The sequence below is a fragment of the Triturus cristatus genome, chromosome 10, assembly GCF_964204655.1.
Source record: "Triturus cristatus chromosome 10, aTriCri1.1, whole genome shotgun sequence".
In the NCBI taxonomy this organism is placed as follows: domain Eukaryota; kingdom Metazoa; phylum Chordata; class Amphibia; order Caudata; family Salamandridae; genus Triturus; species Triturus cristatus.
Window position 1 is genome coordinate 297,696,304 of NC_140593.1, and position 72,089 is coordinate 297,768,392.

The following is a 72,089-nucleotide window of genomic DNA, read 5'->3' on the forward strand; positions in this document are numbered from 1 at the left end:
ATTTGCATCTGACAACAATTTCCCAAGGGGAATCATTATAAACAGTAATTTGTCATTCCTAATATACTTGTTCCAATGTATTTCAATTACAAATGAATTATACAACAAGAGATATGACAAACTATAAAGCAATGAATATTGATTTAATCTACTACTAATTCTTCAGTAGCACCATCAAATATGATTCAGAAAACCAAAAGGGATCAATGTGCAAAGTGAACACACAGTGCTTGCGAGATTTGTGCTGATGGTCCAAAGTGAAACACAAAAGGATACAAAAATGCCAAAAAGTCAAGATGGTCCAGTATTGTGCATGAGGAGATGAAAGGATCAAGGGTTTATGTATGTATCATTGCACAATAGGTACCCTTTTTCAGTCGTAAAACTGTTGACGACGTTGTGACCTTCTTCAACTTTTCAGGTCATCATGAGAACAAAAAGGAGCACAAAAAGAATTGATTGCTGTATAACTTCCGCAAGGATAGGAGAAATTCAGGGCAACAGGACAATAAATGCTAGGAGTAATGGAGCGTCGATACTTTGACCGATGGTGGTACTTGTCCAAGTAATTAGTTATCTGTTGGGAAAATCCTCTAACAGGAATGGCAGCCAAAAAGCAGAAGCCGTGTAAATCACCTGCTACATCTGCAACATCTGGGGTATTGAGCGTTAAATAACTACAATCACAAGTACAATCATACATATATGTATAGATATGTATTCTACTACTATTACAGATGAGTCCAAAAAGATTTTTTTATTTTTTTGGTACTTTGATGTCATTCAGATGTCCTTTAAAGCTAATGTTGGTAGATAGCAGTATGCATTTGAACAATGGCTCCTTCTTTTTTCTATAAATATATAATCTAGTTTTATGTCTCTCCCGCTTGGTTGCTTCGTTGTGATGTTGTTTGTTGAGTTTGATGTTCCTGATGTTCCTGAAGTGGCTAAAAACATTTAGCGGCATATGTACAAGCCCCTTAACGTGGCTTAACGCTGTCTTGTACATATGGTAACCATTCACGTTATGTTTAGCTTGAAAGGGGCGTGCAATGGGCGTTCCACCACAACACCCATTGTATTTGACGCTGCCCCCTATGTACAAGGGTGGCGTACATAAGAGGCAGCCCCAAAATTAAGACCAGGAAAATTCTAGTCTTACGTTGGCGAAACAAGGAGAAATGCATTATTTCTCCTTGCTTTTGTTTTTTCCATGTGTGCGGCCTTGTGCAGGACACATGGAAAAAGCTAAATGCCATGGTTTCTTTATGTACAGGCAGGTGTCCCTTCCTGTACATAAATACATCTTTTTAAAAATGCCATTTTGTAACTTTCATGTGTACTGTATGAAGCAGCACACATGAAATTTACAAAATGTAATTTTAGGATTGTTTATGTGCAGGAAGGGACACCTTCCTACATGTAACCAATTCTCCCCTGAATGCAGACACCTTTGCACTCTGGTGCAAGGGTGCCTGCGTTGGCGCTAAGTTGTTAAACTTAGCGCCATCGCACGGAGAAACGCAAGGCTGCACCACATCCTTATAAATATGGTGCAGCCTTACGTTTCCAAAGTGGCGGAGCGTGTCGTTAAGCCCAGAGGCTAACAACATGCTCCGCCACTACATTGTACGTATCCCCCTTAATATCTTGTTCATTGAAGGTGGCATGGCATTGGATTCTTTCTGTAATTTCACTGAATTAGCGAATGGTTTTGGAAATTAGGTGCACAGAATACTAAAACAGAGCTTTAAAGGTTATTGTTGCATTAATTTGAAGAAACTGCTTTCTACTTCAAGTGCTGAATTGTTCTATGTTGAGTCAAATAAGCTGTAAACTGGGACACATTATAGCCAATACTCTTTATATATGTTTTTTTAAATCTGAGAATACATCCATTCAGCTTGTGCTAAATCTTATTGCCAGCAACCTTAGAACATCATATATAAGGCTGCTATTTGGAAATTACGGGAATATAATTTCCATTGGGCTGCCCTTCCTCTTCCGCCTCTGTTACATGCTCAAAGGTAAAGTTAGCATTGTGTTTTGAATATTATTAGTAATATTTTTACTATTGTGGTAAAATGCATGTGAGCAAAATGCACAGCAGGAGATTTGAAAAGAGCAGCATTAAAATAGCAGGTCTTTATGTAGAAAAGCAGCAGGCTATGAATACATTGGTAGTCTCATTTAAAGTGAAACATATTGATAAATGGATTATGTCACTTAAGCTCGGAAAATATGAAAGAAAATTCATGAAACAAGTGTAACAGGTCGAAGTTCTTGTGACCAATGACAAACAGCATTTCATAAACATGGAAGATAGCGGACACAAGAAAATAAAATTAAATGATAAAGTTGGTTCAGCATGCACTGATTAGTGAAACAATACATTTGATGTTTGCACCCATGCGTGGGTGTTCTCATTCTTCAGTTGGTACAGTGGCTGCAAAACATAACAAAGATGGTGATTGGCAGGGAGAGCACTGTGAAAGAGAACAAAATGAGCATTTGCTCAGACATATTTCAATTAATGCTGGATCTTTCTTTGTGGTGTGGAGGAAGGGCATTGTAAAACTGATTTGACTCATATTTTGAGAATAAATGCTGAAAGGATTGAATGTTCTTTCAGTTCTTCCCTTCGTTTCTGCCCTCAGAGATAACATCGTCTTCTAGCTGAGAGATATGTCAACTAGTGAGCCGAGCAAGAAAATGGAGGAGATACAATGATTGGTCTCATAAGGATCATGAAAAGGAAGCAGTTGCAAAGGCCAGAAAAAAAGTTAAAAACAATTGCAGGTTGGATTAGGACAGACGGATATGATCAAACTTGTTTATAGGGAAAGAAAAGGGATGTATAATTCTCCACGTACATCAAGACACCTAACTGGTATTTGTGTAAGCCTGTATAAATTATACTGGGTTATGTATTGCACAAACCTAGCCAAATGTCAGCGAAGTGATAAACAAACATACCGTTCAGAGTTGATAAGAGATGTAGCTGGGGAGCGGAAGTGTACTGTTACTGTTTTGTGATATACTGTTCTTCAAAGAGATGTTTACTGTCACTGCATTGTGACATACTGTTCTTCAAAGAGATGTGTCTTCTCCTATTTTTGAAATAGTGTTGAGGCATCCCTGATGAATATGGAGATGCTGTTCTAGGTCCTGGGTAGATGTAGGGAAAAGGTTTGCTGCCTACATTGTTTCTTTGTTACACTTCCTAGCCTCCAATATGATGGTATTCTGGTTGCAGGTGTGTTGAAAGTCACCACAGATGGCGAGCTTGTCTGTAGAATAAGCGGGACTGCTTTATAATTTTGTAAATGAATAGCTGGGTCTAAATTTGGTATGGGCCGGCAAAGTGAGAACATGATGTTACCACCCGGACTGTATAGGAACCAAACTCGCTCCTGGGAGAAGGGGGTGAGATGGCACTAACCACCTCTTAGCCGATTTTACATGGTGGGATAGCATGCAAGTTGGTGTGAATGGCCCCTCCTTTGCTATTGCCTCCCCTGTGAAGGTTGCTGTCACTCTATCACTCTCTCTCTTCACTTTTTTCTTCTATTTTTGTTTTGTCTGGCGGAGGGACGTCCTGGATCAGGCGGGAAGCACTTGCCTATTAAGTCGAGCGTCTACCATTGCCAAGGTGCTTGGCTTTTCAGATCTTGCTTCCGGGTCCTGGGAGAAGGACTCACGCTGTGCCTAGGATTTTTCCGGGTGTTTTTACGTCCTTCTTGTAGAATTGGGGCCCTCAGGCCCGCATCTGGTCAAATGAGGGACACAGACACTGGTAGTATGGGGTAGATGACTGGCTCAGAGCACGTGCGCTCGGCCCCTTTTATTGTCAGGGTCACCTGACTGGTGACGCCTCTGGTGTGTGGGTGTTCAGTGTGTGTTACAACATGCTGAACACTAAAATGCTGATCGAACGATCACTACATCCCTCCCAAACTTTAATGAAGGTTAAAACAAAGAAGTCCGAACCTGTGGGAGAGAAACCAAATTGCAAACAAAACATAACTCAGTGATAATGACTTCCACGTCGTCTCTTCGCTGCTGGTCAACTGCCGGCGAGGGTATCCTTACAGCCGGGACCACTCGTTCTCCTTGGCACGATGTCCGGGTGCTCTGTGGATGTGCTCTTTTGGACTTGCACCATGGAAGTGTGCTTTACAGTCTCTTTCTTCCTGTACTGCAGTCAGTGAAAAGTGCGGGTGGAATGATGGTGGATCATTGGTGTGTTGCTGTCCACTGTATAGTCCTAGTTGAGGTGTTTTTCCCAAACTGGTGGTTGTCTCCAACAGGATTTGAAGTTACAGGATATCCCTCTCACGGATACCACTCTCTCGTGGGTGTCCCCTCTCACTGGATGACCCAGAGGCCCTTTCCTGCCAGGCTTCCACTGGACCGGTGGACTGCCGCCTTGTCGCTACGGGTCCTCTCTCCGTGTCCGAAGCTCCACCTGAAAAAGGTGTTGTTGGCACTTGTTCCTTGGCATGCTACCTTTGTTCTCCCGGGATCTCCAGAGCAAGCTTCAACAGTCCATCTCTCATTTCGGGACCCACTGCCACCAGTGTCCCTGAGGCCTCTGCCCCTTGGATATCCATGGTCCACTGTCCGTTCCATCCCAGAGGTGGTTGTTACCAACGGACCGGCCTGCTCGCCTCTGTCGTCCCCTGGTGACCTTCTGGTTTGCACGTAGACGTGTACTCCCAGTGGTGCTGATGTTTCCCAGGTACTGTGTTCGGATGTTCATGCACCTTTTCACTGTCCTCTTCGGGTGTTCCCCTTCTGGTGTGTGTTGTGTTGATCTGTCACATACACCTCTTTGCTCTTCTTCTCTCCTTTTCTTCTTCCTTCATCCTGGTGTTTTGCCACGCAGGATCTGTCTTTCCTTTCCTTCCTTCGCGACGCAGTCTGGTCTTCTCTCATGCCTGTTCGCCCTAACCAGGCTTCTCCGTGTAGCGTGCACTCCACACGTTTCCCCCTGGTCTATTCCAAGCACTAGGACACTGTCTTCACTTTACTCTGTGACTGGACCTGTCGTCGCGACCTTCTTTTATTCGATTACTTCTGACTTCAAGTTGATGTCGTTGGACTTCTCTTCCATCTCTTCCTGGTCCTCTTCGCAGACCTCTCCTTGGTCCTCTTCATGAACATCTCCTCGGTCGTTCTCTTCACGGACCTCTTGTCAGATCTCTTCTATCTCTCTGACCTCTTCGCAGGTCACTGTGCTCTGACCACTTCACAGGTCGCTTTGCTCTCGGACCTCTTGTCGGTCGGCGTCATCCTTCGACCATCTGGCGGGTCGGCTTCTTCCTCCTTGCGACCATCTGGCAAGTCAACTTCTTCTTCCTTGCGACCATCTGGCTGGTCGGCTTCTTCCTCCTTGAGACCAACGGGCTGGTCGGCTTCTTCCTCCTTGCAGGTACCCGTGCTTCTGGTGGTCTGCGTAACCAATTTTTCTCCTTGTCTCCGCAGTCGCCTTGCTTTGGCGCGCTTCTGACCTCGCCCTTCGTTTGGTTCAGTGCTGCGCACTTCCTTCGGTTCCTTCTGAGACTTGCTGCTTTGGGTGGTTGTCTTGTAGTCTTGCCTCTGCGGTGATCACCTGTGGCCACTAGGCATCACCGCACTCTTCGTCTTCGGCCCTGGCAGTATCTGTTCAGCTGTGAGTTTCCTTTACTCTTCATCTTGATACCCCAGGCGTCTCCGGTTTACCTTTGCCAAAAGGGGGGCTTGCTTACTTCCTTTCCACAACGAAATGACAATGTCTTAGAGGTCTGCCTGTCCATTCAGTCAAATCCTGTTCGCTGTCCTCAATATCTGATTTGTCTAGCTACAGTTTTCCTTGTGCTGTGTTCTTGTACTCCTGGCACGTTCCTGCGCCTTGTCTCTTCCTCCTCAACGCTGTGTAGTGGCTTGGCACCACTCAGTCGTGGCAGCTTTATTGCACACTCACTTTATGCACTTGGCAGTCTTTGCAGTCCAGTGTTGCCTTCCTTCACTTAATCACGCTGGATCTGCGTCTGCTTGATCACCCCTTGTGCTCTCTAGTTACCCTTTCCTATTGTCTCAGTTCTGTGGCACTTCATTTAATTCAAGGACGCAGTTGGGTGAGATGGCCCCTAGATGGTGCTGATGCTCTCCTTCCAACGCACTATGTGCTGCAATCTTCAAGCTGTGTCTCCCTCGATGGCTGTCCTGCTTTCCTCTCTGAGGGACACACCAGCTGAATCCTACCACTAAGTTTGGCTGCTCCTTATCACTCTCCCCACTGGGCACCGACACTTGCATCCAGGTAGGCGCTTTACATACTTTCGTATATTCACTATTCACTTTGTGGAAATGCTTTTGTTTGAGCACCCATGGCCGGGCACTTCTCTGCTGCTACTGTTCATAGGCTTTGCAGCGCTCTAGCTTGTTTGCGGCCACGTGGGGCCTCCCGTGACCTTCATGCTTCATCTCCCCGCTTCACCTCTCTCACTTAGGAGGGGGGTGAATGACAACAGTTCATTGTCGGCTGCCTCGCTCAATGCCACAGGTTACGCCTACTGCTTGAGTCCACTTCTCTCTTTATCTGCCTCCGAGCAGCCGCAAGCTGTTTCCTCCATGCTCTCCCCACCCGCAGCAGCCTCTTGGTTCACACACTACGCGGGGTGGGGGGAAAGTCGGTGCTGCTGCCGGAGCCTACTTGCTCCGTTCTGGGCCGTCTTCTTTTCTCGAGCCCTGCGGGAGGGCGGCCAGCCATTCACTGTGAAATCTTCGCGCCCCTGGCATCCGGTCTTTTCTCTCCTCGGGCTGCGCAGGGGTGCTGGCGCCGCTCCGATCTGCTGGGAACTATGCGCTCTCTTCCTCATGGGGGTGGGGAAAATGGGCACCACTTGTCTTCCTCGTGGGGGCGGGGGAGTGGTTAGCTATTACACTCCCCGTCCTCCTGCGGCCGGCAACCTTCTCCTGCTAAGGTTTGGTGGGCTCCCGCGGACCCCCACTTGCGGTCACTCTCTGTCGCGCTGTGGTCCCCGCAACCTCTTCACGTCTATAGGCTCACCTCATGCCTGGCGTGGCGTGGCAGCCAACACGGGTGGGCTCCCCTTGGTTGGATCTTGAGTCCAGCTTCATTAGGCAGGTGGCAGGGGCATGACAGCGGCTCCAGTGCTTGCTGCGTGGGCTCTCTTCCTTCATGTGCTGCCACTCACTAGCGGGCACACCCGGTGTGGGTGGTCTCCCGATCACCTTCTTCTTTCTTCGGGGCAATCCTCATGCCCGCAGGCCACTGAGTGCGATCAGCGCCGGGTCGCTGAGGGGGAGCGTGCATTCATGCAGCACACCGGGTGCGAGATGAGCACCCACACATTCTCTCGCCTTCTCGGGCTATGGTCACAGCCGGTCCTCTAGGGTCAAGCTACACTTCCCCCACCAGGACCCGGTAAGCGGCCGCCGCCGCACATGTGGGATAAGACCCACTCGTCGCCATTGTAGAATTAGGGCCCTCAGGCCCGCATCTGGTCAAATGAGTGACACAGACACTGGTAGTATGGGGTAGATAACTGGTCCAGAGCACGTGCGCTCAGCCCCTTTTATTGCCAGGGTCACCTGATGGTGACGCCTGTGGTGGGTGGGTGTTCAGTGTGAGTTACAACATGCTGAACACTAGAATGCTGATCGAACGATCACTACACTTCTGACTTCTCCTTATTTACATGAGGAACTGCCAGTGCCGTTCCAGTTCGTGACATTTTCTTGAGATGCAAGCGCTTGTGAAGAGCGGATGTAAGCGCTCGTAAGAGCAGATGCAAGCGCTCGTGAAGAGCGGATTCAAGTGCTCAATAAAGAGCAGACTCCCTGCACTCATGGAGGATCGCTAGAGCGGTGTCTCCCTTTTATGTTGTTGTTCCCTCACCATTTTTGTCCCCATCCTTTATTTGTGTTCACAACGGAGACTGCAGGAGAGGAACTCCTTTCAAGTCAAGAAGCTTTTGTTTTCTGAAAAAACGCCACTGTGTTACCTGGGATTGCTTCCCACTATGACTGGTAATAGGGGTCTTTTCCCGCTTAATCCCTCTACAATTCTTGGATGCTTGTTCAGAGGGTGAGTAGTATTTTACGGAGTAATGGGGGGAGGTAGGGGAATGAGTGAAGTGGGGCTGCCTACTTCTGTGTGCTACCTTTGTTTTTTCTCTGCCCCTCCTATTACCCTTGATTGTCTGTTTGTGTTTTCCAGACAGTGAGTACGCCATCATCCTGGAAGGACATGTAATTCTGTTCCTCCTGTTCTTCCCTGGGTATCCCTGCCACCCTACAGTGCTGAATACTTCTCCCACATACACAGTATCCCTCTTCCTTTTCCCCTGGGGACCAATCGCCTGGGCTGGTTTGGTCTCGTGGGAAGAGGAGGGACTATCTCCGTTTCCGCGGTCCCTGGTTTTCAGGTGAGTGGTGCCGTGACACATGAGGATCAATCAGGATAGAATTTACATGTTTTTCAAGCCCTGGCTGCACATAGTGTTATGGCAAAGCCAAAATGAAGTGACATCCGCTCCCAGTAAAAAGGTCCTTTTTAAACTGCTAGGAACATGGCAATACTACAGGGACATTGACAAGCTAATTTGTCGAAATAAGTGTGTGGACAAGCTCATTTGTCGAAATAAGTGTGTGACAACACTTTTCACTATATGAGAATCATGGCAATGCACCCCTCAAAAATACAAAACTTTGTGCGTAAGCTGGATCACGTCAAATGTCCACCCCTTGATCTGGAATATTGAGCAGCACTCTTCTCACTGTTACATGTAGCGTTGAACTGGCTGTTGAGAATATCGAGTTGGAAATATTGACAGCAAGAATATCGAACTTAAGGTAAGAAATATCGTTTAAAAAAATATAGAAGTCATTAATATTGTTTGTAAAAATATAGCTGTTTAAAATATCGATTTTTTAATTAGTGTTATGTATTTTAGTTTATATTTTAAATGTATGTGATGTATGTTTTTTTGTATCAGTACTGTTTATCTTTTTTAATATGTGTTAAATATTTAGAAGTTATCAATTTTATTTTAATTACAATTTGCATTTTTTAGTTCTGTAGCAGGTTGTGTGTTTATAGGCTAAAAGGGAGGGAAGTGATTTAATTATAATAACTGAATGATTATTTTCTATTTATTTAATTTAGATTTTATAGTGTTAATTGTGAGAAATAATTTATTTGTAATTAATTTTTAATTATTTGTTAATTAATATTAAATAATTAATTGATGATTAATTAAGGTAATTGTGTGATTTTTTAGGTGCGGGTTGTGGGGTAAATGGGGTAAAGGGTGGGAAGAAATTTATTTTTAATAAATTATGAATTCGTTCTTATTTAATATTGATTAATTATTTGAAAAGTAAATATGGAATTTGTGTAATTAATTTCAGCAGTGGGTTATGGGATTTATTTTTATTTAATTCATAATTTGTTGATCATTAATGTTAATCAATTAATTGATGTTTAAATAGGGTAGTTTATATTTTTTTGTGTGTGGGTTTTACTTTTTAGGGGTAAAGAGCGGAAGTAAATTGATATTAACAGTTTAATTTTTCCAGTGGTTTGTGGGGATTACAGGGGTGAAGTGTGGTACGTTTAATAATATTTATGAGTTTTAATTTGTTTATCAATTAATAATATTTTTTCATTGGTAATTAATCATGTTAATTATATAAGTACATTTTTAATGAAATTTAGATGTGGGTTCTGAATGGTGTTACAGGGTAGGAAATAAAATTTAAAAAAACGTATGTAATAATTAATGTTTTTGATTCTCTCCACTACTACATCAGGGTCCTCCATGGCTGGTTCACCTGATGGGGCCCGGGATTCCCCTGAGACTCTCAAGGTGGTAAGCTGGAATGTCAGGGGAGTCCTTGATAAAATCAAACCGGGACTGTCCTCCAATACGCTAAGAGGGCCCATGTCGACATACTTATGCTACAGGAGACGCATCTTATGGGCTAGAAGGCGCGTTGCCGCCAGCGTTATGGCTGCACAAAGGTGCTTCACTCCGGGTTTGTGCAAGGGTCACGGGGTGGCGATTTTGATTCACCGCCGAGTCCTATACACACACATTAAGATGTGGGTCGACACCCAGGGGTTCTACTTGTTTCTGCGAGGCACGATCAGGGAGGAACCAGTGGTGTTGGGATGTGTCTATTCCCCCCCTCCGCTTTCCTGTGTACTAGTTGAGCAACTCATGGTGCTATGGGTAGATATGCCGGATGGCCTGTCCGTGATAGGGGGAGACTGGAATGATGTCTTAGACACGGCCTTGGATCGCTGGCGGCCCGGGGAAGGGGCGGGGGCTAGCCATGTTACAAAACTTTCCTCATTGGTATCTGGGTTCGACTGGGTGGACCACTGGCGCCGGATGCACTGACAGGCCCAGGGCTATACATATCTCTCTGTGGTTCAAAATTCAGTCTCCTGCCTTAATTATCTGTTTGTTCCTTGGGCGGTTGCTTCTCGGGTGGTGGAGGTGGATAATTTTCTGAGGGGTCTTTCTGATAACTCACCGATTACTCTTACGCTACAGGTGGGTAGGCCAAGGCGCCTTTCCACTGGCATCTCTCGACGTGGAACCTGCAGAAGGCAGACTACAGGGAGTGCCTAGAGGGCGCGCTGGATCAATACTTGACGCTCAATGTGGGGTCAGTCTCAGAGGCCGAACCTATATGGGAGGCAATGAAGCACACCTTACAGGGAGTGGATATTTCCTTTTGCGTGGCAGCCCATAGGACTAGGAGGGAGGCTCTGCTTCAAGCAAAGACAAATATTGGGGATCTTGAACATCGTACTCGAGGCGTGGGGGGACAACATATATGGCAGCAGCTGCAACTGGCGCAACAGAACTATGCAGCTCTCCTCATGGATAAGGCCCTTCTTGCCTGGCTGGCAACACGCAGCCGAGTCTATCAGTGGGGGGATAAATCTAGTAAGATGCTTCACAGGCTTTTTCAGGGGTTGTTCCACTCTCAGCCCCTTCCTGGGATAGTAGGCCCGAATGGACGGCCTCTCCCGGACTCATTAGATATTGCCAAAAGCTTTTCTACATATTTTGCGGAGCTGTAAGCCCCCAAAGAATGTCTCCATGAGGACGTGATAGGCCGGTTCCTAGATGACCTCCCACCTTGGGTCTTGCCTGACGAGGCGAGCATGGAGCTGGATCTCCCACTCACAGAGGAGGAATTGGGTGCAGCCCTGGGAGACCTCATTTCGGGTAAAGCCGGAGCCCAATGGGTTCCCCTGTGAGTTCTTTAAGAAATTATTTTTGCAACTAGGACCCCATTACCTTAGGGTGGTGGAGGAGTCCCGTGAGAGGGGTTGCCTTCCTCGGGATTGGAGACATGCAGAAGTGGTGGTGTTCCATAAACCGGGCAGACCCCCGGACCAGCATGATTAGTATCGCCCCATCTCACTTCTAAACGTAGAAGCCATAATATTGGCCAAGGCATTGGCTAACCGCTTGCAGGCCCACATCACCACTCTTGTTCACCCCGATCAATCCGGGTTCATGCCCCAGAGGGCAACTCGGCACAATATACGCCACGCACAAGTGGCTATTGCGGCCATTCGGGGGCGTTGCGACCAGGCGGGTTGTTGCTAGCAGAAATGGACTGGGCATTTGATTCCCTTAGCTGGGTGTATCTCTTTGCTCTACTACGTAGAATGAATCTCGGTCCGCGCTTTATGTCCTACCTGTCCCTGCTCTATACTGATCTTACTGCGTCGGAACGGGTCGCTGGCTCTACTTCCTCCACTTTCTCCCTTGGGCGAGGCACCCGGCAGGGCTGACTGCTGTCTCCATATTTGTTTGCATTGGCAGTCGAACCATTGGCTGCCTGGGTATGTATGGATGCGCAGGTGACAGGCTTTGAGTGGGCGCACAGATTGTCAGATCATATTGCATTATTTTTTCTTACAACTGTTGATCGGACTGGCCTGAGGCTGCTTCGCATTATGCAGATCTTTGGGGAATCATCTGGTCTTTATCTGAACCCAAGCAAATCTAAGTTATGGCTTCTGGGGAACACATCGGGAGTGGGCGCTTGGGCTGTGTCAGTTCGGGTGGTTACTGACAGGATGAAGTATCTTGGGGAATTCCTATCGGACTCTTTCGCGGTGGCTTGGGAGAGGAACCTGGCTCCGGTCTGGGAACATGTTCGAGAGGATTTAAAGGTATGGTCGCTCATGCCTTTGTCTATCTATGGCCGATCGGCCATCTTTAAGATGATCGCGCTTCCTCGCCTGCTGGACCAGTTGCTGAATCATCCCTACCCTATCCCACCTATATGGCTTAGGCAGGTTAATGCAGTCTTGGGGCAATTTCTTTGGGCAGGAGGTGCAGTGAGAGTCACTTTACGGACATGTTTCCTCCCTACGCATTGCAGGGGCTTGCTGACCTCTGATATTTTATCCTCTTATATGGCCTCACATCTACTCATCTTAAATGAGTTGTGGTATGGAGATAGGGATGACCCAGCCTACGCTGTTGAGCGGCGCCTCATGGGGGATCTCTCTCTTCACATGATTCTATATTCTGCACCAGTTCGTAGGGCCCTGCCCTCAGCGACCCAGGTGGTCTTCCAGGTTTGGTGACAAGCCTTGCGGTGGATGAGGTGGTGGAACACACTGACCGGGGGGACCCCCCCTTTGAAACAATGGACGCTTGCCACAACTAGCTGCTCTATCAGGGTTTCGGGGTTGGGACAATATCAGTGTCTCTACCCTTGGGGATGTCATGAGGGGGTTAACCCTGAAAGCTTTTCAAGATCTACAAAATGAATTTCAAATGCCTAAATCCCAATTCTATAAATACCTCCAGTTTTGCCACGCCCTCTCCCCTAGTCTGGTGGGCCTGGAGTCACTGGCAGAATTAAGTCCGGTAGAAGCCAAAATATTTATGGGGGATCTTAAGGACTACACAATATCTAGCATTTATCAGTCCCTAGTAACACACAGCTCCCCCACATTGCAGAAACTTAGAGAGGCCTGGGAGGGGGATGTTGGCTCGCTTGATGAGGAGGACTGGACGGAGGCTCTGGCCTCCCCCTGGCGACCTTAGTGTTATGCCTACATCTTATTCAGTTCAAATATCTTCATCGGGTCTATTTTACAAGAGTCTGGTTGTGGAGGGCAGGTATTGTGGCTTCCCCGGTATGCCTTAGATGTGAACGAGAGGAAGGGACCCTGATACACACGGTCTGACACTGTCCTTCCTTGGAACGGTTCTGGAGAGGAGTGATGTCCTGCCTCTCAGAGATGCTGGGCTGGGATCTGCCCTGTTCGCAGAAGTTAGCATTGCTACATGCCATGGAAGGGATTGGGGCAACATTTATAAACACCATCTTATGTTGTTGGGGTTTACGTTGGCGAAGAGAGACATCGCCAAGGCATGGAAGGCGCCGATGCCACCCTTGGTGTCGGTATGGAAGCATTTTAAAATTTGGTAGTGATGGGCTGATTACCCGGGGTTGCTGCTGGAGCCGGTCGCAGCAGGTGGGCCCCTAATACAGATTGATGTTACACCATTGATGCAAATGGTAATCGATTGCATACATAAGTGTATGGGTGCAAGTGGTGTGGAGCAACGCCATGTCTTAGCTGGGTCTAGGAGGTTGTTAGTGCGACTGGGGGGAGGGGTATGTTGGGAGGTTTCTAAAAGGCATTTCTTCATATGTGTTGCTCTTTCTGCATCCTTGTTTCTACATTGAAAAGTCAAAGTCATGATGCTTTGTACTGATTATGCAGAGGCCTCTGGGTTACAGAGCACTGCTTTATATGTCATTTGATGAATAAAATCTGTTTTTAAAAATATATGTATATTTATTTGTTTGAAGTTATTTATTTTATTTAATATAACATTTGTAGGTATTTGTCATATGCATTTAACATTATAATAGGTTCTTTAATTTGTAATATTAAACATATTTTTATTTAAATGTTTCATATTTTTTTTGCTTTTTAAATATTTTTGTTGTTAATGATTTGTTAGTTTTTACTTTTGAACTGACTGAAGTGAGAATAGTAATTGTTACCTCTTTGCAATCCAACTTTTCCCTACTGTTGCACTGATTGGAGTGGGAATAGATAATTTTATCCTGCCACTATCCAGCATTTTCCCTACTGTTGCACTCACTGGAGTGGGAATAGTAATTTGTACCCCTACTCAGCCTAACACTTTTCCTACTGTTGTACTCACTGGAGTGGGAATAGTAAGTTTTACCCTTCCGTTATCCAACACTTTCCCTACTGTTGCACTCATTGGAGTGTGAATAGTATTTGTTTTCCCCTACACTATCTAACACTTCCCCTACTGTTGCACTGGAGTGGGTATGGTAAGTTTTGACATCATCCAGTGAATGTGGTTTAATTTAAAATTTAAATATGTATTATATATACCAATCTGAATTGAAGATTGAGTGGATATATAACTGTCTGGATGGAAGATTTAGTAGCGGTCTGACTGTCTGTTTAAGTGAGTAATTAAAAGTGTCTCACTTAATACATGGATTAGTAACTAAACTATGTGAACGTGTGCATCACTGTCTCTGTTGTTGTATAACATGCTGCATCAGTTGGCCACTAACTACATGAGTGTGTATATTAGTTGTTGATTAGTTGGGTGAGTATTTGTATGGGACACTGAGTTTGTGTGTGGTTGGATGGGGTGTGTGTAACTCTATGCATAGATGTGTGAATGGTTGATTGACTAGGTGTATAGGTTTAAGAGTGCATGTGGAAACCGTTGTTTGGGTGACTGAGTTTATTTATGTGTGTGTTGGTGAGCGAATATATGTTTTAGTTGTACATCTTCAACAAAGTAAAAAAATAAAAGGCATTGTATGTGAGAGTTGGTGTATATAAATAAGTATATATAAGAGCCAGTGATTGTGAGAGTAACTATATGAATGAGTGTATAATTGTAATGGTGATTTTTTAACATATTAACTATGAGTTACTATGTGTTTGAATAAATGAGGTGTTGTGTGTATAATTGTGTAAGTGAGTAAATGTAAGTGTGATTAATTTTTTTCATGAGTGAGTAGCATAGCCGACTGAGATGACTGCTGATGTGTCAATGTCTATATATGTGTATAAGTGCATTTGATAGTGTTCTATTAATTAGTGATTGCATGTATAAGTGATTCTGTTGTTGAAATGGTAGTTGTGTGTGTAGACTTAGGAATCAGTGAGTGGGTACGTAGTAACTGGTATTGGTGTGTCAATGGTTTCAAATATATAACTCTGGATTTTACAGTTAGTGATGAAAGTGTATTATGAGGTGTATCAGATTGTAACGTGGATGATGTCATCAGTGATGTCATCAGTGATGTCATCAGTGATGTCACTGACCATGTCATGAATGATGTAATATGTGACATCATCAGCAGTGCATTGCGAGCGCGCGAGTTATTGTTAGCAGAACTAACTATAACGGAGGAATTTCTATGGTTTTGTACGAGTGAAATGTCCAGCTAACTATAACAGTCCTGAAACCTATGTTTTTTTCTGTGAATTTCTAAGGTTTTTTAAATGCTAATTTCTACTATAACGTCTCTGAAACCTATGGTTTTTTCAGTGAATTTCAAAGCTTGTTTAAATGCTAATTTCTAACTATAACGTCTCTGAAACCTATGGTTTTTTCAGTGAATTTCAGAGTATTTTTAAATGCTAATTTTTAAGTGTAATAGTAGTTATACCTATTTTTTGTACTGATTTTGTACAGTTTTTTAACTGTTTATTTATAAATATTTTATTCATTAAATAAAATTATATATTTTCTGAAAATTGCAACAACAAAAAAATTGAAACTGAAATATTGTTGATTTAAAAAAAATATATATTTTAATATATGTATATTATTTTATTAAAAAAAGATCTCTCCTTTAAATAATGATCTCTTTTTTAATGATAAGTTGATAAGGAAACCTGGAGAGTGGAAATGCTGTCTTGCTCAATTAAGACAAAGGGATTTGTGTGCCAAAGCTGTTAAAAAAAATGGTGGGAACAAGAAAATCATGTTTTGACAGCGCCTACATGGCGAACCATTAACAACCTTAATTTTTCTACATTAAGGGGAGCCAACTGGCGTAGAATGTTATTTTTTGGAAAATGGCTTTTGTACCGCACCCCGGTGGTAATAGCCAAAATGTATAGTAATTATCTTCCAAATTGCTTTCGTTGTTTAAACTTCCCCCCTGCAAATTGGACTCATGTAATCGCTGACTGTTCTTTGGTTAAAGAATTCTGGCGGGACATTTTTGTTTTTTTAAGCTCTAATTGTCATATTCAGATATCCTTGAATGAAAAATTGATGCTTTATGGTTACGATTCGCATCTTAATCTATCCCTATCATTTGTTAAACTAGTTTATATCTGTATGGCTGTTGCCAGATCGTTGTTACTTCAAAATTGGCGTACTAATCTAACTCCATCTATGTTTGAATGGTTTTCCAAAATGCGGAAAGTAAAGAGGAGTGAGCGAAGCTATGCTTTGAGGATAGGGGGGGAAGGAAATTTGAAAATACTTGGGGGACTTTTTTTGATTAATTTCTATAAATAATCTCTGCACCTGCTGAGTATGGAGAATTGTAAATTAACTATCAGCGTATATTTATTGTTGAAAGCAGGGAATGCTCTCCGAGGAAGTCGTGGGCTGTATTTCTTTAGTATTTCTTCATTGTTTATATATTATATTTTACATTTTGTATATGTATGACACCATTCAACTTCAATAAATTATTAAAAAAAAAAAAAAAATCCAAGTTTTTTTCAGAGTCGCGCACCCAAAGCGTACACATCACGGTGGGTGCGCGGATTCTAGCCGCCATTTTAGAAACGTCGTGAATGATCCGCGTACGGTGTGCGATGGCTGCGTGTTTTTCAGTTACATCATATACATTTAATATTACGTGATGTGCGCGATTGGTATGCGACCAGTCCTCGATCCTGCTCCTGTGCATTCGCGACACATGCGCATTACGGGAAGCGACGCTTGCACGGTGGCGGGGCCCACGTGATGTCATATACGTGCTGAGGCGCGCTGGGTGCGCGACTCCTGCAAATTGTTTTTATGTTCTAAAATGATATGTATGTGTGTTTAATATACATATTAGGGCAAGAGACTATCTAAGATATTCATAAAAAAAATATATTTGTACTTATAATAAACTTATCCTATTTTTAAATATATTTTCCCAAAGTCGCGTCGGGTGTGTGCATCGTTAGTGCAGAGGGCGCGGATCCCATGTGACCTAAAAAAAAAAGATTTCATTGGTTCATAACATTTCCCACTGTAACTATTGAAGGACCCCACCCATTTTAGTCATTCTTGTTGGAGCATCTTTAGAGAGACATCTCTTTTCCTACAATAACCGTTTTTGCTTGTTTTTTTGGTGTTTTAAAAAAAATATCAAACAAAACAGCATCTGGACAGCAGCAGCAGGAGGAAGTATCTTCTGAAGAAGAATTCTTGCAGGAGGCATCACGTCCACAGAGGCCGGAATCTGTCGTGTGGAAATTCTTCACTTTTCCACCTGGAGAGAAGAAAGTAAATGCGGGAAAAGTGACGTGCAAAATTTCTGACCGAGTCCTGTCAAGAGGCAGTGAAAAAAAATATTCTTGTGGCACTGCTTCTATGTACAAGCATCTCCGGACCACACATCCTCTCAATCCTGCTCGGGAGGAAATGAAGCGAGCTGCTTTGAACCCCTCACCTGCTGTGGCAAGTACATCTGGAGCGTCCTCAGCAACACCTGCAATGGACATTAGGCCAGAATTCGCATTTCTCGAGCAACACTGCGTAAACTGTGAGAAACGTATATGCTTCGGTTAGCAGTAAGGGCGGGCGGAATTTGCAAAATTGACTTTTGAAAATTATCGCGAAATTGCGCAAAATCTCCGCGAGCATGCAAAACTTTCGCGAAGTCGTGGAGATTGCTTTTCCCGCCCATTCGCGATGTGTTTTTGCGTGCTCGCGGGAAAATATATCTCCAACTTGCCCATGCGGTCACTAATGGGCGCGGCCATCTTGCTTGCGATGCTTATTTCCTGTTCGCAATCGCAATGCCGTGTTCGCGATCGCAAGCTCTCGGGGGATAGCGCAACTGGCTATCAACAATCCAACATCTTGTGGCGCGCGCGAACGGATAGGAAAACACGTCGGCTAACAAAGGGACCCGGTAAGTTGCGACTGCGCGCGCGAGAGTGCATTTTTAAAGCACGAACAAGGAAAAAACTTCCGTTTCGCGGCAGGTTGCGAAAGTTTTGACATTTTTCGCGCTCTCTGCGGAACGCGAAAATATCAAAATATCACAAATTCCGCAAGCGGAACGAGATTTACCTCCCAGGCCTAGTGAGCAGTCGTGGATGCAGTTTGTGCTGCGCAATGCAGCCATCGTTGTTAATTTTTTTGTTTTTTTGTTTTTGGAATGATAAGTAATTCCAAATGTTTCCTGTTTTATTCGTTTTGAAAAAAACAAAAAAAATAAAAAAAATTTAAAAAAAATTACAAATAAATACAAAAGAAAAAAGAAGAAAAAAAAAGTTCTTAACAGAACTACCTTATCTGGTTAAAGAAAGAACTATAATTGCAAGGTAATGTGTGAAAGTTTGGTTGAATATATGTATACAGCATGATTGGCTGAAAGAATGAATTAGTAGTGTATGATGAATTTATAGGTGAAGATTTATGAGGAAGTACTGCAGCGTGACGCTGCAAGCTCTTTAGCTGCACTGCACTGTGGCACTTCCGAAGCACAGGGATGTGACATATGTACATGAATATGTTGCAACTCTGTGCTTCCCTCTGCACTTCTGCACAAACTGCAGCCATGCGGTGACACAGGCACCCTTGCACCATGGTGCAAGGATGTCTGTGTCATGTGGAGATTGTTTTTATGCAGGAAGGGACACCTTCCTGCACAAAAACAATCAGTAAAGGCATTTTCCTCTTTCAATGTATGCTGTGGAATGCAGCATGCATTGAAAGAGGAAAAAATGAGGAGAAATGAAAACAATTCTCCTTGTTGCGCCTTGCTACACCAACTCTAGGATGGCGCAGCATTCACACACATCTCCAGATTTAAGATTTCTCATAAATCTGGAGATGTGTCTTGTTCTATGGGTGTTGCGTGGAAACACCCACAGCAACACCTATGGGACTCCCCTTCAACGCAAAGTTCTGTGTATGAAGGGGTCGTATTTACAAGGAGAGGAAAAACCACGCAGGGTGGCTTTTCCTCTCCTTGTAAATATGAAGGAGTGCCTGGCGCCATCACTACGTTACAAAAAGTGATGTACTGGTGGTGCAGGGTGCTTGTAAATCTGCCCCATAAGTGCTTGGGTATTGGCAGACTGATACAATAAGAACATAGTGCTGGATGGGTGATTGAAGAATTGCATGAGACTGACAGGAGGTATCCTACGCTGCATGGGTACTACTTCATTATTTAATGGAGTGGACCAATATTATGTATCTGCTTAGAGATTTGTAGGGATTATGCACAGAATATCTTATATGTACTTGTGTTGGTGCCTAGGTCATTTTATAGGAATACCATTAATAACTGGAATGATGACAGTGTTGCAAACAGAGTGAACACTTAATTTATAAGTGCTTACGTATTGGTGGAGTGATAGGATAAGTAGATAGTGGTAGATAAGTGATTAAAGAAGTGCATGGGACAGACTGGTCGATTCCTACACTGCATGAGTAATAGCTGGGTATTTAGAAGAGAGTATCAATAGTATGTAGCTAGTTAGAGGTCTGCTTGGATAGTGCACACAATATTATAGATGTACTTGTGTTAGTAGCTAGGCCATTCCATAAGTTCATGACTAGTAACTAGAATAATTACAGTATTACAAACAGAGTGTATAGTGAATTTATAAGTGCTTAGGTATTGGTGGAGTAATAGGATTAGTAGATAGTGCTGGATGGGTGATTGGAGAAATGCATGGGACAGACCGGAGGATTCCTACACTGCATAGGTACTAACTTGGTATTTAGTAGAGCATATCAATAGTTTGTAGCTGGTTAGAGTTGTGCATGCATAGTGTACAAAATATTGTACCTGCACTTGTGTTTTTGACTACGCCATTCCTTAAGTATACGACTAATAACTGGAGTCATTTCAGTGCTGCAAAGAGAGTGCATGCTAAATTTATTAGTGCTTAGCTATTGGCAGAGTGATAGGATACGTAGATAGTGCTGGATGGTTGAATGGAGAAGTGCATGGGACAGACAGAAGGATTCCTAGACTGCATAGATACTAACTGAGTATTTAAAAGACTGTATCAAAGCTATGTAGCTGATTAGAGGTCTGCATGCATAGTGCAGAGAATATTGTAGCTGTACTAGTATTGGTGTATCTATGGTTTTGAGAATGGTAGTCTGTATTTTAGGGTGTGAGGAGGTGCATAAGATGATCACGTAGATGATGTCATCAGTGATGTCATTTGAGATATCATCTGTGATGTCATCAGTGATGTAACTGACCATGTCATGAGTGATGTAATATGTGACATCATCAGCAGTGCATTACTTTAATCCAAAAAGGCTGGCGGCCATATTGGCCTGGTCACGATGTGAAAATTCAGGAATTGATACAATGAAGAAATGAAAACAAGTGTTAATATGCACACAATGTCATTTCAGCATATCTTGCCCCGTGACCGCCATACCTGTATGTTCGTCAATGTGACTTATTCATAATAAACATACTTTGAATTGCAAACATCAACATAAACAATGGACTACACATTACTTTAAAGTGAAAGGCTATCGGCCATATTAATCTGGGCACGTTGTGTATTATAATGGTACTTACACGAAAGAAAAGGAAAAAAAGGGGTGTTAATATACACACACTATCCCTAAATATAGTTCTAGCGATTATAGTTCCATTCCATTCACAGCTCATTTGAGATATCATGAGTGATGTCATGAGTGATGTAACTGACCATGTCATGAATGATGTAATGTCTGAGGTCATTAGCAGTACATTGCGGGGGCGTAAGTTATAGTTAGCTCAGGTAACTATAACTGCTGAATTTCACTGGTTGTGTATGAGTGAAATCTGAGTCTAACTATACCGTCCCTGTAATCTTTGTTTTTTGCAGAAAATTTCTAGTTTTTTTAAAAAATGTTAAGTAAGATATATATCACAATGGATGGTGGGGGGTTGGAAGCAGGGAATGGCATTGTGGTGCCCCCACCCAAGCTTGCTGCTCCTGCCTTCCCTCCTCCTAGCCATCCATTGTCCAAGCCCATGTCCCTGCTCCCTTATTACAGCCCTGTGTGGCAGTTGTTCTGCCCCTGGCCTTCCTGCCTTCTCTGAACAGTTAGCTTGCTGCCCCATCCACCTCCTCCCTATCCTCTGTTGTCTGAATCCATGGACTAGCCTCCTCCCTCCTGCCATTACATTTTGCGATGGGGGTGGAGGGTCAGGGGGTGTTTCTGCCAAGTGAGACCGGAGTCACAGTCACAAACGTCCTCTTCTTCCTGAATAAAAGTGAGATTATGCTGCATACTTGTTCATATTTTAAGTAGTTCGCACAGACACACATTTTAAAAACAATAAAGTTCCTAATACCCACCTTCTCTGAACAGTTAGCTTGCTGCCCCATCCACCTCCTCCCTATCCTCTGTTGTCTGAATCCATGGACTAGCCTCCTCCCTCCTGCCGTGCATGGTCTGATGTGCTGCCACTGCCCTCCATTTAGCATGATGTACCAGTCCACTCCACCTGCCCTCCATTACCCAATTCTATGGCCCATCATTGACCTCCTGCTTAGCCTCTGTGCTTAGCTTGCCGCCCCTATTCTCCTTCCCCCTGCCCTCCGATGTCTTTGTACATGCACCTTACCCATCCTTTTTGCCCACCATGTACCATGGACCTGCCTGGACAGTGGTCTGTTGAGCTGCCACTCCCCTCCCACCTGCCTAGCATTGTCAGATGACTGTAACGTGCCCCTGCCACCTCCATCCTGCCTGTCCACATGCCATGCCCCTATCCCCTTCCTCCTGTCCTCCAAGGTCCATTTTACTGCCACACTCTTCTGCCCTCCCTGGTCTGTTGTGCTGCAACTGCTCCTCCTGCCTGCCCCGCGCGGTCTGTTGAGAAGCCCCTTCCCCTGAACTCTCTTGTCTGTGCCAGGTCCCGACGCTCCCTTCTATCCTCCATGGTCCTTTGTGCATGCCCCTGCACCCTCCTTCCTGCCCATCATAGCCATTTTGCTGCCACTAACCCTCCCGTGTTGCCATGTGTTATATCCTACTTAATTGATTATCATTTTAGTCCAGCCCTGCTGCCACTAGCTGCTCAGCCAGAGCGTGAGATGGTCATAGAATGTTGGTGTGCCTGTGATGCATGGAATGCCTGGGTGTCTGAGTGGATGAGTGTTGGCAGTTGAAGATGGGCTGAGCAGCTAGGGAGGCTGCTCCTGGTGGGGCTGGTACCACACTAGGCTGGCTGGAGTAGAGACAGATGTAACCTGAACTGGAGACTGAATAAATATGGCTTAAGAATACCTCCTGGCTCCAGGTGTCTTTCTACAGAGATCACAACATTTATTTTGGCGACGAGCGGACTTGGACCCTAGAGACTCTTGGTACAGCACTGAAACAAAGGAACTATAAAGGAAATAAAGGAGAAACTAAGAGATCCTTAAAGCAGCTACATCTACAAAGAAAGAATTCCCAGGAAAGCCAGCGCCAGCCCCACCAGTGTCCTTTCCATTGGACAGCCCACAGAGAAGTGTCATCAAAAGGACACTACAGCCTGGGAATACTACTAACACCTAAAGAACTACAGTGAGTTGGAGGAGTAGCTAAGCCACTGCCGCATCTGGTGTGCCTGCCACAACGTTTGCCACAAAAGGATTACAGTGAGTTGGAGGAGTAGTCAGACTACAACTGAATATGGTGTTCCAGCCACAGAAAGAAGAAAAAGTTAATTTTACAAGATGTAAAAACGGAATTGTGTAGTGGCTGCACAGATGGAGAATATTTTGTTTAAAAAAGGTGCTTTATTGACAGTTGCAACGATTTAATGTGCCTCCAAAACCACAGTGACCCACACTGTCCCATTAGTACCTCAGTGGCATCAAGGAAAAGGCATAGCCGGTGGTACCTTTAATGTGCTGTCTCTAAGTTAGGCTGCGCAGATGTGGGGAAAAAAAAAGGTACTTTATGCTTATGGTAAATGTGGTTCTGCACACTTATGCCACATATGCGTTTTCTTGCTACATCGTGTACGGAGAGGAGGTGTACAAATATTGCATCTGCCCTGGATGGTGAAGGTCTGGAGCATATGGGCAGTTTTGTCTGGAAAGAAGGAAATGATGAATCCTTATTCGTTGCACGGATTCTCCTGAAGTTGTTTGTTGGTGAGCCTAAGTGTTTGGAGAATGAAAGCCACACACAGAACGAACTGTGTGGCCAACCTTTTATGCTGGTTGCCGGTTTCAAGGTACAAAGTTGTTTTTTTTTTTTATCAAAATGTTGTACTTGGCAGCCCCGTGGGTTAGATGGCAGTTTAACCGCATTGTTGAGGTGTGAAATCACGAGCGCGTTCCGTTCATTGAGCGCGCGCTTACCTCTTCTTCACGAGGATTCACCGTGTTTCCGTTTCCATGGAGCTACAGCTGTTTGAGGGCGTTGTGGAGCTTCAACGCGCATGGAGCCATCCGGCGGGACGTTTCCGACGTGCCGCCATCTTGTGGTGGTCTGCCTACCATGTCATTAGACGGGAAATAGTTGCGGTCTCTCAAAATGTAAATGTCTTTCCTTTTGTTCAAGCATCTACAGACACCAGGATTGGTGTCGGCACGTCACGGCGCGATTGGGTCTACCGGTTTTGACCTGTGGACATCGGAGACTCGTTGCTGGAGCAGGCGCTGTGTTAAGTATCAGTGAGGACACTGTGTGCACCTCGGCAAAGTTGGTTATGCAGGTATTGTGCTCTAGTGCAATTTGGGTTATGCTGTGAGTTTTCCCATGGACTTGTTATCTGGAGGTGAGCCGTACGAAGATCAACAAAACTGTTGTCATTCTTACTGACTGGTTTTTCTTTTATTAACTTTATTGTTTCTCTTGTTTTACGATGTATTACAAGTGAAATGGTTTCTACTTGTAACATATTTATATGTGGGTTGCTGCTTACATCCTCGTTTGCTCTGTGTTTGTGTACTTGTCTGTGTGCCTAGTGTAATTCATCTCGGGTGAGAGATCGCTCACCGGTGTGTGTCGCATGAATGCATCCTAGTTTTGTTTTAGGGGCATGGTTAGATGTTTTGCCTAGTGTGTGGTATACAAAAATAATCTAGTTCATAATTGGTAGTGTTCGAGTTTGTAAGTGTTTCCTCAGCTGCACATCTTCTGTCATGATGCCACAGATTTTTTGTAAGTGTTTCCTCAGCTGCACATCTTCTGTTGTGATGCCACAGATTTTTGTTTTTTGGATGGGGCATCTAAGGTCCTGTGGGTGGTCATCACATGGTTCCCATACACGAGGGAAGGTTGTGGGTAACAGCCCTGTGATTAATTGTGTTTGTTACTCCCATATGGGGTACGTAACCTCCACAAGGGGGTCAAGAGCTCTTTTTGTATTAATGTTTTGTTACTCCTACATGGGGGTATGTAACCTCTACATGGGGTTTGGAGTACCTAGGTTAACCCTCACACTGGGTTGGGTTATGGTTTAGTCGATAAATAGTTTGTACCTAGGTTAACCCTCACATTGGGTTGGGGTATGGTTTAGTCCATTATTAGTTGTGCACAGTACTAATGTACATCCCTTCACGGGAGTTGTTATGGGTGACGATCCATATACTTGTTTGTTTCCCTTTCTCTTGGGATTGGAGTTGTAGGGTATGCTATCTTTAGAGCTACTTTTAGTTATACATTGGGGCTTTGGTTGTGTGGGGTCTTTTACCCTTTGCGTTGTAGTGCATTACGTCATAGTGTTTAATGCAAAATGCTTCAAATGTATTTCTGGTAATGTTATTGTTGCTTCAAAATGTTTTATTCTTTTAGGGAGGGATGGGAGATATTGCTTATCAAATGTATTTATCTTATCCGTTCTTTCTGTGTATAATGGTTCTTTGTACTGCGATGTTTTAATTTTTATGTTTGCATTTGTGGGACTTGTACCATTATTCATTTTGCTTGTGGATAGTTCTTCCTTGATGTTTTATTACTTGCATGTTTTGTTTTCGTTGAAGAAAAAGGGATAATGTTATATCCTACTTAATTGATTATCATTTTAGTCCAGCCCTGCTGCCACTAGCTGCTCAGCCAGAGCGTGAGATGGTCATAGAATGTTGGTGTGCCTGTGATGCATGGAATGCCTGGGTGTCTGAGTGGATGAGTGTTGGCAGTTGAAGATGGGCTGAGCAGCTAGGGAGGCTGCTCCTGGTGGGGCTGGTACCACACTAGGCTGGCTGGAGTAGAGACAGATGTAACCTGAACTGGAGACTGAATAAATATGGCTTAAGAATACCTCCTGGCTCCAGGTGTCTTTCTACAGAGATCACAACACCATGCATGGTCTTCTGTGCTGCCATGGCCCCTCCCACCTTCCCTGTGTGGTCAGCTAGCTGCCCCTGACCCCCTCCCACCTTCCCTCCACGGTCTGTGTGTATGCCATCATAGTCTCATTGTTGCTCTCCATGGTGTGTCTTGTTTCTAGTGCCCATCCTGCCTGATCTCCATGGTCATCTTGCTGCTCCTGCCCTGCCCCCTTGCCCCCAGCCCTCTGTTTCCATGTGCAGACCCCTATTCCCTCCCTCCTGGCTTGTCTGTTCCATTGTAATGCCCCTGATCCGTCCCTCCGCCATTTATGGTCTGTTATGCTGCAGCTTTCTCTCCTGTCTGTCCATTATGGTCAGCTAGCTACCATTGCCTCTTTCCCCTCTGTTCTCTGTTGTCCATGTGCATGATCCTGTCCCCTCCCTATTGCTTTCTATGGATTGTTGTGCTGCACTCCCGTCCTTCATGCCCTGTGTATTGTGCTGCTGCAAAACCTGATGCCTGCCCTGTAGGGTCAGTTTGGTGCACCTCTCCATGTCCCTCCTGTCCTCTGTTATCCGAGTCTATGTCCCTACCCCAATTCCTCCTGCCTACCATGATCCAATGTACCATACTTGCGAACATTTTGAACTTGGTAAGAGGGAGATTTTGAAAAAAACTGGGGTATTGATTTTCCCCTTTGAGTTACATTGAAAAAGAGAAGATTGTAGACAGGAGACAGATCAAATAAAGCCCATTTGAGCTTAAAAACATTGGACGTTTCCTGGCTGAAACGGGTCTGTTGGCATGTATGGTTGTACTACCACTGCCTCTTCCTTCTGCCCACAATGGTCTAATATATTGCCACAGCCTCTCTTGCCAGTCCTGTATTGTTGGTTTGTTGCCCCTGCCCCCCTTTCCACTGCCCTCCATAGTCTGTTGTGCTGCCACTGCCCTTCCTGCCTTTCCCGTGTGGTCGAATTGTTGCCTCTGCACCCTCCTACCTGCCTTCAATTTTCAGAGTCCGTGCCCCTGGCCACTGCCTCTCAACAGTATCCCAATGAACAACTAGATTGCTAACATTCTATATTTATTACAAAAGTGTGGAACGCCTGACGTCATCTTGACGTAATCAAAACTGTAATACCTAGAGTATTTCCCTTAGAAATTACATATATGAGAGGGTCTTATTTGCATCAAAATTATGGTTAGTGCTCTAAAAAACTAAAATGAGGACATATTTTCTGAGTTTTCAAATAGCGACAAAGAACTTTTAAATTATTTGTAATCTTTATGTTTTTTTACCCAGTTGACCACTTGATTAAATGTTGCACCTAGGGGAGAGGATGTGGTGTTACTTCCAGAGCTGCAGACTTTGCAACTGGGGAACCAGGTTGGAGTTTCTGCTTCAGCTCAACATTCTGTGATTCTGGTCAAATCACTTGATCTCCCCATGTCTACAACCAAAATGAATTTGTTCTTGTGTGATGTAACCAATGCTCATGTAAAGCACTCCAATACCTGACAAGTCTGCACTATATAAAACTGCAAAAACACAAAAAATTGGGCTATACTTGGGCTACATCTGGGTGATATGTGGGCTACATTTGGGCTCTTATGTCTCTGGTGGCCATCTTGGGAGATTTATTTATTATTTGTTATGAAGTTTCCTAATTTCCTCATTTACTGCAGTCTCCTCAGTAGGAAGTGCTTTCAGTTTTTTACTTTGATTCCATCCAGAAAGTATTCAGATATGTCACATATTTGCCATAAATTCTGAATGTTAGCACTCAAGTTGCTCATTAGATCATTGTAGTAAAGCTACTGCTCACCACGGAAGTCTGCTGCTGGGATTAAAAGTGCATGTTTCAGTCTGCATTTCAGAATTTTTTAATGAAATAGAAGAGGATTTGAGAAGTCACTCAAAATGTGCCCTAATTTTTCTTTCTTCAGCACTAATCATAATATCTATGGCAAAATGAACCCCCTCATTGTGTTCCTTTTTAAATTAAATGTTTTAAGTGTTACCATTTTATTCCAATCAAGATGGCTTCAGGTGTGCCATACTTTTGTCATAAGTAAGACAGTAAGCGCTCTAGTTGTTCTTAAGAACACTCTGGGACATTCTGTCATTGGCCTATACTTGGGCTACATCTGGGTGATATTTGTGCTACATTTTGGCTCTTTTGTCCCTGGTGGCCATCTTGGGAGACTTATTTGTTATGAAGTTTCCTAATTTCCTCATTTACTGCAGTCTCCTCAGTAGGAAATACTTTCAGTGTTTTACTTTGGTTCCATTAAGAAGGCATTCATATGTGTCACACATTTGCAATAAATTCTGAATGTTAGCACTCTAGTTGCTCATTAGATCACTGTAGTAAAGCTATTGTTCACCAGGGAAGTCTGCTGCTGGTATTCAAAGTGCATGTTTCAGTCTGCATGTCAGAATTTTTTAATGAAATAGAAGAGGATTTGAGATGTCAAAATGTGCCCTAATTTTTCTTTCTGCAGCACTAATCATAATTTCTATGGCAAATGAACCCCCTCATTTTGTTCCTTTGAAAATTAAATGTTTTAAGTGTTACCACTTTATTCCAATCAAGATGGCTTCAGGTGTGCCATACTTTTGTCATAAGTAAGACTGTTGGCGCTCTAGTTGTTCTTTAGAACACTCTGGGACATTCTGTCATTGGGCTATACTTGGGCTACATCTGGGTGATATTTGTGCTACATTTGGGCTCTTTTGTCTCTGGTGGCCATCTTGGGAGATTTCTTTTTTATGAAGTTTCTAATTTCCACATTTACTGCAGTCTCCTAAGTAGGAAATACTTTCATTTTTTTACTTTGGTTCCATCAACAAGGCATTCAGATGTGTCACACATTTGCCATAAATTCTTAATGTTAGCACACTAGTTGCTTATTAGATCACTGTAGTAAAGCTACTGCTCACCAGGGAAGTCTGCTGCTGGTATTGAAAGTGCATGTTTCAGTCTGCATGTCAGAATTTTTTAATGAAATAGAAGAGGATTTGAGAAGTCACTCAAAATTTTTAAATTAAATGTTTTAAGAGTTACCACTTTATTCCAACCAAGATGGCTTCAGTTGTGCCATACATTTGTCATAAGTAGGACTGTTAGAGCTCTACTCTGGGAAGCTGCAGTAGAAAACAATGGAATCAACTGACAGTCTCTGCCCTTGTTGGATGTACATGTTTTATTGAGAATGTCAGACTTCATTCTCACGTGACTGAGAAAGATAATGTGAATTTACAGAAATATGCTCTCAGTTTAGCTTATAGATCACCTTCCAAACCTCTGTGGGAAAAGCATGAGAAAATAGTTTTCTCTCAAACATGATTCATGATATCACAGCAGAAGGCTTTTTCACAGGGTAAAATCACCTTAGAACACACCACAATACCTAAAATGAGTATGGTACCATCAACAAATGATTTATAATGTAACTAAAGTCTTAAAACCTTCAATTAACTGCAATGCTTTTTAATGAGGTGCTATCATGTATATTGGTCCCAAGATGGCTGCCAACACTTCTTGGATGAAGTGCTGACAGCCAATCAGATCTCACGATGAGATGTGTAGTTAGGCTCCGCCCAGATATATATGTGATTTTACTTTTGATTTTCTCAGGAACTACTGAACAGATTGACACCATATATGCAAAAGGCACATGCCTGACCTGAGGACTACCTCTTTGCCAAATTTCAAGTAATTCTGTTCAGCCGTTTGGGCTGTACCTTCGACTAAAGGTCCTACGGGAAAATGCATGGGGGAAACGCGTTTTGGGACCCTCCTTTTTTCTCAGCCCCCGCTTGACGAATCACCCCGAGACTTTCAAGGTAGGAGCTGAGCGGAGCTGACCAAAAGTTTAGAAACTTTCGCAAGGATTCGTCAGGTGCACAGTGCAGAGATTCTGTATAAGAAAATTTGGTGTGTGACTGATATCTGGTGTGTGACTGATATACTTCTTAATCTACAAAACATCTTGAAAGGTGATTTATTTAATTGTGAGGGGGTGTATGTAGACTATTTTTATTTTAATCAGACTAATGTATTTCTTCACAGTGTGTGTGCATGTGGAAACCATTTTGTGATAAGCATTTGTTTTTTTCATGTGTTTGTAGACAGATAACTATGCAGTTTTTATATTTTGGTAGATTTAGAAACCAGTCATTGTTTATGAATTTGTGAAATGAGTTATGTTTCTGCACTAAAATGTAGTTCTCCTTGTAGATGAAGAAATGTGTTTTGGTATAGTGCAAGAGATAGTGTTGTTTGTCTAGAATCATACAGAGAGCCTGTGTGCATTTGGGAACCACTGTGAGAGAAGCATTTGGTAACATTGTGTATTTGCTGATAGATAACTCTTTTAAAACCTGTCATGTTGTCAAGTTTTAGTAGCATTAGAAGCCAGTCTTTGCTTATGCGTTGATTAAATGAGTCAGGCTTTGACATAAAAGTGCACTCTTGAAATATGCACATTGTGTGCAGTTCCCTTACCACTTCCATAGTAGTAAATAAGTTTTGGTAAACTCCTAGGGATAGTGGTTGTTGTCTAGAATCACACTGTGAGTCTGTGTGCATTTGGGAACCACTGTGAGAGAAGCATTTGGTAATATTGTGTATTTGGTGACAGATAACTGTTTTAAAACCTGTCATGTTGTGAAGTTTTAGTAGCATTAGAATCCAGTCTTTACTTATGCGTTGATTAAATGAGTGAGGCTTTGACACAAAAGTGCAGTCCTAAAATATGTAGATTGTGTGCAGTTCCCTTACCACTTCTACTGTAGTGAATGAGTTTTGAGAAACTCCTAGGGATAGTGGTGCTTGTCTAGAATCACACTGTGAGTCTGTGTGCATTTTGAAACCACTGTGAGAGAAGCATTTGGTAACATTGTGTATTTTCTGACAGATAACTCTTTTAAAATGTGTCATGTTGTCAAGTTTCAGTAGTATTAGAAACCAGTCTTTGCTTATGCGTTGATTAAATGAGTCAGGCTTTGACACAAAAGTGCAGTCTTGAAATATGCACATTGTGTGCAGTTCCCTTACCACTTCCATAGTAGTGAATGAGTTTTGGTAAACTCCTAGGGATAGTGTTGTTTGTCTAGAATCACACTGAGAGTCTGTGTGGATTTGGGAACCACTGTGAGAGAAGCATTTGGTAACATCGTGTATTTGCTGACAGATAACTGTTTTAAATCCTGTCATGTTGTCAAGTTTTAGTAGCATTAGAAGCCAGTCTTTGCTTATGCGTTGATTAAATGAGTCAAGCATTGACACTAAAGTGCAGTCGTGAAATATGTAGATTGTGTGCAGTTCCCTTTCCACTTCCACTGTAGTGAATGAGTTTTGGTAAACTCCTAGGGATAGTGGTGCTTGTGTAGAATCACACTGTGAGTGTGTGTGCATTTGGGAATCACTGTGAGAGAAAGATTGGGTAACATTGTGTATTTTCTGACAGACAAGTCTTTTAAAACCGGTCATGTTGTCAAGTTTTAGTAGCATTAGAAGCCAGTCTTTGCTTATGCGTTGATTAAATGAGTCAGGCTTTGACACAAAAGTGCAGTCTTGAAATATGTACATTGTGTGTAGTTTCGTTAACACTTCCATAGTAGTGAATCAGTTTTGGTAAACTCCTAGGGATAGTGGTTGTTGTCTAGAATCACACTGTGAGTCTGTGTGCATTTGGGAACCACTGTGAGAGAAGCATTTGGTAACATCATGTATTTGCTGACAGATAACTGTTTTAAACCTGTCATGTTGTCAAGTTTTAGTAGCATTAGAAGCCAGTCTTTGCTTATGCATTGATAACATGAGTCATGCTTTGACACTAAAGTGCAGTACCATGCAGTATTGTCTTCACTGCACCAGAACTGAAAATGTAAACGTTTTTCCCAGGCACTGTCCTAGAAGTAGTCTGATGATTTAGTCAGTTTCTAAGTACTTAAGTTGTGAACCATTCATTACCAAATAGACTGCTTCAAATGTCTATGCAGTATGCATGTAGTGTTCTAACATACTATACACTTGTCTTTCTCACCTTCAATTCCCTAGTCAGTATGCACACACTTCCAGGAAACACCCTGTCACTCCCTTTGCAGTCCTCTAGTGACCCATTCAGCACCATGCACTAATCCATTCACTGTGCCAAAACCCAAACACTTATAAATTCACCAAGACACTCTCTTTCCAGTACTCTAATGATTCAGTCACTGCCTAAGTATTCATGTGCTGAGCCAGGCCTTAGCACATGGACTGCTTCAAACCCTATCCACTATGCATGCAGTCTTCTAACCACCTAGACACTTGTCTTTCACACTTTCAATTCCCTAGTCAGTATCCATACAGTCCAGCAAACATCCTGTCACTCGCTTTGCACTCTTCTAGTGACCTATTCAATACCAAGTACTAATCCATGCCCTGTGCCAATAGCCTACCACTTATAAATTCATCCAGGCAGTCTTTTTGCTGTACTCTAATCATTCAGTCAGTACTCAAGTACTCATGCAGTGAGCCAGTCCTTATCACATAGACTGCTTCAAACGCCTATTCACTATGCATGTAGTCCTCTAACCACGTACACAGTTGTTTTTCACACCTTCAGTTCCCTAGTCAGTATCCATACACTTCCAGGAAACACCCTGTCACTCCCTTTGCAGTCCTCTAGTGACCCATTCAGTACCATGTACTAATCCATTCACTGTGCCAAAACCCAAACACTTATAAATTCACCAAGACACTCTCTTTGCAGTACTCTAATCATTCAGTCAGTGCCTAAGTATTGATGCACTGAGCCAGGTCTTAGCACATGGACTGTTTCAAACCCCTATCCACTATGCATGCACTCTTCTAACCACCTAGACACTTGTCTTTCAGACTTTCAATTCCCTAGTCAGTATCCATACAGTCCAGCAAACATCCTGTCACTGCCTTTGCACTCTTCTAGTGACCCATTCAGTACCAAGTACTAATCCATTCTCTGTGCCAAATGCCTACCACTTATAAATTCAGGCACTCTCCTTGCTGTAGTCTAATCATTCAGTCAGTACCCAAGTACTCATGCAGTGAGCCAGGCCTTAGCACATGGACTGCTTTAAATGCCTATCCAGTATGCATTCAGTCCTCTAATCAGCTACACAGTTGTCTTTCACACCTTCAATTCCCCAGTTAGTATTTATCCACTTCTAGCAAACACCCTATTACTCACCCAGTGTGTCTCCTTTTAGTACAGTAATCATTCAGTCAGTTAGCATGTAGTCTTTTAGTGAGGTAGGCTTTAGGGCATGAACTGCTTCAAAGTAGTATGCACTATGCATGTAGTGTTTTAACCATTGTCACACTTGTGGTCCAGGGCTATAGTTTCTTAATCAGTTTTGATATAAAAAGTGTTTGTACAGTAATGGAATACTGTAAATTTGAAAGTTATTGATATACATTTATTTGTGATTCTTTTTTACAGATACTGTTTTTCAACGGTAAAATAGAGAAATTATGCCAGAAAAAAAAAAGAAAAAGAAAAGAACACAGACAGGAGGATTATTTGAAGAAACATCAACCACAAGTATTGAATGAACAAGATAATGTGGCTAAAAGGAAAAAATCTTCTGGTAAGATCACGAAGCAATTTATTAAAAATGTTTGTAGGAGCAAACAGAATGTAGATAATGCTGCAACTTCTGAGAATTTTTCAAGTAAGAAAAAAATTCAAAATAAGAGGAAAAGTAAAAAAGCAAATGTTCAGTCAAAGGAGATAAAGTATGGTAAAAGAAGACAAAATCAGTATAAGGAATTACGCAAAAAAATATTTTACAAGAGAGTAGTGCATAATTTGCTGAAAGATGTGAAGAAATATAAAAAGAGAGCTTTATTTTATAAAAAGAAGAAGCATATTGAAAGCATTGTGGAAAAGGCTTTTGAAGTAAAAAGGAAACTGTTTATTTTAGTGTTAAACAGAATTCGATCACTAGATAAACCAATATATGAAATGAAGGCCAAAAGTAGGAGGAAAAGAGTTATTAATAAAAAAAAAATTGTGATGTTTTTTGGGGAGAATGGGAACACAGTTCTAGTTCAGAGCCTTTTTTTAATGAAGAGAGTTATTCACTGAGTGAAAAATTATTGTATGCAGTTGACACCAGTGGTAGAGGTTATAAGGTTAGTGATGGTTGTCCAATGGAGAAAGAGAAAATGGTTGAAAGAAATGCAGAAGAAGTGATAGCTGATGAAGTTTTAGGGAGACGTGCTAAAAACCCTGTGTACACTTGGGATTGCAGTAGTGTTTGCAGTGTACGACAGGAATCTATTGAAAAATTATGTAGTTTTTTACAAGCCTATACTAAAAAAAGTGTAAAACAAAAGATTAAGCTGTTGCAAGGACTAGACCCTTGCAGAGTAAGAAAACATACTCGTTTTCAAGGTCATTCTCTGGCTTGTCTTTCTAGGAAAGTTTGTGAAAGTGTTTTTCACCATTTCAGAATGCTGGCAGTACATCATACTCAAATGCGGAAGTTAGTGAGAAGGTTGTATTATGCAAAAAGTCCAGCACTAAAGTTAAGTGAGTTGAACAGTGCTCTTTTACGTTGGTCAGTTTCAGATGTGAAGCAGGTCTGTGAGGATATTGAGTTTTCTTATTTTGGGCTTCAGCAAGAGGGCGAAGAAACTGACACATTAGTAGAACAAAACGTTGAAGACAATGTAGAACCTGTAATTACAAAAAAATTTGAGGATGAAATCACAAAGTTTATGGTAATTTCAGGTGAAAGACCAAATGTTTCTTTTATTTGTTGACGGCGAAGTCACTATGAAAATCAGACTAGGGGTGTCAATCTGTATTTAAAAAGTGAAATAGAAGATAATGATAATTGGATGGAATTTGCAACTTATTTGTTGGTAGAGAATTGTTTTGATTTGGGATGTGAGCAGCGTATTTGCAAATATTGTTATAACAAATTAGATGAGAATAAAATGCCTGCTAGAGCTGTTCATAATAATCTAGAGTTGGTTGCTTTTCCTCCAGAGCTGATAGATTTAAATACGTATGAGTCTATCCTCATACAATGTGTTCACCCGTTTCAGGCTATTGTTCGTATGGAGCCCAAAACAAGTAAATTACCTCCATCATAGTTGCAAAGAGGATTGAAAGGAAGAGTTGTGTATTTGCCATTAGATTTAAGGAAATATATTGAAACTATTGGTGTAGATCATGCAGAAAATGAGCCACTAGTCATTCTAGTTAATGGTGTTCCTACTAAGAATAAGAAAATCTGGCAAGAGTTAGTGGATGTTAGAAAAGTGCAAAAGGCATCATTGTATCTGTTAAAAAATAATGAGTACTATAGAAATGTGTTTGTTGGAGAAGAAGAAATAGATTTAGCAGAAGATAGTGAAACATTAAGTGGACAAATTGAAAAAGTGGACATGTCCAGATGTGAAGAGATCTATGAACATTACAGTGTACATCCACTTCATTCCAAAGAGGTGATGGGGAATACGATTGAGTTGTTTCAAATGAAAAAAGCAACAGGAAGTCCCATGAGTGTATGGGAAGAGAGCTTGGAAGCTCGTTGTTTCCCACAGTTGTTTCCAACAGGAAAAGGTGGACGATATGATAAACATCCTGTGCAAATTCCTGCATCTGAATATCGGACAACAAGATTATATGCAGAAGATCCAAGATTTCGACAATGTATCCCTTATATGTTTCATCTTCTGTTTGAAAGTGACTTGTCTGGACTTTCATATGCAGTAAATCACATTTTAAAAACTGAAATGCATCTTCAAAATGTAACTGCAAAGGATTTTATGGATAAAGTGCATCAGAGAGATGATCATTTAGAATCTCAGTTGATTAATCTGATGGCATGTCAGCGTGGGACTAATGAATATTGGAACCGTCGACATGGAGAACTGAAATGTATGCTACGGAACTTGGGAACTCCTACATGGTTCATTACACTAAGCTGTGCTGAGTATGCGTGGGATGATTTACTTGAATTTCTTCGAGAGGCAAATTCCTTTTTTTTTTTTTTTTTTTAGAAATTTTTTATTGAGATCAGGACAGGAGAGCGGGACAGCACATAATAATTAGAATTACAGGCAATTAAACACATTGATCAAATCGAACAGGCAATACAAAGAAGAGCATGTATATACAGATCAGCAACCGTATCAGTTTTATCAGAATCAACTCAATGACAAAACACAAAGAGAGAAAAAGAGAGAAGAAAAGAGAAAAAAAAAAAAAAAAAAACCCTCAGTCTTTACTTAGAGTTGAGGCGCCCCAGATTCTGTTAGTTTTTTGAAGAAATTTGTGGCCTCTGATCTTAGCTAGAGAAGTTTCCATGGTGTGGATTTCTTTGACAAGAAGCCACCACTCCATCACATGTGGAGGGTTGCAAGAGATCCAGGTCCTAGCGATAGTAAGTCTGGCACAACCAATCAAAATATTAATAAGATCAGTTTGTGAGGCTAAAGATGGATGATTCAGCAGGGGAATGCCAAGCAAAACATTAGCCAAGCTTATTATAATTGGTTGTGTCAAAATCTGCGTAATACCCTGGCTAACTTTAGACCAGAATTCAGTGAGTCGGGGACACGTGAACATCATGTGTTCGAGATTAGCAGCTAACAGGTCGCATTTGGGGCACCTTGTCCGTTCGCTACTGGAACTATTACTAGACCATTTTGAAACTTTTTCCGGAGTATAATATAACTGAAATATCGTTTTATACTGTTGTATACGTAAGCTGGAAGACTGGACCGAGCGATTAAAACTAATAAGTGAAGATGATATCTGGTTAGCTGTGATATTCAACCCCAAGCGGGAGCTCCATTTATCCGCGATTTTCCCGCAGTCGTCCGCTTTCAACGATGTAAGAACTTTATAGCCTAGACTAATAAGTGATCTAACCTTAACAGTGTAGAAGCAATTCCATATATCTGAATCTTCGATTTTAAGTAACTTTATTTTGCGTATTAAGTAATCATGTATCTGAATGTATTTAAACTGTGCAACTGAAGGTAATTTGAAGATTACTCTTAGTGTCTCGAAGGCCAATAGTCCATCATTACCATAAAGATCACCGAGTGTTTCAATTCCGGCAACCTTCCACTTATGAAATATACCATCATGAAATATGTCCGGAAGACCGGGATTAGCCCATAGAGACAGTTGAGGATGGAAAAAAGACGTATTGCATTTGGCTAAAATAAGTTGCCAAATTTTAACCGTGTCTCTGATCGTCTTAAATTTTACCCGTTTGAAATAGTTTGGGTCAGTAGATTTGGCTAGAAACATATTGGAGTCCTCGCCAAGGGCGAATTGATAACAGTATAGCGTTTGTATGTTGCGGATAAACAGGCCACGGAGACGGCTCAAAAAAGCAGAGAAATAATATACTCTAAAGTCGGGAAAGGTCAAGCCACCTTGGTTAAGAGGTAGTTTAAGAAGACTAATTGAGCTGCGGGCCTTCTTGTATCCCCAGATGTAACTGCTAAAGATCCCATCAAGCCGTTTAAAGTATGCATTACTAACAAGAAGAGGTATGGACCTGAATAAATATAAAAATTTTGGTAGTATGTTCATTTTGATTAGGTTGATCCTACCAACCAAGCTTAGGGGAACCTTGTGCCATTTTTTTAGAGTTGTAGCGGTTTCTTTAAGAAGAGTCTCATAATTAAGTTTGATTATCTCATTAGTATCTGAAGAGATTTTAATACCAAGGTAAGTGGCTGTTTTGCAAGTCCCTACTATTTGAATCGATGGTTTATAGTTAAGAATAACTTGTGTTTTATGTGAGTTGAGTTTATAGCCGGAGACTGACCCGAATTTGTTAGCCTCCTCAGTAATTCCCAGTATAGCTGATGGAATATTGGTTGAATAGACCGCAATATCATCGGCATACGCCGTTATTTTTAGTTGTTTCTGACCGTGTATGAAAGGGGTAATATTAGGATTTGCTTGTAATGCCACGAGAAAAGGTTCGAGCGATAGCGCAAAAAGCAAGGGTGATAATGGACACCCTTGCCGAGTACCACGAGAAATTAAGAAGCTAGAAGATGTTAGCCCATCATAACAGAGCGTAGCTGAAGGACGATTATATAAAGCCTGGAGCCATTTAAGAAATCGACCATGGAATCCCATAGTGATCATTGTTGACCAGAGAAATTCCCACCCCACTCGGTCAAAGGCTTTTTCAGCGTCCAAGAGAATCATACCGAGTGGGGTGGGTCCAACCCTGGCAACATCGAATGCGGTGATGGCCATATTAATATGGGCAGTAGTATCTCTTCCCATAACAAAACCATGTTGGTGAGGGGACACCAGATGAGGAATGAGTGGAGCTAGTCGGGAAGCAAGTACCTTGGCAAAAATTTTGGCATCTGTATTGATGAGTGAGATGGGTCGATAGGACCCACATTGATCCGCCGGTTTACCCTTTTTTAAAAAAAAGACCATCCTGGTTGTATTCCAGGATTTAGGAGCCTCCCCATTTATCCCAACATTACTGATCACATCAGTAAGTAATGGCAGAATTTCCTCCGAGCATTTTTGGTAAATATCTAGTGGGATAGTATCCTCTCTAGCAGCTTTTCCTAGGGGTAGTAAAGCAATTGCTTTTCTAATCTCTTGCTCAGTGATATTTTCAGAGAGCAAATCCTTGTTTTCAATCTGATTTCCTTTAGTTATGTGAGTGTCTAAATATTCTTGTATCTTATTCAGCTCAGGTTGCTCCTCTGGAGTATATAATGTACTATAAAATGCAACGAATTGCTGGAGAATCTGTTCCGGTTGGGTGTAAACCAAATTGTTTGGGCCCTTAATTTCTTTTATAAGGGTTTTAGATTTATCATCGGCAATTTTGTATGCCAAAATTTTGCCCACCTTGTCCCCATTCTCGTATTGAGATATATGGAATTTTTGCAAACTATTTAGATTTTTCTCCATAAGTCTAGTTTTAATATTGAGCTTAGATGAAGCTAGCTTTTGACATATGTCAGATATATTTGGCACATCCTGTATCAGAGCCTGTGACAACTGGTTTTCAAGCATAGTTATGGTGTTGCTCAAAACCGCCCAGCCACGTCTATATAAAGAGTTTTGATTGAAGACAAACTGTTGTGTGAACCCACGGATACTGGCTTTAACCGTATCCCAAACTATACTTAGAGAAGCAGAATTAATATTTATAGCAATGAATTCGCGTAAGTGTGCTTTGAGTTGGGTTATATAATCCGTATTAGATAGTAGATGTCTGGGAAAAGTAAATGCCCTAAGTTTCCGATTGGTCCGTGGCAGGGTAAATGATATAACTATTGGATTGTGATCCGAGGTGACTCTTGGGAGCAGCTCGATAAAGCTATTCTTTATAATATTATCTGATGCCCAAACCATGTCAATTCTTGAGCAGAGTTGGTGGGGGGCAGAGTAGTATGTAAAGCCGGCAGTAGAGGGATGTATTGTTCGCCAAACATCTTTTAGGTTATGAATACGTCCAAGTTCGATAAGTGCGGCTCGTGAGCGGCGCATCCTCTGAAATGCTCGTTGTCGAGTAGTATCGATATTATAATCCATAATAAGATTAAAGTCCCCCATTATAATAAGTTCCCCACAGGTATCCAATAGTTCAATATTTAACCGATCTAGAATAGACGGGTCATCAGTATTCGGCCCATAAAATACACAAAAGGTAAAAATATTGTCATCCCAGAGCACTTGAGCCGTAGCCCAACGGCCAGCTTTATCAACCTTTGTTTTAGTCAATTCTATATTTAATCTTTTCTGTGCCAAAATAGCGACACCTCTAGTTGGTATACTACATTCTGAACATACAAGCACGTCGTATCCTAACTGCCCCAAAAGCTTGCGGTCAGAGTAGATGATATGTGTTTCAGTGAGCAAAACGATCTGTGGTTTATACAAATTAAGCTCCTCGGAGACAAGCCGTCTCTTGTTCCTGCCATTGAGTCCCGATACATTCCAAACCAAACATCTGATTCTGTGTGTCATTTCAGTCTGTTGAAACGCTTTGCCTGTTTTTGATTATAATTTTTCATACTGCATTGCAACAACAAAAACAAATTATAGTAACAAATAGCCTTCCCCTCCAGCCTGATCATTTTAACATTTTTATCCCCCCCAAACCCACCCCAAAAGGACCACCCTTGGAGGTTCAAGTGAGAACCCCTATCCCAAAGAGGAGGAAAACCTCTTATACCCAGCTGCCGGTGGTTGGGCAGCGCAAGAGAGAAGCAGCAGAGGAAGTCAGCCTGCTAAACAAGAGTTGGATCTTACTTTTAAAGCAATTTAATTACAATTAGTATACCATGGTTGTGTGAGTGTATAAATGTGCACGTGCGCCTATCCCCCTTTTTTTTTTTTTTTTTTTAATTTTAAATTTACCCCCTGATTATATATTGAAAGATTGTAGTATAATTCACAGCTCTTAGGTGTTAAGGAGTTAATTTCGTTAGAACCTGTTCTGCCTCTTTTTCGTCTGTAAATGCATATGTCCGCCCACCGTGGATGACTTTTAGGCGAGCAGGCTCCTGTAAGAAGGCCTGGCCACCCAAAGCCTTAAATGGATCAATGAGCTGGCGTAGCCTCCAGCGTCTATCCATGGTAGTTTTGCTAAGGTCTGATCTTACGAAGAAGGTAACAGAATTAATTGTGACAGGTGAGTTGGGCCTAGCTTTGAGTGAGACAGCCTGCCTAAAAAGGAAATTCCCAAAATATATCAGAAAAGGACGAGGAAATCTATTCGCCTTATTAGCTGTGAAAGAAGGGAGTCTATGAACTCTCTGAAGCTGAGAGTCCCAATCCCAATCTGAGAGTTCCGGGAAAGCTTTCTGAAAGAGTGATACCATATATGCCCTAGGGTCAGCCCCTTCCGATCCTTCGGGTATACCAAAAAGTCTTAGGTTGAGGCGTCTTTGTCTGTTTTCCATAACTTCAACTTTGTCTTGTAGCTTGCCAATCTGTTCCTGATATTGATTAACCGCACTCTGATTACAGGCAGTTGTCTCCTCCACATTGGAGACCCTTTGCTGTAGAGATTCAATGTCCTGAACTACCCCTCCCACCTTTTTATTTAAGTCCTGAATGGAATGCTGTATCTTAGCATTATCCTCTCTGAGTTGGGAAAACTGTAGTTGTGTTTCTTTATGTTGAGCAGAGAGGGTCTGCAAAATGATATTGAGGGGAGAGCTATGTTTTCCTGATCTATCAGAGTCAAAATCGGAAGAGAGCGAGAGGTTTGTATGATCAGAAGGAGGGAGCTCTGGAACAGTAGGGGGCAGAATAGTTTGCTCAGGAGTAATAGTATTAGTATTAGATGTTGAACTTTTCTCCTGAGTATCTGTAGTAGTCAGGCTACTTGAGTCGGTTAGAGATCTAGAGACAGGTATACAGGGGTTGGTGAGTGCAGGGGCAGGATCAGGAGCAGGAGTAGGAGAGGAGAGTACTGATAGATCCGTTGGCACTAGAGGTTGAGATTGAGCCAAAGGCGTTTCCTTTGTTTGGTCTCCCAGCAAAGAGTTAGCACCGGACAAGCGCAGAGCCATCTTCCTTACATTTCCATTGGCTTGTATCCATTTACGTAGAGGACTATTTTCAGCTATGGGCTTGACTTGTGCGGGTAAAGAAGTAGTGGCAGCTTTCTGAGTCGCTGAGGGCTTGCCTGCTTTTAACTTGTTTTTGGCCTTGAACCAACCCTTTTTCCGTGAGGATTTTCTTATAACATTGGCCGGGGAAATGAGAGACAGTTCGAATTCTTCGTCGGACTCTGCATCGGACTCTGCATCATTATCGTGACTGAAGTCTGAGTTTCCCATATCATGGGGAGTCTCTCCTTCTCCACCTTCTCCACCCAGGACAGCTGGAATGAGCAGGGGTAGCTCCGGAAGTTCGTGAATCGAAGATGGCACTGCGAGGGTGGATGGAGAGTGGAGGGCTGTAATTGCACCCTCTTCGGCATTTCCAGGAATCATAGCCTCACTGATGATCTTGTCTTGGAGAGAAGGAAGCTCAACATCTAGCGACGCACCAGTCAGGCACGCTGGTGAGGCAGGCAGCGGGCCGGAAAAAGGTGTACCCCCAGAAGCAGAGAGATGCCCTAAATCCATGTTTTCCCCCAAAGAGCCGTTGTTACAGAGAATAGGTAGTCCTGGTCCCCCAAGTCCCCCTTCACCACTAGGAGATATAGTGGGAGCGGCCAAAAGGGGAGGGCGGATCACGGGCATATTCATATTCATGTTAGATGAATTAGATATTTTAGATGTTTTAAATGCATCCGTTAGGGGTCGATCAGAGCCACTGCCCGTGTCAGTTCCACCCCCTAGCCCAACTGTAGAGGCGTTATTGTTCGCTCGTAAAGCAGGGGCCGGAGCTCGACCAGCCTGGTGGGATGTATTTCGCCCAGTGCAGGCGCCTCGTGCTATCAGCTTAGGAGCCATGAAGGAGCGGTAAGAGAACTTATCCGCGTGCTCCCCCCCCAGATAATAAGAAAAGAACGCTAAAAAGTTAGGGAGCAGAAGTCTAGAGCTGTGAAAAAGGCAAGTGTCCGTAAGCCTGGGCGCCGTGGGGAGAGCAAGACGAGCTGACCCCAACAAACGCTGAAATGCCTTATAAATGAGGAGCATCAATTCGGGGATCAGTGGTTCAAAGCTCAGCGTGAACCTGCCCAATCAGATTATAGCCAAGGTGCAGGGCTGTTATAGTGAAAGAAAGCCCCCCGTAGCGGCAGCGGCAACGGCAAGCGCCTCACCTCTCATGTCTCATGTCTCTAGAAGCTCTCGCTGTATGAGCCGTAGTCGATGGGAGCTCTCTCCTCCGAGTGTAAAGCGCTATATCAGTTGGGGCTCCCGTCTGAGTCTTGGTCTTTCTGGCTGCTCCTCTGGCGATGTTCGGCTCCCCCTGAGAGCCCGCAGAAGTGAAAGCCAGGCTCGGGTCGGCTCGGGTCGGGTCGGGCTCCGGAATTAGCTCGTAGAGCCCACTGCCGCGGAATCCAGAGACTTTACCTGGAAAAAGCCCTTGAAGCCATTAGACCGCAGCTGTTACAGAGTGAAGCCGGAACCATTAACGAGCTCGCTGCTGTTGCTCGTTACTCGTGATTCATTGCGTTTGCTGCGCTCGTTACGTTCTTTGCCCCAGATCAGCCGGTAGCGATGCCGGTACCGATGTGCCTGAGTCTCGTAGCTTGTAACTGCCGCAGTTAGCAGTTAGCACGGTTAGCACGGTTAGCACAGTTAGCACGGTGTGAGGGCGGACTCCCATCAAACTGTATTCGACAGCATCAGGTTCTTTTTTTTCAAAAACTTTTTTCATAAGCTTAAGATCCCATCTTCCACTGAGGTAGTAGCAGAGACCTCAACTGCTGCAGCTCCGTGGCGAGTCAGCCCGCCATCTTGACTCCTCCTTCGAGAGGCAAATTCCAATATAAAAAAAAAAAAAAAAAAAAAAAAATATTGAATACAAGACACCTGGAGAATTGTGATCCTGTCAATGTATGCAGATATTTCAATCATAGATTTGAAGCTATGATGTCTTTCATCTGCAATAAAAAGAATTCTCCTCTTTGAGAAGTTGTGGATTTCTTTTGGAGAAAGGAGTATCAAGCAAGAGGTGCTCCTCACATACAAATGTTGTTATGGGTCAAGGACGCCCCCAAATTTGGAACAGATTCAGATGAAACTGTTATGTCTTTCATTGAAGATTATGCTACATGTGCTCTTCCAAATAGCAGAGAAGAGAAAAACTTAAAACAACAAGTCTTACGATTTCAAAGCCACAGTTGTGGAAAATACTGTCGACGAAAGTACAAGTCAAAGGATAAGTTCTTTACCAAATGTCGTTTTGGATTTCCACGTACTGTATTATCCAAAGGAAGAGTAAACAGTTTTATGTCAGCTGTACGACATACCATCACAAGAAAGTCTCCAAAAAACACCTACAACTTAAGAAGAAGCGAAGAATCAAAATACATAAATGACTACAATCCAGTTATTTTATCCATGTGGAACGCTAACATGGATATTCAGTATGTTGCGGACAATTCCATTGCTGTTGCTCGATATGTAACGTCTTACATTACTAAATCAGAAAAGACTGACTTGAAATAAATGTGGGAAGAGATTTCTCACGAGAAGACTCTAAGTAAGAAATTATACAGTTTCAGTTTGAAGATGTTATCGCATCGTGAAATTGAAGCATATGAATGTTCAGATCGGTTATCATCTGCAAGTCTATATTCCAAAAGTAGAAGAATCATTTGGGTGAGTCTAGGTCTTGCAGAAATGCGAAATCGGGTACTGAAATCTGTTCAAGAAATTGAATATTTAGCAGAAAATGACCCTGAAAGTACAGATATTTTGAAAACCAATATGTTGGACACATACTATCCAAATAGAAGTCATCATCTTGAGAACATGTGTCTCTATGAAGTGCTGCAAAACTTCACTTTTAAACGAAATATTACAGAGAACATCAACGATGGAAAATGTGGAGTGATTGGTTCTAAAGGATGTCTGGTGAAACAAAGGAAAGGAAATTTAATTAATCACAGAAAACTGAGTTGCGACACTGCTGACAAAAGGGAATTTTACTATTTAGCCCTTTTGCAAATGTTCAAACCATGGCGTTCTGAACTGGAATTACTTGGAGATTTTCCCAGCTATGAAGATTAATTTAATGCCTGTAAAGATAGCATACAATGCAGTGCTTTCGCAAATTATGTCAAAATGTTGAAAGATGAAATTGATCAAGAAGCTATAATTGCAGCTGAGATTGCTAGAGACAGTTCTCAAGACAGTCAAGATCCACTAGGACAACCAACTGTTGAAAATGAAGCAGCAATTGCAATGAATGAGGTGGAAACATCAATGTATCAAGCACAAGAAGATGCAATACAGTTGGGAAACTTGGTAGAGCAACTAAATGTTGAACAGAAACAAATATATCAGCAAGTGAAAGAGCAGATTGACCATGGATTACTTCATGAAAAGAGAAGGTGCTCGTGTACATAATTTCAACCTATCCGAATGTATGTGAGTGGTCAAGCTGGAACAGGAAAACGTTTCTTAATTAAAGTAATTACAAGTTATCTGCAAAAAAACAACTGAGTCGCTTTTGTCTTGTGTTGTCACTGCTCCAACTGGGTTGGCAGCACATAACATTAAAGGAATTACTTTACATCGTTTACTAATGCTGCCAGTAGAGCATGAGAACAAATTGGAATACCACAAGCTATCTGGAGAAGCTTGTTGTGAAGTTTCAAGAGTCCTGAAGAAAATGAAACTTCTCATTATTGATGAGGTGAGCATGGTTTCAAACTTGATGCTTGCCTTTGTACATTTAAGAATGCATCAAATTCTTAAAACAGAGTATGACATGTTATTTGGAGGAAAATACGTCATAGTTTTTGGAGATCTACTGCAACTGACACCGGTAAAAGGACAACCGGTATTTAAAACACTTGCCCATGAAGATACCAGAAAGTCTCTTGGCAGTGTTGGTAATGTGAACATTTGGAGTAATTTTGAATACAAAGAACTGACAACAAATATGCGACAGGCAAATGATGCTAAATATGGAAGTATTCTTCAAGATATAAGAATTGGAATTCTTTCAAAACAAGGGAAAGAAGCTTTGGAGAGTTGATTACTTTGCAATGTCTTTCCAAATGAAAATGCAGTTCCTGCAAAAGTGTACGTGGAAATTGCTAAAAATAAGTCAATGATTTGCTTAATGCCAACACTGCGTGAGTGTTCAATATTCAACGAAGAATTATTAAAATTGGAAAATGAAGAAATTGTAAAAATGGAAGCCATCGATAAAATACTGCATGAAGGAATCACTATTATTTTGACGGGTAAGTTGAGATAAAAACTGGATTGTTTAGAAAAGAAAATATCTAAAACTGCTGGTTTGGAAAAGACACTGTATGCGTGTGTAAACTGTCGGGTAATTTTAAGGCATAATTTGGATGTAGAGAAAGGTTTAGTTAATGGTGCAATGGGCAAAGTGGTGGATTTTGTGTATTATCAGAAAAAAGAAGGAATTGAATTTTTAAAAATTAAATTTGATCAGATTGATGAAGTTAAAGAAATTGGTCGTTGTTCAGTTCGTTTTTTGCTTGTTAAAGATTTATGTGTCCGTAGGAAACAATTTCCATTTTCTCTGGCATATTCAGTGACTATTCATAAATCACAAGGATTAAGTGTAGACAGTGCATTGGTGAACATTGGATCTACCGTGTTTAAAGAGGGTATGGCATATGTTGCTTTGTCGCGAGTCAGAACATTATCTGGTATGTTTTTGATTGATTTTGATGAGACAAAGGTTACTGCAGATGCAAACTGTGTAAAAGAGTATAATAGGTTAAGAAGGGTGTATGCTCCAAATTTAGGTCAATATCCTGTATTTGAAAAGCGTGTGGTTGGTCGAAAAAGAAGGTTAGAGAATATCTGTTCTGAAGGTGATGTCATTTGAGATGTCAATAATCCAATTGGTCGCACACTGCTCGTCCTACCAGCGTGTTACCCCAAAGCATTGTGGTCCATGAAGTAAGCATCAGCGAGTGCGCCTCTGCTGACGAGAGGCAGCAACCTCGAAACACGTGTCCAGGGATGGCTAACGCTATTCACACTTGCACTCACGACACGAGCATAGGTGTATCCGCCGACGCTGACTACAGGGACCACAGTTCTTTGGGGTAACACGCAGGTAGGTCAGCAGTGTGCGACCATTTGGATTTAGTTATTTAGTGGCTCTTTGAGCCGGGGAGTCGACGGGCTCAGGTTACGCACCTGCGTTGCTACGAGAGGTACATACCTGATAATGATTTTAGCAGCCTACACAGCAACCCTGCACTCTTTCCTACTCCCTGCTGACAAGAGGCAACAACCTCGAAACACGTGTCCAGGGATGGCTAACGCTATTCACACTTGCACTCACGACACGAGCATAGGTGTATCCGCCGACGCTGACTACAGGGACCACAGTTCTTTGGGGTAACACGCAGGTAGGTCAGCAGTGTGCGACCATTTGGATTTAGTTATTTAGTGGCTCTTTGAGCCGGGGATTCGACGGGCTCAGGTTACGCACCTGCGTTGCTACGAGAGGTACATACCTGATACTGATTTTAGCAGCCTACACAGCAACCCTGCACTCTTTCCTACTCCCTGCTGACAAGAGGCAACAACCTCGAAACACGTGTCCAGGGATGGCTAACGCTATTCACACTTGCACTCACGACACGAGCATAGGTGTATCCGCCGACGCTGACTACAGGGACCACAGTTCTTTGGGGTAACATGCAGGTAGGTCAGCAGTGTGCGACCATTTGGATTTAGTTATTTAGTGGCTCTTTGAGCCGGGGAGTCGACGGGCTCAGGTTACGCACCTGCGTTGCTACGAGAGGTACATACCTGATAATGATTTTAGCAGCCTACACAGCAACCCTGCACTCTTTCCTACTCCCTGCTGACGAGAGGCAACAACCTCGAAACGCATGTCCAGGGATGGCTAGCGCTATTCACACTTGCACTCACGACACAAGCATAGGTGTATCCACCGACGCTGACTACAGGGACCACAGTTCTTTGGGGTAACACGCAGGTAGGTCAGCAGTGTGGGACCATTTGGATTTAGTTATTTAGTGGCTCTTTGAGCCGGGGAGTCGACGGGCTCAGGTTACGCACCTGCGTTGCTACGAGAGGTACATACCTGATAATGATTTTAACAGCCTACACAGCAACCCTGCACTCTTTCCTACTCCCTGCTGACGAGAGGCAACAACCTCGAAACACGTGTCCAGGGATGGCTAACGCTATTCACACTTGCACTCACGACACGAGCATAGGTGTATCCGCAGACGGTGACTAGAGGGACCACAGTTCTTTGGGGTAACACGCAGGTAGGTCAGCAGTGTGCGACCATTTGGATTTAGTTATTTAGTGGCTCTTTGAGCCAGGGAGTCGACGGGCTCAGGTTACGCACCTGCGTTGCTACGAGAGGTACATACCTGATAATGATTTTAGCAGCCTACACAGCAACCCTGCACTCTTCCCTACTCCCTGCTGATGAGAGGCAACAACCTCGAAACACATGTCCAGGGATGGCTAACGCTATTCACACTTGCACGCACGACACGAGCATAGGTGTATCTGCCGACGCTGACTACAGGGACCACAGTTCTTTGGGGTAACACGCAGGTAGGTCAGCAGTGTGCGACCATTTGGATTTAGTTATTTAGTGGCTCTTTGAGCCGGGGAGTCTACGGGCTCAGGTTACGCACCTGCGTTGCTACGAGAGGTACATACCTGATAATGATTTTAGCAGCCTACACAGCAACCCTGCACTCTTTCCTACTCCCTGCTGACGAGAGGCAACAACCTCGAAACACGTGTCCAGGGATGGCTAACGCTATTCACACTTGCACTCACGACACGAGCATAGGTGTATCCGCCGACGCTGACTACAGGGACCACAGTTCTTTGGGGTAACACGCAGGTAGGTCAGCAGTGTGCGACCATTTGGATTTAGTTATTTAGTGGCTCTTTGAGCCGGGGAGTCGACGGGCTCAGGTTACGCACCTGCGTTGCTACGAGAGGTACATACCTGATAATGATTTTAGCAGCCTACACAGCAACCCTGCACTCTTTCCTACTCCCTGCTGACGAGAGGCAACAACCTCGAAACACGTGTCCAGGGATGGCTAACGCTATTCACACTTGCACTCACGACACGAGCATAGGTGTATCCGCCGACGCTGATTACAGGGACCACAGTTCTTTGGCGTAACACGCAGGTAGGTCAGCAGTGTGAGACCATTTGGATTTAGTTATTTAGTGGCTCTTTGAGCCGGGGAGTCGACGGGCTCAGGTTACGCACCTGCGTTGCTACGAGAGGTACATACCTGATAATGATTTTAGCAGCCTACACAGCAACCCTGCACTCTTTCCTACTCCCTGCTGACGAGAGGCAACAACCTCGAAACACGTGTCCAGGGATGGCTAACGCTATTCACACTTGCACTCACGACACGAGCATAGGTGTATCCGCCGACGCTGACTACAGGGACCACAGTTCTTTGGGGTAACACGCAGGTAGGTCAGCAGTGTGCGACCATTTGGATTTAGTCATTTGAGATGTCATCAGTGATGTCATCAGTGATGTCACTGACCATGTCATGAGTGATGTAATATGTGACGTCATCAGCAGTGCATTGCGGGGGCGCGAGTTATAGTTAGCTGAACTATCTATAACAGGGGAATTTCTAGGGTTTTGTACGAGGGAAATGTCCAGCTAACTATAACGCCCCTGAAATCTATGTTTTTTTGTGTGAATTTCTAAGGTTTTTTAAATGCCAATTCCTAACTATAACACCCCTGAAACCTTTGGTTTTTTCAGTGAATATATATATGCATAATATACATAATGTATATACATAGATGTATGTGTATATTTTTATACAATGTTAAAATTATAAAATGAATTATAATTTATAGTTCATTAATTGTTTTAAAGTAAATATGTATATAAATATATATTGATTATTATGGGGTCTATTATATGGCGATCCGCCCGACATTATCTCCCACCCTCCTCCCATTTGCCCCGCCATATTATGATGGCGGGGGGTACCGCGGTGGACAGGAAGACTGTCTACAACTTTTCCGCCCTGTCGACGAGTCGACCAGATGGAAAAGGGTTGAATATGGTGGCGGTGTCTGCAATATTACTATGCAGGTGGGAGTCATACAGTGTTCACAGATGGGGCCTGTTGCGGGCCCCCAGGATGTTGGGAGGTGGACGGTGCACATGGGGGGTACCACCCTGTATTTGCATGCACAACGTGGCAGGTGCCTGCCACGTTATGCATGCAAATGCAAAATGTGCAGCTACAGCATTGTGGCGGGCGGTGCTGTGTGCACCACGTACCACAATGATGTGGATGGGGGATGCTAATTGCCAGTGAGGGACCGCCACACCACTGGCGGCTGGTCCCAGCACCGCTAGGCCGCCATCCTAATAGACCCCTAGGTATGTGTGTTTAATTATTTTTTTAGTTTATTTGTTATTGTTCAAATGTATATTAAATCCACTTTATATTGTTTAAATTAATTCTAATATTTAATATATATAATATTTATTATTGTGTTACATTCTATTTGGAATAACTTTGGGGCTCCGCTCCGCGCCTACCCTGAAAGTCTCAGGGGGATTCGTCAAGCAGGGGCTGAGAAAAAAGGGGGGTCCCAAAACGCGTTTTCCACATGCAATTTTCCATAGGGACCTTTAGTCCAAGGTACAGCCCGAACGGCTGAACAGAATTACTTGAAATTTGGCAGAGAGGTAGTCCTCAGGTCAGGGAAGTGCCTTTTGCATGTCTGTCGTCAATCTGTTCAGTAGTTCCTGAGAAAATCAAAAGTAAAATCATATACATATGTGCGCGGAGCCTAACCACACATCTCATCCTGAGATCTGATTGGCTGTCAGCACTTCATCCAAGAAGTGTTGGCAGCCATCTTTGGACCAATATACATGATAGCACCTCATTAAAAAGCATTGCTGTTAATAGAAGTTTTTAAGACTTTAGTTACATTATAAATCATTTGTTGATGGTACCATACTCATTTTAGAAATTGTGGTATGTTCTAAGGTGATTTCACCATGTGAAAAAGCCTTCTGCTGGGATATCACGAACCATGTTTGAGAGAAAACTATTTTCTCACACTTTTCCCACAGAGGCAGGGGTGGGGGAATCATATCGCCCGACGCCCGAACCATGTTGTTTATATTGACGGGCACGAAGATTTATTGTCTATTTATGTCCGAAGGACATGTAGACATTAATCACGTTTTAATATTGTTAAAACAACAGGCTGTGGGCACTCTGGGGCTCACAGCCAATCCGAAGCTTGCAGAGAGCCTTTGGCGGCATCTGATTGGCTAGCAGCCCATGACTGGGCTCTAGCCAGTGATTGGCTGGGGGAGTGAAACGTCACTCAGCCTCTGCAAGCAGTAGTCCGTGGCCGCCACGAGGCTTGCAATAAGCATTCAGGTAAAATAAGCAGTTTTGCCCGCTTGAATTGTGTGATATTGTGACGGAGGTGCTGCGATTTTCTTTTATTTATATTTTTAGCAACCGTGCGTGGGTAGATTAATTAGTACAAAAGCTTAGGCCTGGCCCGCCTCGGCGCCACAGATGAGGACGTCAAAAAAGCGTATCGCAAGCAGGCGCGCTGCGCTACCACCGCTTCATGGGGGAAACACCCATTACAACGAATTCAGATTCACGCGGGTTTAACATCGCGGGTCCGGAGCCTTCATACCGCAGATGGAAACAGATCTGCAGATTAATGCTTTCAAAAGAGACATCCGTTGGTGACTTGCAATTTATAACTTAAAGTACTAATATAGAATAGTGAACTATTAACTTTCAGCCCAGAACTGCATAAACATACCGACAAAATATACATTACAAAATTGATTAATGTTGCAAAGAGGGTACATTTGGCGAAAAAAACGATTCTTATTATTAAAGGAAGCTCCCAACTTTGCTGTTTCTTTTTCGACTCTGCGTTTGTGCTTCTCCACACCAAGCACTCTTAAACTACTGCCTACCAGTATGGGTGACATGTGACTCCTACACTTTCAGTCCTTTGGCTTATGGGCAAAAAAACATTGTCGCACACGGCTCAGCCAGCACTAAAAGCTTTCGAAGCACCTGCTGCAGCGTTTCTTTCCACCGGCAATTACCAGGCCTCACAGAAATGTGTAGAAAACTCGTGTGATGAATTACCATCCTGGAAAGAGATCCGTGTTTTGTATAGTTGAGGTTGTGACCTCTGTGAAGTTAGTGCAGAGGGTTAATATGCCTGCTGCAAAGAACATATACGAAGTCGATTACAGAGTGCATAGGATGGAAACAGATCTGCAGATTAATGCTTTCAAAAGAGACATCCGTTGGTGACTTGCAATTTATAACTTAAAGTCCTAATATAGAATAGTGAGCTATTAACTTTCAGCCCAGAACTGCGTAAACACACCGACAAATATACATTACAAAATTGATTAATGTTGCAAAGAGGGTACATTTGGCGAAAAAACGATTCTTATTATTAAAGGAAGCTCCCAACTTTGCTGTTTCTTTTTCGACTCTGCATTTGTGCTTCTCCACACCAAGCACTCTTAAACTACTGCCTACCAGTATGGGTGACATGTGACTCCTACACTTTCACTCCTTTGGCTTATGGGCAAAAAAACATTGTCGCACACGGCGCAGCCAGCACTAAAAGCTTTGGAAGCACCTGCTGCAGCGTTTCTTTCCGCCGGCAATTACCAGGCCTCACAGAAATGTGTAGGAAACTTGTGTGATGAATTACCATCCTGGAAAGAGATCCGTGTTTTGTATAGTTGAGGTTGTGACCTCGGTGAAGTTAGTGCAGAGGGTTAATATGCCTGCTGCAAAGAACAGTCGATTACAGAGTGCATAGGATGGAAACAGATCTGCAGATTAATGCTTTCAAAAGAGACATCCGTTGGTGACTCGCAATTTTTAACTTAAAGTCCTAATATAGAATAGTGAGCTATTAACTTTCAGCCCATAACTGCGTAAACACACCGACAAATATACATTACACAATTGATTAATGTTGCAAAGAGGGTACATTTGGCGAAAAAACGATTCTTATTATTAAAGGAAGCTCCCAACTTTGCTGTTTCTTTTTCGATACAACTTACCGATTCGCAAGGAACGTAGGGCTCACGTCTGGCCAGCTGCAAAAGTGAGGGGGAAATGGCAGGAGGCACGCTGGCTGACACCCTTTATATCCCACCCATACGTTTTTACAAGGGTGACGGTAAATTAGTACATTACGTATGGTTTGAAATGTACGTATTTTGTGGGAATAAATACACAGCCAAGGGTGACGGTAAATTAGTACATTACGTATGGTTTGAAATGTATGTGTTTTGTGGGAATAAATACACAGCCAAACAAAATGGAAAAAAAGGGGAATCGAAATAAAAGAATTGCCGTCAGGGTTAAGGGGAGGGGGCGCAGTGGGGCAGGGATGCGATAATATCGCTTGACAAGTTTTCCTTTAGCATTATTATTGCACAGCATTCAATGGTTTACTGATTTTAATAAAGCAAAAATATATTAATGTTTCTCTGTCAGCCGGAGCCCTTAGGTTTGATGTGGAATGGGGGTAGGTGGGACAAGTGGATTTTACAGGACATGTAGATATAAATTATGATTAGTGCTGCAGAAAGAAAAACTAGGGCACATTTTGACTTCTGAAATCCTCTTTTATTTCATAAAAACATTCTGACATGCAGACTGAAACATGCACTTTGAATACCAGCAGCAGACTTGCCTGGTGAGCAGTAGCTTTACTACAGTGATCTAATGAGCAACTAGAGTGCTAACATTCAGAATTTATGGAAAATGTGTGACACATCTGAATGCCTTCTTGATGGAATCAAAGTAAAAAACTGAAAGTATTTCCTACTGAGGAGACTGCAGTAAATGAGGAAATTAGGAAACTTCATAACAAATAAGTCTCCCAAGATGGCCACCAGAGACAAAAGAGCCCAAATGCAGCACAAATATCACCCACATGTAGCCCACATGTAGCCCAATGACAGAAGTGTGCAAAACACTTATTATTTTGCGTTTTTGCAGTGTTATATAGTGCAGACTTGTCAAGTATTGGAGTGCTTTACATGAGCATTGGTTACATCACACAAGAACAAATTCATTTTGGTTGTAGACATGGGGAGACTAAGTGATTTGACCAGAATCACAGAATGTCGAGCTGAAGCAGAAACTCCAACCTGATTCCCCAGTTGCAAAGTCTGCAGTTCTGGAAGTAACACCACATCCTCTCCCCTAAGTGCAACATTTAATCAAGTGGTCAACTGGATAAAAAAACATAAAGATAACAAATGATTTATAAGTGCTTTGTCGCTATTTGAAAACTCAGAAAATATGTCCTTATTTTAGTCTTTTAGAGCACTAACCATAATTTTGATGCCAATAAGACCCTCTCATATATGTAATTTCTAAAGGAAATGTTCTAGGTATTACAGTTTTGATTACATCAAGATAACGTCAGGCGTTCCACACTTTTGTAATAAATATAGAATGTTAGCAATCTAGTTGTTCATTAGGATACTGTTGAGAGGCAGAGGCCAGGGGCACGGACTCTGAAAATTGAAGGTAGGTAGGAGGGTGCAAAGGCAACAATTTAACCACACTGAGCAGGCAGGAAGGGCCGTGGCAGCACAACAGACTATGGAGGGCAGTGGAAAGGGGGGCAGGGGCAACAAACCAGCAATACAGGACTTGCAAGAGAGGCTGTGGCAATGTAATAGACCATTGTGGGCAGAAGGAAGAGGCAATGGAAGTACAACCATACATGCCAACAGACCCGATTCAGCCAGGAAACGTCCAATGTTGTTAAGCTCAAATGGGCTTTATTTGCTCTGTCTCCTGTCTACAATCTCCTCTTTTTCAATGTAACTCAAAGGGGAAAATCAATACCCCAGTTTTTTTTCAAAATCTCCCTCTTACCAAGTTCAAAATGTTCGCAAGTATGGTACATTGGATCATTGAAGAAAATGGGGTAGGGACATGGACTTGGATAACAGAGGACAGGAGGGACATGGAGAGGTGCACCAAACTGACCCTGCAGGGCAGGCATCAGGTTTTGCAGCAGTACAATACACCACACAGGGCATGCGGGACGGGAGTGCAGCACAACAATCCATAGAAAGCAAGAGGGAGGGGACAGGACCATGCACATGGACAACTGAGAACAGAGGGGCAAGAGGCAATGGTAGCTAGCTGAACATAATGGACAGACAGGAGAGAAAGCTGCAGCATAACAGACCAGAAAGGGCAGGAGGGATGGATCAGGAGCATTACAATGGAACAGACAAGCCAGGAGGGAGGGAGTAGGGGTCTGCACATGTAAACAGAGGGCTGGGGGCAAGGGGGCAGGGCAGGAGCAGCAAGATAGCCATGGAGGTCAGGCAGGATGGGCACTAGAAGCAAGACACACCATGAAGAGCAACAGTGAGACTGTGATGGCATACACACAGACCATGGAGGGAAGGTGGGAGGGGGTCAGGGGCAGCTAACTGACCACACAGGGAAGGTGGGAGGGGCCACGGCAGCACAGAAGACCATGCATGGCAAGTGGGAGGGTTAGTGGCAGCACAATGGCTATGATGGGCAAGAAGGAGGGTGCAGGGGCATGCACAAAGGATGATGGAGGATAGAAGGGAGGGTCAGGACCTGTGCACAGACAAGAAAGTTCAGGGGAAGGGGCCACACAACAGACCACATGGGGCAGGCAGGAGGAGCAGTTGCAGCACAACAGACCAGGGAGGGCAGAAGGGTGTGGCAGTACAATGGACCATGTAGGACAGGAGGAAGAGGATAGGGGCATGGCATGTGGACAGGCAGGGTGGAGGTGGTAGGGACAGGTTACAGTCATCTGACAATGCTAGGCAGGTGGGAGGGGAGTGGCAGCTCAACAGAACACTCAGAGTAGATAGGAGTGGCAGGTCCATGGAACATGGTGGGCAAAAAGGATGCACAAAGACATCGGAGGGCAGGGGGATGGAGAATAGGGGCAGCAAGCTAAGCACAGAGTTTAAGCAGGAGGTCAATGATGGGGCATAGAATTGGGCAATGGAGGGCAGGAGGAGTGGACTGGTACATCATACTAAATTGAGGGCAGTGGCAGCACATCAGACCATGCATGGCAGGAGGGAGGAGGCTAAGCCATGGATTCACACAACAGAGGATAGGGAGGAGGGGGATGGGGCAGCAAGCTAACTTTTCAGAGAAGGCGGGTATTAGGAACTTTATTGTTTTTAAAACGTGTGTCTGTGCGAACTACTTAAAATATGAACAAGTATGCAGCATAATCTCACTTTTATTCAGGAAGAAGAGGACGTTTGTGACTGTGACTCTGGGCTCACTTGGCAGAAACACCCCCTGACCCTCCACCCCCTATCGCAAAATGTAATGCCCGTGAAAAGGGTAGGTGAACACAGTGTTATAAACTATGCACCAAAAAGTGTGATATAAGATGAACCGGGCGTGAAATATAATATGCAATACATTGGGCGCAATTACAGATTCATTGGAGAGCGCGAGATAGCACAGGCACTAGCGCGTGCTATGCGATATGCGCCTTGGAATGTAATATGCACAAGGCAGTGTTGTGTAACCTAACTAGTCTCTAAAGTTGAAATATAAAATATGTGCTGGGGAGTGTAACGTTGCATATGCACTGTGACAAAGATATGGATCCCAGATTGTAATATGTATGGCATAGCACTGTGCGTTATAACATCGGCATCGAAGAAGGCACGTTAGATGGGGCAATATAACCCGTGCGAAGACAAGTGTGGCATGACATATTCACGGGGTGGTGTTACAGTGCACATGGGCTAGAGAGTGTCATAGCATATGCACTAGCTAGTGGAATACAACACAGAGGTGTGTGGCACTCAGCAGGCAATGGTGGGTGTAACACAGCATTGGGCTCTGCCAGAAGCGCGCTGTGACTCTCAAGTGATGTTCGTCCCCTTTCCAGAGAGTAAAATAAAAAGTATTACACATCCGGCAGTGGATGTGTGTTTTATTAACCGTGAGGGGGGTTTCTTGCATAGTTTTGGTCGAATTTTTGTCGAATCCTCTTTGAATGGCTTGGTGTGCATGTGTATTAAATGTTCCCTTCAATAGCTACCCATGTTTGTATAAATAAACGACAAGGGTGTCTACCGGGATTAGGCACGGTAGGGCATCAGACATGTCAGAGCTTCACTAGTGGTGTAAATACATTCCACGTGGATTGATTGTATGCATAGTCGCCTTTTAATGAATATCAAGCAAATCATCATGGTGATAGGTACGTACGGTTTGTCCAGCATGTCCTAGGTGTGTCTATAAATATATATTTTTAAAAAATAATAAAAAACAGTGGCCCGCCCTGGGGATTGGAGTCAAAAAAATATAATTAGGAGACAGGCCCTGGGGGATGGGGTCATCAGGGCCAATAAATTAGAATAAGAAGGGGAACCACACAGCCCCCCTTCTTAAAAAATGTAAATAAATAAAAGACCGGCATCGTGCCGGAGGCCACGCCCCCTCCTTGCAGCACTCTGCAAACGCGCCCCCTGGCGAATTGTAAGTTGGGGAATGAATTCCTCTTCAATACTGAGGGTCCCTAAGGGCCAACTAACCCAACAGGCATCTCCAGTATGCGCCAGGGAGCTGCGCTGCAAACAGGTGTTCTGAGGCCAAGCCCCTTTTTACACCTCTCTGCAACGCAGCTCTGTGGCGCTTACTGGAGGTACCTAGTGGTCTAGTTTGACCCTAGGGAACCATAGGATTCAAGGGGACTTAATCTCTCAACTTAGAACAGCCACAGGGCGCGTTTACACAGTGGTGAAGGGAGGGGACGGGGCCTTAGGTGACGTGTGCAAACACGCACTATGGCACGTTTTAAAGTGGGGATATAATTTCCCTTCAATACTGAGGGCCCCTGGGGGCTAACTAGCCCACCAAGTGCTTCCAGTAAGCGCCACTGAGCTGCATTGCAGAGAGGTGGTCCAGGCCGTGCCACTTTTTACACCTCTCTGCAACGCAGCTCTGTGGCACTTACTGGAGGTACCTAGTGGGCTAGTTGGACCCTAGGGACCCTCAGGATTCAAATGAACTTAATCTCCCAACTAAAAATGGACACAGGGAGTGTTTACACAGTGGTGAAGGGAGGGGACGGGGCCTGAGTTAACGTGTGCAAAAACGCCCTGTGGCCTGTTTTAAGAGGTAGTTTTAATCCCCCTGCCCTATTATATACTAGGGGCTTACAGAGGAGGTCATGCTAATCACAGGGGGACCCCAACGCATAATGTTCCCTAGTGTATGTAGGTGTTTTCACTGTATTCTAAGTGTCTTTTAACATAGCACTGGCTCTAGGACTGGATAGTCAGACTCAGTTACCACCAGTATCCGTCTGAAAAAGTTGAGGGTACAGGATGATTTTGCAACAAGGCTTCTTTCTGCTCTTCGTTTTGTTGTCATTTGAGATGTCATCAGTGATGTCATGAGTGATGTCACTGACCATGTCATGAGTGATGTAATATGTGACGTCATCAGCAGTGCATTGCGGGCGCGCGAGTTATAGTTAGCTGAACTAACTATAACGGGGGAATTTCAATGGTTTTGTACAAGTGAAAAGTCCAGCTAACTATAACACCCCTGAAACCTATGGTTTTTTCAGTGAATATATATATATATATATATATATATATATATATATATATATACAAACGCAAGAGAGTTGCCCTCATGAAGATGCCACACACATCGGGGTTGAACACAAATCACCGCAGGCAGCAGTGTTGTCAGCAGGCTGCAAGCGTTTCGTGGGCCATACGCGTTTCGAGCTGCATCCAGCTCTTGATCACTGGCGGCAATGAAGCAGGAAGCGGGATCGTGAGAACAGCAAATTTATTTAAATTCGAGCCCCGCCCAAATGGGCGTCACACAAAGGAGCATGCTGGTACTGATAGTCCATTATACTGCCCCCAAGACTCACATAACTACAGGCACATATTGGCAAGATGGCAGCAGAACGCACAATGCCTTTCACCCAACCGGGTTTTGACATTTTAACTTTGAAGGAGGTAGCGGTGCCCACTTGGATTGATGGAGTGAGCTTACACGAACTACTATGACCATAATGCCTGGGTTCGTGACGCCCATTGGGGCGGGGCTTGATATTCAATAAAGTAACTGTTTCCATCAGCCCGTTTCCCTCGTCAATGCAGCCAGTGAACAAGAGCATGAATATGCTCGAAACGCGTATGGCATGTTTGAAAGGCTCGTGGTATGCTGACCAACCCTGCTGCCTGTGGCGTTTTGTGTTTACACCCTTCCTTGTGTGGCGACTTCTTAAGGGCAACCTTTTGCGTGGAATTCATTGCGGCTGGTCCGGTCGCGAAGTTGCCCCGCCGCTGCTTGGGCGGATCCCTTGTGTTTGGTAACCGGACACTTTTGGGAAAGGAGGGGGCCTTAACTACAGGCACATATTGGCAAGATGGCAGCAGAACGCACAATGCTTTTCACCCAACCGGGTTTTGACATTTTAACTTTGAAGGAGGTAGAGGTGCCCACTTGGATTGATGGAGTGAGCTTACACGAACTACTATGACCATAATGCCTGGGTTCGTGACGCCCATTGGGGCGGGGCTTGATATTCAATAAAGTAACTGTTTCCATCAGCCCGTTTCCCTCGTCAATGCAGCCAGTGAACAAGAGCATGAATATGCTCGAAACGCGTATGGCATGTTTGAAAGTCTTGTGGTATGCTGACCAACCCTGCTGCCTGTGGCGTTTTGTGTTTACACCCTTCCTTGTGTGGCGACTTCTTAAGGGCAACCTTTTGCGTGGAATTCATTGCGGCTGGTCCGGTCGCGAAGTTGCCCCGCCGCTGCTTGGGCGGATCCCTTGTGTTTGGTAACCGGACACTTTTGGGAAAGGAGGGGGCCTTAACTACAGGCACATATTGGCAAGATGGCAGCAGAACGCACAATGCTTTTCACCCAACCGGGTTTTGACATTTTAACTTTGAAGGAGGTAGCGGTGCCCACTTGGATTGATGAAGTGAGCTTACACGAACTACTATGACCATAATGCCTGGGTTCGTGACGCCCATTGGGGCGGGGCTTGATATTCAATAAAGTAACTGTTTCCATCAGCCCGTTTCCCTCGTCAATGCAGCCAGTGAACAAGAGCATGAATATGCTCGAAACGCGTATGGCATGTTTGAAAGGCTCGTGGTATGCTGACCAACCCTGCTGCCTGTGGCGTTTTGTGTTTACACCCTTCCTTGTGTGGCGACTTCTTAAGGGCAACCTTTTGCGTGGAATTCATTGCGGCTGGTCCGGCCGCGAAGTTGCCCCGCCGCTGCTTGGGCGGATCCCTTGTGTTTGGTAACCGGACACTTTTGGGAAAGAAGGGGGCCTTAACTACAGGCACATATTGTCAAGATGGCAGCAGAACGCACAATGCTTTTCACCCAACCGGGTTTTGACATTTTAACTTTGAAGGAGGTAGCGGTGCCCACTTGGATTGATGGAGTGAGCTTACACGAACTACTATGACCATAATGCCTGGGTTCGTGACGCCCATTGGGGCGGGGCTTGATATCCAATAAAGTAACTGTTTCCATCAGCCCGTTTCCCTCGTCAATGCAGCCAGTGAACAAGAGCATGAATATGCTCGAAACGCATATGGCATGTTTGAAAGGCTCGTGGTATGCTGACCAACCCTGCTGCCTGTGGCGTTTTGTGTTTACACCCTTCCTTGTGTGGCGACTTGTTAAGGGCAACCTTTTGCGTGGAATATATATATATATATATATATATATATATATATATATATATATATATATTACCTACAGGCGGTCGCCAGTAGGTAGTTATAGTTAGGACCTATTTTCCATAGGAAATCTGCAACATTCTATTTGGAATAACTTTGGCGCCCGTTGACGAATCTTCGCGAAATTTTCTAAACTTTTGGCCAGCTGCAGTCCGCTCCTAACCTGAAAGTCTCGGGATGATTCATGTAGCGGGGGCTGAAATAAAAGGGGGGTCCCAAAACATGTTTTCCCCATGCAATTTCCCATATGACCTTTAGCCGCAGCTACAGCCCGAACTGCTGAACTGAATTACACCAAATTTGGCAGAAAGGTAGACCTTGGATCAGAGTCGTGCCTTTTGCTTAAATGGTATAAATCCGTTCAGTAGTTCCTGAGAAAATCAAAAGTAAAATCAAATATATATCTGGGCGGAGCCTAACCACACATCTCATTGTGAGATCTGATTGGCTGTCAGCACTTCATCCAAGAAGTGTTGGCTGCCATCTTGGGAACAATATACGTGATAGCACCTCATTAAAAAGCATTGCAGTTAATAGAAGGTTTCAAGACTTTAGTTACATTATAAATCATTTGTTGATGGTACCATACTCATTTTAGGAATTGTGGTATGTTCTAAGGTGATTTTACCATGTGAAAAAGCCTTCTGCTAGGACATCCTGAATCACGATTGAGAGAAAAATATTTCTCATGCATTTCCCACAGATGTTTGGAAGGTGATCTATAAGCTAAACTGAGAGCATATTTTCTGCAAATTCACATTATCTTTCTCAGTCATGTGAGAATGAAGTCTGACATTCCCAGTAAAACATGTACATCCAACAAGGGCAGAGACTGTCAGTTGATTCCTTTGTGTTCTACTGCAGCTTCCCAGAGTGTTCTAAAGAACAACTAGAGCGCTAACAGTCCTACTTATGACAAACATATTGCACACCTGAAGCCATCTTGGTTGGAATAAAGTGGTAACTCTTAAAACATTTAATTTAAAAAGGAACAAAATGAGGGGGTTCATTTTGCCATAGAAAGTATGATTAGTGCTGCAGAAAGAAAAATTAGGCCACATTTTGAGTGACTTCTCAAATCCTCTTCTATTTCACTAAAAAATTCTGACATGCAGACTGAAACATGCACTTTCAATACCAGCAGCAGACTTCCCTGGTGAGCAGTAGCTTTACTACAGTGATCTAATGAGCAACTAGAGTGCTAACATTCTGAATTTATGGCTAATGTGTGACACATCTGAATGCCTTCTTGATGGAATCAAAGTAAAAAACTGAAAGTATTCCTACTAAGGAGACTGTAGAAAATGAGGAAATTAGGAAACTTCATAACAAATAAGTCTCCCAAGATGGCCACCAGAGACAAAAGAGCCCAAATGTAGCCCAAATATCACCCATATGTAGCTCAAGTATAGCCCAATTGTTGTAAATTGGCAGCGATTGGATTAGCATTAGCGGAATCCATCTTGTATTTAGAGGCTATCTTGTCCATTTTGTAGAATCCATTTTGTATTTCTGGCAACCATTTTGTTTGCCATGTGCTGCCATGTGCTCACCATGTGCTTTGTCCTCCCTCAGTGTCGACTGCTCTTGTAATCTGCCTAGAAACGAACTATAATTAGCATCTTCCACCTTTGCACATGCCCAGTGAGTTTTCAGCTGTCCTTGCAGCTGTTAGTACTATGTAACTGTCAGGATGTGTTTACTAGAATTGGCAAACTGTTAACTCCTCCTACTTGTCGACTGTGCACTTCTATATGACCTTATATGTACATAAAACCTTTGCCTGTACTTGTACTACCTTCTTTGAGGCCCCTGTTTGGGTATAAAAGGATCATGCTCCTTCTGTTTGGTGTGCTACTTCATTCAATACCGAAGGTTGCTGTGTGAATGTAGTTCCACCTCATGAGGTTTATTAAACTGTGTATTTTCTATTCCAGTTTCTGTGCCAACTTCTTCCTATTGGTCTGAGGACTCTGTGCAGAGAAGGGTGAACCCCTTGCACTGGTAGGCCTAGCTGAGGTCCACTTCTAAAAATTGGCACCCGACAAGTGGGGCTCATCGGCGACTCGGATGCCCAAAGGATTGGTCGCGACGAAGGATTGGAATCTCGCTCTGGATGCGATCACTGCCTGATGAGACCCGAGTTTTGGCAACCACGGCGTTTTTCCTTTCTTTCTGATCTGACCATCCAGGTGGTGCCGGTCCTCGACTGAGATCTCTTCTGTTGATTCGCCGTGCAGTGACCATTTGGTCGATTTTAGAACTTGGCAGTTGGAACCTGGACACCAAGTGATTGGTAAGTGTCATTCTGCGGTGCTTGCTGTTGGATTTTATGCCTGGGATTGGTAAGCTAGTTTAGTAACACTTACTGCGGCTTTTGTATTTTGGAATTTGTGTTGGCCAACTTAGATTTCTATGTGATTCATATATAAATTGCAATTTATATAGGCAGGTAATGAGGTGAATTTTCTCTATCTGAATAGATTTGAATGGCACATCGTACTAAAGGTACCTTAAGTGCTACTTTGATTATAATACTGCATATTCTGCACTATTTTTGGCATGCCTGTTTTTAGCACACTTCGTAGGATGTGTTGCTTTTGTAGTGGTACCAATTTGAGACACGATGAAGCACAACCGGCCCCCCCGGAGGGGATGCCTAATAGGGATATGTATATTAAGCATGGTCTTTCTTCTATAATGTACAGCACATTATGGAATAAACACACTCGTAAGGATCCTGAGTTGCGTTGGCCTATGCATGGGTCATTTGATTTACGAAAGATTGAGTATGTGGAACAATGTATGTTTAAGCGAAAGACTAGGCAAGATATGTTTGACTGTGTACGAATGTGGGAGAAAGAAGTGCGTGAACGAATGAAGCGTGAGCAAGCCTTGATTGAAAAAGAACAGCGAAAGAACATTTATGCGAAAGCATTACAGCTGAAAAACAAATAAATAAAAGAGTTAAAAGAGACAGAAGATAGGGAGCTTAATCTACAGGTAACTGGCCAATACGCTGTTCGGCGGCCCCTTTATCCTATACTTAATAAACCACAAGATGATTTCTTATTATTAGATCGTCCTCCACCTCCGTTTACTGTTCCTTCTGCCCCTCATGAGTCAGATGAGGACTCCGGTTCGGAGGAACACAAGGCACGAGAAACTCGTTCTATGTTGACCGCTGAGCGTGCGTCCCAGCTTAGATCTGCTGCTCGTAAAGCAGTTCGTAGCATTGCCCCTGCCTCTGAATTTCTAGATAGTATGAAAGGGTGGTAGGAAAGGGAGCAGCTGTATTTTACTGAGGTGTTTGCCGCAGAGGTCCTTGAGCTGTTTAGGAAATATTCTGAGGAGTTAGAGCCCGACGATGTAGCAGTTAATTGTAAGCAAATGCGTGATGGTCTTTTTGTTTTCCCCCAGGTGAATGATACAATCAGGCGTTTGGTTAAACTGCGTGTTGATGCAGTCCGTTTGCGAGAGGAGAAAAAGGCTGCAGACGTAGCTGCACAGACATCTCAGACCGGCATGGCACAAGCTTCTATCTCCGGAACAGATAAGACTATGATAGTTCATGCGAAACCTATGCGGGAGGCCCCGCCTTTGTATGTTCCTCCTAAAGGACAGGGTACAAGTGATGATAAGGCTTCTATCGATGCTAAGGGTTATTTTATTTATAATTGGGTTTACACTCCTTGGAATAGGACGGATGTCATGGCACTTAAAACTGCATTGCCTGATCCGCGGAAAAATCCAGCCGCTTTTTATGAGGAAGTTGAGGGTGCTATTAGCTCTTGTACTATGACTTTGCCTGATATTGATTTATTTTTCGGATTGATATTACCACCTGATATGTGGAGAACTGTTCGTAAAATTAATGATCGTGCAGCTTTTGGGGCGTTATGGAAAGACTTAGAACAAATGGATGTAGAAAGGGAACACGCACAGAAGCCATGTCGGTTAATTTTAGATCTTCTCGCAGCTATATTAGTTAAGTTAAAAACGATTATTCCCCCTAAAAAGATAGATTGGACTGTTTTAGCGTTTTGTAAGCAAAAGGCAGATGAATCGGTCTCTGATTTCTTTACACGTTTTGAAGAAGCATTCCACGATTTTAGTGGCCAGTCATTGACAGATGACACGGGCAGACATCTGTTTGTTGATAAATATGTCGCTAACCTGTTGCCAGGAATAGCTAGTCACCTAAAAGCCAGTGAGAGTTCATGGACTACCTCTTCTCCAGTTTCTCTCTTGACTATGGCTCAGTATTATGAACGCAAGGAATTAGAAGCAAAGGGTAATGAGGATAAAAAGACTAAAGAATTAAAAACAAAGGTTATGTTGGCTCAGGCTTATGGTCCGCCTTTTAGAGGTAGTGATAGAGGTGGACGTGGATCATATGGTTCGTCTTTCCCTTCTTATACTCGTTCGAATTTGTCTGTTGACCAGTGCGCGTACTGTAAGAAATTTGGGCATTGGGCTTCCGATTGTCCAGCACTGCGTGCTCAGCAGTGTCCACGTGGTCGGGGACAAATGAGAAATCGTTCAGGATATTCAGGGCCTAGAAGAAGCACAGGTGATCGTGCTAGGTTTGATGCTAATATACGTGGGCAGGATGGGTTTAACACTTTTGATAGAAGGAACCAATATCAAATGTCCGACTATTTGCCGTCTGATTCTCAAGATTCTGCTTATGCATAGGATTGCCTAGGATGTGGTAAGGAATCAGTTGAAGTTCCAGTAGATCAGAGGGGTCCCTATGTTACAGCAAATGTTTTGGGTTCTACTGATCAGTTTCTGGTTGATATAGGAGCTACTCGTAGCACCTTGTCTAAACAATTGGTTCCAAGGGCTCCCCTGTCTGGCTTAACCATTACATCGATAGGTTTCGATGGAACCCCTTCCCTTAGCCCACTGTCACAACCACTTGCATTCCATGTCGATAAATTTACTGCTCCATGTCCATTTTTGCTTTCCCCGAATACATCAGACGATATTGTGGGTCTTGATATGCTAAAGTATTTCAGGGCTACGATACGATGTTCTCCAGAAGGTGTACGTGTTATCTTGAATGACAACCATCCTGTGAAGGAGAGAGCTTTTCTTGTTAAAGGGGATATTGCATTAGCTTCACTCCCTAGTAATTTGTGGGCTACTTCAGACACTGATGTAGGGCAAATGGTTATTCCACCAGTACATATTAGTGTCAAAGAGGGTGCTGTGCTGCAACAAAATTTCACAGGAAGGTGAAGAAGCACTCATACGTATTGTCCATGATCTCATTGACGTGGGGGTTGTTGAGGAAGTTCCTTACAATGTTTGTAACAGTCCGATTCTTCCTATTCTGAAAAAAGATACTGACACTAGGATTTACCGATTCATTATTGATTTGCGAGAAGTTAACAAGATTGTAGTACCATAATACCCCGTGGTTTCTGACATAACGACACTTCTTACTTTGGTTCCTCCGACACCAACTACATTCTCGGTGATAGACTTGAAGAATGCTTTCTTTTTGATCCCTATTCATCCTGATAGCCGATATTTGTTTGGTTTCACTTTGAATAATCGATCGTATAGATTTTGTAGAGTTCCTCAAGGCTATACTGAGAGTCCTAGTATTTACAGTCAAGCATTAAAAAGACAACTTGATTCTTTCGTTTTGCCTGAAGGTGTGGCTCTCATACAATATGTCGATGACATCTTGTTGGCAGCCGATACACCTGAACAGTGTGAAAAATGTACCTTGTCCTTGCTTTCTTTTCTTGCTTCCCATCATCACACAAGAAATTTCAATATTGTAGTCCGAAGGTAACCTACTTAGGTCACCTTCTGTCTAAGAAGGGCCATGCACTCACACCAGGTCGCATTCAAGCTATTTTAGACACACCAGTGCCCCGTACTCAGAAAGATGTCCGTGCATTCATTGGTCTTACTTCTTTTTGTAGGCAATGGATATTAGGGTTTTCACACATTGTTAAACCCTTGCTAGCACTTTTGACTAAAGATACTCCAATGACCCTCCCATGGACAGATGAATGTGAGACTGCTTTCCGACAGTTACGACAAGCTCTTTGTTCAGCACCAGTGTTAGGCACTCCAGATTATACGAAGCCTTTTACACTCTATGTACATGAGAAAGATGGATGCACATTGTCAGTTTTAGTGCAGACATACGGTGACAAACAGCGTCCCTGTGCAAATTTTTCAGCAGTACTTGATCCTTTTGCTCGTGCATTACCTGGATGCTTCCGTTCAGTTGCAGCAACAGCTGAGTCAATACGTCAGAGTGAAGGGATAGTTTTGTCACATAAGCTGTTGGTGCTAGTACCCCATGCGGTTGATGCCCTTTTAAATCAGACGAAGACGCAGCATTTAACTAGTGCTCATCTGACAGGATACAAATTGACATTGTTGGCCCCTCACATTACACTAAAGAGATGTGCGATACTAAACCCAGCCACTTTGTTGCCATGCCCGGTGACTCAGTCTCAGTCACAGTAGTCTCATGATTGTCTATTCCTTACTGAGGAACAGACAAAGGGTCGTGCCGATTTTCAAGACACGCCCCTTTCAAGTGTTGATGGGGAACTATGGGTTGATGGGTCCTGTTTGAAGTTACCAGATGGTACAACGTCAGCTGCATATGCAATTACAACACTTCAGACGGTAGTTGAGACAGCTCGTATTCCACAGAAGTCAGCTCAGGCAGCTGAGCTAATTGCTTTAACACGAGCATGTAAACTTAGTACTGACTTATCTGTAAACATTTATACAGATAGCCGCTATGCTTTCGGAGTGGCTCATGATTTTGGGCTACTCTAGAAGGAGAGGGGCTTTCTTACATCCCACGGGATGCAAATAATGCATGGAGAATTAGTACATAATCTCTTGACTGCTTTAACATACCCGAAGAGAATAGCAATTGTTAAATGTAGAGCACATAAGAAAATATTTGATAAGATAGGACAAGGCAATGCTTTTGCAGACCTAACAGCCTGTGAAACTGCCATGCAGCGAAGCACCACGTCTATGTACGTAGTGAAGTCACAGGCTGAACGCTGGAATGATACCAGACAGGAAGTGCTAGATATGCAGAGATCTGCTTCTGCAGAAGAAATTGAGCAATGGTCTAAGGAGGGAACATTGGACGATGAGGGCTGTTGGAGGAATAAAGAGATGAGCAAGTGGAGATTGCCTACAGCCTATTTACAACCTATGATTCATATGGCACATGGTCCGGCACATGTTGGAGCCTCCTCGATCATAAAATTGCTCATGCAAGTTTGGGAGCATCCAGAAATTGCCGGCACAGCTAAAAAGATGGTGCAGTCTTGCCTGATTTGTCTTCAGCATAATCCTGGTAAAGCGACACAAACTCCTACAGGAGGGTTTGCTACGCCAACCGCACCTTTTGAAGTTTTGCAAATCGATTACATCCAGCTTGAGCGCTGTAACAACTTAAAGTATGTTTTGGTAGTGGTATGTGCCTTCAGTAAATGGATAGAGGCATACCCTACAAAGGACAATACAGCTCCCACTACAGCAAAGGTGCTTTTGAAGGAATTCTTCCCTAGATTTGGTGTTTGTAAACTTTTATGGAGTGATAACAGACCCCATTTTATTGTGCAAATTGTCGAATATGTCCTGAAGGGATTAGGAATAAAGCAGAAATTTCATGCTGCTTTCCATCCACAATCAGCAGAGCTAGTGGAAAGGTATAACGCCACACTTAAATTGAAACTGGTGAAAATACTGGCTTCCACATCCTTGAATTGGCTAGACGCATTACCTTTGGCACTGTTGTCCATTAGATCAGTGCCACATTCGCGATCTGGTCTTACACCATATGAGGTGGTGTTTGGAAGGCCTATGAACATTTGGGGAATTCCTAATCCACGTCCCATACATGATGTACCATGTGTATTGATAAATGACTACCTATCACAATTGACTGACAGTTTGATTTCTATTCATCAACAGGTTCGAGAAGCTCTTCCTGATAGGTCTACAGGTGGAGACCATGGACTTCGACCTGGAGACCAGGTGATACGATCATTCCAGAGGTCGAGCAGCTTGGAACCGTGGTGGCGCGGCACGGAGCCGGTGCTCTTTTCAAGGAGAACTGCGGTCCGAGTGTCGAACAGGAGGAACTGGGTGCACTCCACCCACTGCAAAAAAGTGCTGTCTACCTTGGTGGATCCTGCTGCCTTAATCGACCATCGGGACATCCTAGATACAGAGAGAGGCCAAGCCATATCACCTGACGAACCTGAGGAAGTCTTCCCGGACCACACGATTCCTGGAGTATCCCGATACCAACTGAGACCTCGGAAAGAGCCTGTATCGTCGAAAAAGACTGGTTGAGCAACTGCCCTGGGTTAGTGAAACGGAATTCCGATGTGGCAAGGGGGGAGATCAGTCCTGTATAGTGTAGCGACACCCGTCTTGACCCTCGGTGAAGAAACCAACGGCTGCCCAGGGATAAGAGCTCCAACGATTGTTTTCAACGACAAGCTGATCATGTCCACAATGAAATCAACTGTTGCTATGAGAAAGATCATTTGTGCTATAGGGTTTGTTTTTGCTATGGTGGCTGTAGCAGTAATAACCTGGTTGGTTGAGAAAGTGGCTCCTGCTCGAGAGCTTTTGATCGCCACTACTCCAGTATCAGTTGAACACCACTACTTTACGCTTCCCTACCATGAGCAGAAGCATCGACAATCTTATTTAAATAATACCTTTATCCAGATGTTGCATCATACTCATAATGCCACAAATACTACCAACTGTTGGGTGTGTGGAATGATACCCGCACATCAAAAGAAAGGAGGAACACCTTTTATTCCTCTTCCCTTTTCTCATAATGGTTCTTGTCAAGCTTGGTATGCGCTTTTGTTTGCACCTGGAAGACGTACAGTAGGCGGGCTTCTTTTTCGCCTTAATAAAGTATGCTACCAAGATAAAGATGGTTATCCTCAAGCCAAAGGGACCAAATGGGAATGTGAAGAGTATCAACCGGACAATATTTCAACACCATATGTCTTCACAAATATGAGAACTTTTACCAGTAATTAACAATTTGTGATTTCTGTTACTAGAGCTAAAGCAGATCTATGTGTAAGCAGTATTGGGAGAATTCCAATGGTGAAAAGCGAATGTACTGTAATTCTGACTATTGAAGGTATAAATAACAGTAGTTTTATAGCCTCACATAAAACCTACTTTATCTGTGGTAGCGACGGATATTATCAACTACCTGCTGGGTGGTCAGGTGTGTGCTTTGTGTCCTTTCTATTGCCCCCTGTGTTCTGGCACCTGCATCATACCACTGGGACCTTAAATTATTCAACGATATCTCTAGAAATAGATATAAAAGGACAATAAGTGCTGACGAAGTAGACCAAACTGATACCACTCTGCAACAATATGTCGATTTTAATTTAGGTTTGTTCTTCTTTGTGGGTGCTGCATTAAACAGTAGGAAAATAAGACGATTGACTAGAGTTGTGGAAGCTGTTACCAAGCTGCAAATTGCAAGGATTGTAGCTTTCCAGAACCAAATGGTTCTAGATGTGGTTCTGGCTGATCGAGGTGGTGCATGTCACATCATCGGTAGCAGCTGTTGCGTATTCATACCGGATCACTCACCTTCAGTAAATGACGCAATATCAAAACTGCATAAATTTGCTGCAGAAATTCATCCAGAGACTGGTACTTGGACTTTTGCTGGATGGTTTTGGATTCTTGTTTCTGCTTGGGCTGGAAGCTCCTGACTATCCTGTGTGTAATGATTACGATACTTTTTACATGCTGTGTATGTATCCAATGTGGTCCAATGCTTTGCTCCATTTGCATCTCTGTCTGTATACCTGTCAAAAGGAATGTTGCAGAAACAAAGGCCCAACAAATGTTGAATAAAGAGGTGGCCGAAATAATGCTAATAGATGTACGGGATGCATATTTAGATTACCCCAGAGGAACGAATGTCTTCAGCTAATGCTAAAAGGGTCATCTGTTGTAAATTGGCAGCGATTGGATTAGCATTAGCGGAGTCCATCTTGTATTTAGAGGCTATCTTGTCCATTTTGTGGAATCCGTTTACTATTTCTGGCAACCATTTTGTTTGCCATGTGCTGCCACGTGCGCACCATGTGCTTTGTCCTCTCTCAGTGTTGACTGCTCTCGTAATCTGCCTAGAAACGAACTACATTTAGCATCTTCCACCTTTGCACATGCCCAGTGAGTTTTCAGCTGTCCTTGCAGCTGTTAGTAGTATGTAACTGTCAGGATGTGTTTACTAGCATTGGCAAACTGTTAACTACTCCTACTTGTCGACTGTGCATTTCTATATGACCTTATATGTACATAAAACCTTCTCCTGTACTTGTACCGCTCTCTTTTAAGCCCCTGTGTGGGTATAAAAGGACCATGCTCCTTCTGTTTGGTGTGCTACTTCATTCAATACCGAAGGGTGCTGTGTGAATGTAGTTCCACCTCATGAGGTTTATTAAACATTGTATTTTCTATTCCAGTTTCTGTACCAACTTCTTCCTATTGTTCTGAGGACTCTGTGCAGAGAAGGGTGAAGGGGCACTGGTAGGCCTAGCTGAGGTCCACTTCTACAGAATGACAGAATGTCCCAGAGTGTTTTAAAGAACAACTAGAGCGCTAACAGTCTTACTTATGACAAAAGTATGGCACTCCTGAAGCCATCTTGATTGGAATAAAGTGGTAACACTTAAAACATTTAATTTGCAAAGGAACAAAATGAGGGGGTTCATTTTGCCATAGAAATTATGATTAGTGCTTAGGAAAGAAAAATGAGGGCACATTTTGAGTGACTTCTTAAATCCTCTTCTATTTCATTAAAAAATTCTGACATGCAGACTGAAACATGCACTTTTAATACCAGCAGCAGAATTCCGTGGTAAACAGTAGCTTTACTACAGTGATCTAATGAGCAACTAGATTGCTAACAATCAGAATTTATGGCAAATGTGTGACATATCTGAGTACCTTCTTGATGGAATCAAAGTAAAAAACTGAAAGCATTTCCTGCTGAGGAGACGGCAGTAAATGAGGAAATTAGGAAACTTCATAACAAATAAATCTCCCAAGATGGCCACCATAGACAAAAGAGCCCAAATGTAGCCCAAATATCACCCAGATGTAGCCCAAGTATAGCCCAATGACAGAATTGTGCAAAACACTTATTTTTTGTGTTTTTGCATTTTTATATAGTGCAGACTTGTGAGGTATTGGAGTGCTTTACATGAGCATTGGTTACATCACACAAGAACAAATTCATTTTGGTTGTAGACATGGGGAGATTAAGTGATTTGACCAGAATCACAGAATGTTGAGCTGAAGCAGAAACTCCAACATGGTTCCCCAGTTGCAAAGTCTGCAGCTCTGGAAGTAACACCACATCCTCTCCCGTAAGTGCAACATTTAATCAAGTGGTCAACTGGATAAAAAAACATAAAGATAACAAATAATTTAAAAGTGCTTTGTTGCTATTTGAAAACTCGGAAAATATGTCCTCATTTTAGTTTTTTAGAGCACTAACCATACTTTTGATGCAAATAAGACCCTCTCATATATGTAATTTCTAAAGGAAATGCTCTAGGTATTACAGTTTTGATTACATCAAGATGACGTCAGGCGTTCCACACTTTTGTAATAAATATAGAATGTTAGCAATCTAGTTGTTCATTAGGATACTGTTGAGAGGCAGAGGCCAGAGGCACGGACTCTGAAAATTGAAGGCAGGTAGGAGGGTGCAGAGGCAACAATTTGACCACACTGGACAGGCAGGAAGGGCCGTGGCAACACAACAGACTATGGAGGGCAGTGGAATAGGGGGCAGGGGCAACAAACCAACAATACAGGACTGGCAAGAGAGGCTGTGGCAATATAATAGACCATTGTGGGCAGAAGGAAGAGGCAGTGGTAGTACAACCATACATGCCAACAGACCCGATTCAGCTGGGAAACGTCCAATGTTTTTAAGCTCAAATGGGCTTTATTCGATCTGTCTCCTGTCTACA